General features: G+C 43.4%; 2 protein-coding genes across 5 annotated transcripts; one reads left to right on the forward strand and one right to left on the reverse strand.

The window, feature by feature from the left end:
* Positions 1-18,654: 18,654 nt before the first annotated feature.
* On the forward strand, positions 18,655-21,324 carry PPIA (peptidylprolyl isomerase A). Of its 2 annotated transcripts, XM_036910301.2 has the most exons (5): positions 18,655-18,795; positions 19,674-19,704; positions 19,792-19,880; positions 20,088-20,260; positions 20,678-21,324. In XM_036910301.2, the coding sequence occupies exons 1-5, from the start codon at positions 18,658-18,660 to the stop codon at positions 20,808-20,810; spliced, it is 564 nt and encodes a 187-aa protein (XP_036766196.1). In that variant the 5' UTR covers positions 18,655-18,657; the 3' UTR covers positions 20,811-21,324. The 2 variants fall into 2 exon arrangements, with proteins under 2 accessions (XP_036766196.1, XP_036766197.1); XM_036910302.2 differs by lacking the exon at positions 19,674-19,704 and having other exon boundaries at positions 18,688-18,795.
* A 23,925-nt stretch (positions 21,325-45,249) lies between these two features.
* On the reverse strand, positions 45,250-57,707 carry LOC118924967 (histone H2A.V). Of its 3 annotated transcripts, XM_036910303.2 has the most exons (5): positions 57,545-57,706; positions 54,681-54,758; positions 52,203-52,316; positions 50,082-50,211; positions 46,003-46,333 (listed from the first exon to the last, which is right to left on the reverse strand). In XM_036910303.2, the coding sequence occupies exons 1-5, from the start codon at positions 57,545-57,547 to the stop codon at positions 46,272-46,274; spliced, it is 387 nt and encodes a 128-aa protein (XP_036766198.1). In that variant the 5' UTR covers positions 57,548-57,706; the 3' UTR covers positions 46,003-46,271. The 3 variants fall into 3 exon arrangements, with proteins under 3 accessions (XP_036766200.1, XP_036766198.1, XP_036766199.1); XM_036910305.2 differs by lacking the exon at positions 50,082-50,211 and having other exon boundaries at positions 45,250-46,333; positions 57,545-57,707; XM_036910304.2 differs by lacking the exon at positions 54,681-54,758.
* Between the last annotated feature and the right edge of the window lie 14,382 nt (positions 57,708-72,089).

Raw genomic sequence — 72,089 nt, forward strand, 5'->3', positions numbered from 1 at the left:
AACTAGTCATGTAAGAACCAACAGAAATAGTGGAAAACAGAAATAGAATTCAAATATTGAAATTAACAGACAATTTCTTTTTTTTATAATTTTTTATTATTTTATTTTGGTATCGCTAATGTACAATTACTTGAACAACATTATGGTTCCTAGACTCCTCCTATTATCAACTACCCCCCACATACTCCATTCCAGTCACTGTCCATCAGCATAGTAAGATGCTATAGAATCATTACTTGTCTTCTCTGTATATATATGTATACTGCCTTTCCCATGTATCGCACCCCCCCCACTCCATTATGTGTGCCTGCTTTCCCCCCTTATCCCTCCCTTCCCACCCCTCCTCCCCAGTCCCTTTCCCTTTGGTAACTGTTAGTCCATTCTTGGGTTCTGTGATTCTGCTGCTAGTTTGTTCCCTAAGTTTTCTCTTTGTTCTTACACTCCACAGATGAGTGAAATCATTTGATACTTGTCTTTCTCTGCCTGGCTTATTTCACTCAGCTTAATACCCTCTAGCTCCATCCATGTTGTTGCAAATGGTAGGATTTGTTTTCTTCTTATGGCTGAATAATAATCCATTGTGTATATGTACCACATCTTCTTTATCCATTCATCTACTGATGGACACTTAGGGTGCTTCCATTTCTTGACTACTGTAAATAGTGCTGCGATAAACATAGGGGTGCATCTGTCTTTTTCAAACTGGGCCACTGTATTCCTAGGGCAAATTCCTAGAAGTGGAATTCCTGGGTCAAATGGCATTTATATTTCTAGTTTTTTGAGGAAACTCCATACTGCTTTCCACAGTGGTTGAATTAATTTACATTCCCACCAGCAGTGTAGGAGTGTTCCCCTTTCTCCACAACTGCGGGAGTCCAGCTCCAGCCTAGGGGTGGGATGCCCGAAGGTGCAGGACGAAGTCGGCCTATGGAGAAACAGGACACGGAGTCAGATGGAGGTGGTCTCTCGACAAACTGCCAATAACAGCTTTATTTATACCATTTTTCACAAGGATATGATTATTTTTTATTATTTTGATGATTAACTAGAATACACAGTTGGTTAATAAGTATAGGCAAGCTTCTTTCTTTCTTTTACTTTCTAATCTATTCATGGTTGGTCAAGCGTTAGACAGGTGATTGTTTTTCTGTTCTTTGACCAAAACTTTTCCCATTAACATGTACTCTATTGTGTTTTACGTTTCTATGCAACACAGTTTCTAAGAGTTGCATGTGACCATAGGAGCGTGCAGTATGTAGCAGGGACTATGGAGTCTATCAGCTCAGGGTGTAATACAGGTCACCTAGTGCCACAGTTAGCTAGGATTCTTTCCCACAAAAATATTCTTAAAAGCTTTAATAAATTTATAAGCAATCTAAAATCATAAACTCATATCCTCACCTTATACCCCTTTATAGGGCACAGTAGGCAGCAAACTAAATTTCTCCTTCTTATCTACATTTCTCTTTCTTCTGTGTAGATACCAAAATCTCCCTGACATATGCTACACAGGTCTCCATGACTCCACTACTGCAGGGACTAAACAAGTTCTTACATGGTGAACAATGCAAGGGCATTCATATCATAGAAACTGTTTCTGTTTTAACTACAAACCTTAAACTATAAACAATCACGTCAATTATAATGTATGATTATTCATTTGATTTTTATACTTTATATGTGAATCTAATAAAATGTTAATATAGTAGGTAAATGCAAGATATAGATAGAAAGCATGATTTAGAACTGTAAGAAGGCAGGTGTAGATGATCAGGTTTGTGCCTACAGACCAGGTCTTAATCCAAGCTGAACAAGGGCAACAAAACATCCACAGGTGTAGAAGATTTCTCTCAAAACTGGGGGGGTGAGGTTCTAAGCCTCACCTCTGTTGACCCCCAATTTCTCACCTGATGGCCCCCCTGTGACTGTGCCTGTCTTAGGTTGTTCCTCCCTTGGGGAATCTTACCCGTCTCTGGCTAACCAGCCATCTTACGGGGCCATACAGGGAGATGTAAAGCTGGTAAGTGAGAGAGAAGTAATATTCTTTGAAAAGGTTAGTTTTTCACTTCTTTGCAGATTTATGCTCCATGGCTTCTATGCCCAGCACTTGTTTTGAGGTATCTTTACTTCCTGGAATATGGTACTTGGAAATTTCACATATGAGGCACAAATTCTAGTAAAGCGCTGTGATTAGGAAAGAAGAAAAACAAACTATAGAAGTAGTAGAGGGAAGAAAACATGAGATGATAAATTAAGTATCAAAAGGGTTATTCTATTCAATATTTTCTCATGACTCTATTTCTATAAAACTTTCCATCACTAGTTTTACTTGCATTGTAAACAAGGGGGGCGTTCTCAGTGGAAATGGGGTGGTCAATGTTTGACTAACTAACAGCAGGTTTCGTACTTTATGCTAAGATTGCTATTTGGCCCCTGCGTGTTCTATTCTTCAGGAGCACTGTCCTGAAAAGCTTTTGGGAAGTTTATGTTCTCATCATTTCTGTGCTGCTTAGCAAAGGTTAGCTTAGTCTTTGGCAACAATGCAAGTAAAAACAAAGCCAATAGTATAATGGAATATAACAAAATCAAAGTGGGTAATAGAGGGAGCCACCTGCGAAGGCCTCTGCCTTATGGGGGTCTTCTTCTAGCTTGAGCTTTGCTACACAGCTTGAGTAGCATGGCTCCCGGCACACAACCTTGCCAGCATTTGTTGGTGTTTGTCTTTTGGATGTTGGCCATCCTAACTGGTGTGAGGTGATATCTCATTGTGGTTTTAATTTGCATTTCCCTGATAATTAGTGATGTGGAGCATCTTTTCATGTGCCTGTTGGCCTACTGAATTTCCTCTTTGGAGAAGTGTCTGTTTAGCTCCTCTGCCCATTTTTTAATTGAATTGTATGCTTTTTGTTTGTTGAGGTGTGTGAGCTCTTTACATGATTTGGATGTCAACCCCTTATCGGATATGTCATTTATGAATATATTCTCCCATACTGTAGGATATCTTTTTGTTCTACTGATGGTGTCCTTTTCTGTACAGAAGCTTTTTAGTTTGATATAGTCACACTTGTTCATTTTTGCTTTGTTTCCATTGCCTGGGGAGATATGCTCATAAAAAGGTTGCTCATGTTTATGTACAAGAGATTTTTGCTTATGTTTTATTCTAAGAGTTTTATGGTTTCATGACTTACATTCAGGTCTTTGATATATTTTGAATTTACTCTTGTGTATTGGGTTAGACAATGATCCAATTTCATTCACTTACATGTAGCTGTCCAGTTTTGCCAACACCAGCTGTTGAAGAGGCTGTCATTTCCCCATCATATATACATGGCTCCTTTATTGTTTATTAATTGATCATATATGCTTGAGTTTATATCTGGGCTCTCTAGTCTGTTTTATTGGTCTATGGGTCTGTTCTTGTGCCAGCACCAAATTGTCTTGATTACTGCAGCTTTGTAGTAGAGCTTGAAGTCAGGGAGCATAATTCCCCCTGCTTTATTCTTACTTCTCAGGATTGCTTTGGCTATTCACGGTCTTTTGTGGTTCCATATGAATTTTAGAACTAATTGCTCTAGTTCATTGAAGAATGCTGTTGGTATTTTGATAAGGATTGCATTGAATGTGTAGATTGTTTTAGGCAGGATGGCCATTTTGACAATATTAATTCTTCCTACCCAAGAGCATGGAATGAATTTCCATTTATTAGTGTCCTCTTCAATTTCTCTTAAGAGTGTCTTGTAGTTTTCAGGGTATAGGTCTTTCACTTCCTTGGTTAGGTTTATTCCTAGGTATTTTATTCTTTTTGATGTAATTGTGAATGGAATTGATTAACTGATTTCTCTTTCTGTTAGTTCATCATTAGTGTATAGGAAAGCAACAGATTTCTGTGTATTAATTTTGTACTCTGCAACTTTGCTGAATTCAGATACTAGTTCTAGGAGTTTTGGAGTGGATTCATTAGGGTTTTTCTGTTTGTTTTACTTTTTTTATTTTGTTATCATTAATCTACAATAACATGAAGAACATTATGTTTACTAGGCTCTCCCCTACCCCAAGTCCCCCCCCTACAAACCCCATTACAGTCACTGTCCATCAGCATAGTAAGATGTTGTAGAATCACTACTTATCTTCTCTGTGTTGCACAGCCCTCCCCTTTCCCCCAACCCCCACATTACAGATGCTAATCATAACACCCCCTTTCTTCTTCCCCACCCTTATCCCTCTCTAGCCTCCCATTCTCCCCAGTCTCTTTCCCTTTGGTAACTGTTAGTCCATTCTTGAGTTCTGTGATTCTACTGCTGTTTTGCTCATTCAGTTTTTCCTTTGTTCTTATACTCCACAGATGAGTGAAATCATTTGGTGTTTGTCTTTCTCCACTTGGCTTATTTCACTGAGCATAATACCCTCTAGTTCCATCCATGTTGTTGCAAATGGTAGGATTTGTTTTCTTCTTATGGCTGAATAATATTCCATTGTGTATATGTACCACATCTTCTTTATCCATTCATGTACTGATGGACACTTAGGTTGCTTCCATTTCTTGGCTATTGTAAATAGTGCTGCGATAAACATAGGAATGCATCTGTCTTTTTCAAACTGGGCTCCTGCATTCTTTTGTTTTGTTTTGTTTGAAATGGTTAGCTTTTTATTTCTTTGCATATTTATGCCCTGTAGCTTCTATGCCCAGCATTTGTCTTGAGGTATCTTTACCACTTGGAAGAATTATGATACTCGGTAAATTTGATATGAGGCACGAATTCTATTTAAGGGTTGTAATTAGGAAGGAAGAAAAAAAGCTATAGAAGTAGCAGGCGGAAGAAAACATGGGAAGATTGATGATTTCTTTGACATATCTTCTTGTAGAGTAACTTCAGCATGTATAGGTTTTAAGCTACTACTTAAATTGTGCACACACATTAACATAATAGGAGTACAGTTACATAACCAAAGCATATCTGTAATTACCAGCCATCTCCAGTGAAACCAAGAAAACCAGTTAGGCACCTAAGGCATTTGTGAAAACTTATCTATGATATGGTGGATATTGACCAACTGAACTTGAACAGTCTGAGAGAAATCAGACAAATTAAAACAACCCATTCCTGGGGAATGTTCACACCCCTTATGTTCTTTTAACAGTAAATAGTCTGTAGTTGTAAGATTTTGGAGCGCTACAATTTGCACTTCTCCTAATTCTTGGTTGAGTTCCAACAGTATAGATCCAGTCAAATTTGTTGTTTTACTGTATGCACAGGCCAGCTTAGATATCTCCTTCCTCATTCCCATGGCAAGTCCAGGAACTGGTGGGATGAGTGCATCTACAGCTGTAGCAGTGCGTGGATCTTTGTTGGGGTTTTTTGATGATCATCTTCTGGCATGAGTCTTCCAGAGAGTGCTGATGTTGGAAGTTCTCTTTCATGTTGTATCTTAGTTCATTTTTGGGGTAGCCCAATTAGGCTTTGATCCTCTGTATAAACACAAACAGACCCTTTGCCTACACTTTTATATGCCCTTTATACCCTTGTGTAGAACTCATTGGAGGTTACCACACAGGAACTGCCCTTTTTTTTTTTGGTATCACTAATCTACACTTACATGACGAATATTATGTTTACTAGGCTCTCCCCTATACCAGGTCCCCCCTATAAACCCCTTTACAGTCACTGTCCATCAGCATAGCAAAATGTTGTAGAATCCCTACTTGCCTTCTTTGTGTTGTACAGCCCTCCCTTTTCTCCTACCCCCCCATGCATGCTAATCTTAATACCCCCCTACTTATCCCCCCCCTTATCCCTCCCTACCCACCCATCCTCCCCAGTCCCTTTCCCTTTGGTACCTGTTAGTCCATTCTTGAGTTCTGTGATTCTGCTGCTGTTTTGTTCCTTCAGTTTTTCCTTTGTTCTTATATTCCACAGATAAGTGAAATCATTTGGTATTTCTCTTTCTCCGCTTGGCTTGTTTCACTGAGCATAATACCCTCCAGCTCCATCCATGTTGCTGCAAATGGTTGGATTTGCCCTTTTCTTATGGCTGAGTAGTATTCCATTGTGTATATGTACCACATCTTCTTTATCCATTCATCTATCGATGGACATTTAGGTTGCTTCCAATTCTTGGCTATTGTAAATAGTGCTGCGATAAACATAGAGGTACACTGATCTTTCTCATACTTGATTGCTGCATTCTTAGGGTAAATTCCTAGGAGTGCAATTCCTGGGTCAAATGGTATTTCTATTTTGAGCATTTTGAGGAACCTCCATACTGCTTTCCACAATGGTTGAACTAATATACATTCCCACCAGCAGTGTAGGAGGGTTCCCCTTTCTCCACAACTTCACCAACATTTGTTGTTGTTTGTCTTCTGAATGGTAGCCATCCTTACTGGTGTGGGGTGATACCTCATTGTGGTTTTAATTTGCATTTCTCAGATAACTAGTGATGTGGAGCATCTTTTCATGTGTCTGTTGGCCATCTGAATTTCTTCTTTGGAGAACTGTCTGTTCAGCTCCTCTGTCCACTTTTTAATTGGATTATTTGCTTTTTGTTCGTTGAGTTGCATGAGCTCTTTATATACTTTGGATGTCAACCTTTTATTGAATCTGTCATTTTCAAATATATCCTCCCATACTCTAGGGCACCTTTTTGTTCTATTGATGGTGTCCATTGCTGTACAGAAGCTTTTCAGCTTGATATAGTCCCACTTGTTCATTTTTGCTTTTGTTTTCCTTGCCCAGGGAGATATGTTCATGAAGAAGTCACTCATGTTTATGTCCAAGAGATTTTTGCCTATGTTTTTTTCTAAGAGTTTTATAGTTACATGACTGACATTCAGGTTTTTGGTCCATTTCTAATTTACTTTTGTGTATGGGGTAAGACAGTGATCCGGTTTCATTCTCTTACATGTAGCTGTCCAGTTTTGCCAGCACCATCTGTTGAAGAGACTGTCATTTCCCCATTGTATGTCCGTGGCTCCTTTATAGAATATTAATTGACCATATATGTTTGGGTTAATGTCTGGAGTCTCTAATCTGTTCCACTAGTCTGTGGCTCTATTCTTGTGCCAGTACCAAATTGTCTTTGTTACTATGGCTTTGCAGTAGAGCTTGAAGTTGGTGAGTGAGATCCCCCCCCCCCCACTTTATTCTTCTTTCTCAGGATTGCTTTGGCTATTCGGGGTCTTTGGTGTTTCCATATGAATTTTTGAACTGTTCATTCCAGTTCATTGAAGAATGTTGTTGGTAATTTGATAGGGATTGTATCAAACTGTATATTGCTTTGGGCAGGATGGCCATTTTGACAATATTAATTCTTCCTAGCCAAGAGCATGGGATGAGTTAGCATTTGTTAGTGTGCTCTTTAATTTCTCTTAAGAGTGTCTTATAGTTTTCAGGGTATAGGTCTTTCACTTTGGGTAAGTTAATTGCTAGGTATTTTATTCTTTTTGATGCAATTGAGAGTGGAGTTGCTTTCCTGATTTCTCTTTCTATTAGTTCATTGTTGGTGTATAGGAAAGCAACAGATTTCTGTGTGTTGATTTTGTATCCTGCAACTTTGCTGTATTCTGATATCAGTTCTAGTAGTTTTGGGGTGGAGTCTTTAGGATTTTTTATGTACAATATCATGTCATCTGCAAATAGTGGTAGTTTAACTTCTTCTTTACCAATCTGGATTCCTTGTATTTCTTTGTTTTGTCAAATTGCCATGGCTAGGACCTCCAGTACTATGTTGAATAACAGTGGGGAGAGTGGGCATCCCTGTCTTGTTCACGATCTCAGAGGAAGCTTTCAGCTTCTCGCTGTTCAGTATGATGTTGGCTGTGGGTTTGTCATATATGGCCTTTATTATGTTGAGGTACGTGCCCTCTATACCCATTTTGCTGAGAATTTTTATCATGAATGGATGTTGAATTGTGTCGAATGCTTTTTCAGCATCTATGGAGATGATCATGTGATTTTTGTCCTTTTTATTTATGTGGTGGATGATGTTGATGGATTTTCGAATGTTGTACCATCCTTGCATCCCTGGGATGAATCCCACTTGGTCGTGGTGTATGATCCCTTTGATATATTTTTGAATTCAGTTTGCTAATATTTTATTGAGTATTTTTGCATCTACATTCATCAGGGATATTGGTCTGTAATTTTTTTTTTTTTGGTGGGGTCTTTGCCTGGTTTTGGTATTAGGATGATGCTGGCTTCATAGAATGAGTTTGGGAGTATTCCCTCCTCTTCTATTTATTGGAAAACTTGAACAAGAACGGCTATTATATCTTCTCTGTATATCTGATAAAATTCCGAGGTAAATCCATGTGGCCCGGGGATTTTTTTTCCTTGGGTAGTTTTTTGATTACCACTTCAATTTCTTTGCTGGTAATTGGTTTGTTTAGATTTTGTGTTTCTTCCTTGATCAGTCTTGGAAGGTTGTATTTTTCTAGGAAGTTGTCCATTTCCCCTAGGTTTCCCAGCTTGTTAGCATATAGGTTTTCATAGTACTCTCTAATAATTCTTTGTATTTCTGTGGGGTACATCGTGATGTTTCCTTTCTCGTTTCTGATTCTGTTGATGTGTGTTGATTCTCTTTTTCTCTTAATAAGTCTGGCTAGAGGCTTATCTATTTTGTTTATTTTCTCAAAGAACCAGCTCTTGGTTTCATTGATTTTTTTCTATTGTTTTATTCTTCTCAATTTTGTTTATTTCTTCTCTGATCTTTATTATGTCCCTCCATCTGCTGACTTTAGATCTCATTTGTTTTTTTTTTCCAATTTTAATAATTGTGATGTTAGACTATTCATTTGGATTTTTTCTTCCTTCTTTAAATATGCATGGATTGCTATATACTTTCCTCTTAAGACTGCTTTCCCTGTGTCCCAGAGAAGTTGGGGCTTTGTGTTGTTGTTGTCATTTATTTCCATATATTGCTGTATCTCCATTTTAATTTGGTCATTGATCCATTGACTATTTAGAAGCGTGTTGTTAGGCCTCCATGTGTTTGTGAGCCTTTTTGCTTTCTTTGTAGAATTTATTTCTAGTTTTATTCCTTTGTGGTCTTAAAAGTTGGTTGGTAGAATTTCAATCTTTTTTAATTTACTGAGGCTCTTTTTGTGGTCTAGTATGTGGTCTATTCTGGAGAATGTTCCATGTGCACTTGAGAAGAATGTGTATCCTGTTGCTTTTGGGTGTAGAGTTCTATAGATGTCTGTTAGGTCCATCTGTTCTAGTGTGTTGTTCAGTGACTCTGTGTCCTTACTATTTTCTGTCTGGTTGATCTGTCCTTTGGAGTGAATGGTGTGTTGAAGTCTCCTAAAATGAATGCATTGCAGTCTATTTCCTCCTTTAGTTCTGTTAGTATTTGTTTCACATATGCTGGTGCTCCTGTGTTGGGTGCATATATATTTATAATGGTTATATCCTCTTGTTGGACTGACCCCTTTGCCATTGTGTAATGTCCTTGTTCATCTCTTGTTACTTTCTTTGTTTTGAAGTCTATTTTGTCTGATACTAGTACTGTAACACCTGCTTTTTTCTCCCTATTGTTTGCATGAAATATCTTTTTCCATCCCTTGACTTTTAATCTGTGCATATCTTTGCGTTTGAGGTGAGTCTCTTTTATTTATTTATTTATTTTTTACTTTTTATTTATTTATTTTTTATTTTGGTATCATTAATCTACAATTACATGAAGGACATTATGTTTACTAGGCTCCCCCCTTCACCAAGTCCCCCCCACATCCCCGTTCACAGTCATTGTCCATCAACATAGTAAGATGCTGTAAAATCACTACTTGTCTTCTCTGTGTTGCACAGCCCTCCCCGTGCTCCCTCCCACACTATTGAGGTGAGTCTCTTGTAAGCAGCATATATGTGGGTCTTGTTTTTTATCCATTCAGTGACTCTATGTCTTTTGATTGGTGCATTCAGTCCGTTTACATTTAGGGTGATTATTGATAGGTATGTACTTATTGCCATTTCAGGCTTTAGATTCGTGGTTACCAAAGGTTCCAGGTTACTTTCCTTACTATCTAAGAGTCTAAATTAAGTCACTTAACATGCTGTTACAATCACAATCTAAAGGTTCTTTTCTATTTCTCCTCCTTTTTCTTCCTCTTTCATTCTTTATATATTTGGTACCAAATTCTGTACTTTTTGTCTATCCCTTGATTGACTTTGGGGATAGTCTATTTAATTTTGCATTTGCCTCGCAATCAGCTGCTCCACCCTCCCCACCATGGTTTTTCTACCTCTGGTGACAGCTATCTAACCCTAGGAACACTTACATCTATAGCAGTCCCTCCAAATAGACTGCAGAGTTGGTTTGTGGGAGGTAAACTCTCTCAGCTTTTGCTTATCTGGAAATTGTTTAATCCCTCCTTCAAATTTAAATGATAATCATGCTGGATAAAGTAATCTTGGTTCCAGGCCCTTCTGCTTCATGGCATTAAATGCATCATGCCACTCCCTTCTGGCCTGTAAGGTTTCTGCTGAGAAGTCTGATGTTAGTCTGATGGGCTTTCCTTTGTATGTGATCTTATTTCTGCCTCTGGCTGTTTTTAACAGTCTGTCCTTATCCTTGATCTTTCCCATTTTAGTTACTATGTGTCTTGCTGTTGTCTTCCTTGGGTCCCTTGTGTTGGGAGATCTGTGGATCTCCATGGCCTGAGAAACTATGTCCTTCCACAGATTAGGGAAGTTTTCAGCAACTACCTCCTCAAAGACACTTTCTATCCCTTTCTCTCTCTCTTCTTCTTCTGGTATCCCTATAATGCAAATATTGTTCCGCTTTGATTGGTCACACAGTTCTCTCAATATTCTTTCATTTTTAGATATCCTTTTTTCTCTCTGTGCCTCAGCTTCTTTGTATTCCTCTTCTCTAGTTTCTATTTCATTTACTGTCTCCTCCACCGTTTCCAACCTGCTTTTAATACCCTCCATCATGCTCTTCAATGATTGGATCTCCGACCTGAATTCATTCCTGAGTTCTTGGATGTCTTTCCATACCTTCATTAGAATGTTGATGATTTTTATTTTGAACTCCCTTTCAGGAAGAGTCACGAGGTCCATATCATTTAAATCTTTCTTGGGAGTTGTATTAATAATTTTACTCTGGACATGGTTCCTTTGGCGTTTCATGTTTGTATATGGCGCCCTCTAGTGTCCAGAAGCTCTATTCTGGAGCTGCTCTCAGCCCCTGAAGCAATGTCAGGGGTCGCAGGGGAGCGGTACTGGTGCCTGGGGGGAGGAAAGAGCTGTTCCCTGCCTCCTGGCTCCTGTGCCTGTCTCCACTGCCTGAGCCAGTGGGCCGGTCACACAGGTATGTTTTTGTCCCAGAGCAGTCAGATATGGATCCCTGCTTTCCACAAGCAGCCAGAATCCCAGTCTCCCCAGGAACTCTGCCTGTATTCACTTTCCAACCCGATAGTCATGCCAGTCTCATGAAAGCACCATGAAATGTAGGTTTGTCCTCCCAGAGCAGATCTCCGGAGCTAGGTAATCAGCAGTCCCAAGCCTTCCACTCCCTCCCTGCTCCATTTCTCTTCCTCCTGCCGCTGCTCTGGGGTGGGGGAAGGGCTCGGGTCCCGCAGAGCCACAGCTCTGGTACATTACCCCATTCAGTGAGGTCTGCTCTTTTCTCCAGGTGTGTGCAGTCTGACGCCATCCTCTTTCCTTTTGCTCTCTCAGGATTAGTTGCACCAATTAAGTTTTCTAATTGTATCCAGTTTTAGGAGGAAGCCTCTGTCTCTTCTCTCATGCAGCCATCTTTAATCCAGCTTCTTTAGGGTTTTTATGTACAATATCATGTCATCTGCAAATAGTGACAGTTTGACTTCTTCTTTACCAATCTGTATTTTTTGTATTTCTTTGTTTTGTCTGATTGCCATGGCTAGGACCTCCAGTACTATGTTGAATAACAGTGGGGAGATTGGGCATCCCTGTCTTGTTCCCGATCTCAGAGGAAAAGCTTTCAGCTTCTCACTGTTAAGTATGATGTTGGCTGTGGGTTTGTCATATATGGCCTTTATTATGTTGAGGTACTTGTCCTTTATTCCCATTTTGTTCAGAGTTTTTATCATGAATGGATGTTGAATTTTGTAGATTGCTTTTTCAGCATATATGGAGATGATCATGTGGTTTTTGTCCTTCCTTTTGTTGATGTGGTGGATGATGTTGATGAATTTTCGAATGTGGTACCATCCTTGCATCCCTGGGATGAATCCCACCTGATTATGCTGGATGATCTTTTTGATGTATTTTTGAACTCAGTTTGCTAAAATTTTGTTGAGTATTTTTGCATCTATGTTCATCAGCTATATTGGTCTGTAACTTTCCTTTTTTGTGGTGTCTTTGCCTGGTTTTGGTAGTAGAGTGATATTGGCCTCATAGAATGAGTTTAGGAATATTGCCTCCTCTTCTACTTTTTGGAAAACTTTAAGGAGGATGACTTTTAGGTCTTCACTAAATGTTTGATAAACTTCAACAATGAAACTGTCTGGTCCAGGCATTTTGTTCTTAGGTAGTTTTTTCATTACCAATTCAATTTCCTTGCTGGTTTTCTGTTTCTTCCTGGGTCAGCCTTGGAAGGTTATATTTTTCTAGAGAGTTGTCCATTTCTTCTAGGTTATCCAGTTTGTTAGCATATAATTTTTCATAGTATTCTCTCATAATTCTTTGTATTTTTATGGTATCCATAGTGATTTTTCCTTTCTTATTTCTGATTCTGTTTATGTGTGTAGACTCTCCTTTTTTCTTGATAAGGCTGGCTAGGGGTTTATCTATTTTGTTTATTTTCTTGGAGAACCAGCTCCTACTTCCATTGATTCTTTCTATTGTTTTATTATTCTCGATTTTATTTATTTCTTCTTTAATCTTTATTATGTCCCTCTTTCTACTGACTTTGGGCCTCATTTGTTCTTCCTTTTCTAGTTTCATTAATTGTGAGTTTAGACTGTTCATTTGGGATTGTTCTTCTTTCCTGAGGTAGGCCTGTATTGCAATATACTTCCCTCTTAGCAAGGCCTTCGGTGTGTTCCACAGATTTTGTGCTGTTGAATTATTGTTGTCATTTGTCTCCATATATTGTTTGACCTCTCTTTTTATTTGGTCATTGATCCACTGATTATTTAGAAGCATGTTATTACGCCTCCATGTGTTTGTGGGCTTTTTCATTTTCTTTGTGTAAGTTATTTCTAGTTTCATACCTTTGTGTTCTGAGAAGCTGATTGGTACAATTTCCATCTTTTTTAATTTACTGAGGTTCTTTTTGTGGCCTAGTATATGATCCATTCTTGAAAATGTTCCGTGTGCACTTGAGAAGAATGTGTATCCTGTTGCTTTTAGATGGAGTGTTCTGTAGATGTCCATTAGGTCCATTTCTTCTAATATGTTGTTCAGTGCCTCTGTCTCTTTACTTATTTTCTGTCTGGTTGATCTGTCCTTTGGATTGAGTGGTGTGTTGAAGTCTCCTAAAATGAATGCATCACATTGTATTTCCCCCTTTAATTCTGTTAGTATTTGTTTCACACATGTTGGTGCTCCTGTGTTGGGTGCATAGATATTTATGATAGTTATATCCTCTTGTTGGGCTGACCCTTTTATCATTATGTAATGTCCTTCTTTATCTCTTGTGACTTTCTTTGTTTTGACGTCTATTTTGTCTGATACAAGAACTGCAAATCCTGCTTTTTTCTCTCTATTAGTTGCATGAAATATCTTTTTCCATCCCTTTACTTTAGTCAGTATATGTCTTTGGGTTTGAAGTGAGTCTGTTATAGGCAGCATATAGATGGGTCTTGTTTTTTATCCATTCAGTAACTCTACATCTTTTGATTGGTGCATTCAGTCCATTTACATTTAAGGTTATTATCAATAGGTATGTACTTATTGCCATTGCAGGCTTAGATTCGTGGTTACCAAAGGTTCAAGGGTAATTCCTTTACTATCTAACAGTCTAATTTAACTCACTTTTGTGTGCTACTACAAACACAACCTAAAGGTTCTTTTTTTACCCTCTTTTTTCTTCCTCCTCCATTCTTTGTATGTTGTGAATCATATTCTGTACTCTTTGCCTATCCTTTTGGTGACATCTATTTAGCATTAGGAATACTTCCATTATAGGAGTCCCTCCAAAATGCACTGCACAAGTGGTTAGTGGGAGGTAAAGTCTCTCAGCTTTTGCTCAGATGCCCTGTACCTCCCGCATCCGGTCCCCTCTGCGTGGGCAGGAGTTCTGAGCTCCTCCGCGCCCACATCGCGCAGGCCCCTCTTCCAGCCCTGAAAGGGGCAGCTATGGCGCTGCGGTTGTTCCCCACGGCCGCTCTGACTTCCCGCCTGGAGAGCAGCTCTGCGCTGCGCTCTGCCCGGTTCCCAGTGTGTGAACAGGCCCCCTTCTGAGCCACTGACGTGGGCTTCAGGGCCTGCTGCCCAGCGAACTTGGCCACCGGCGGGCTGCTGCAGCCCTGACCGAGAAGCGGCTTGGGTGGGGCCCTGGGCACAAAGCGGCCGAGGCAGCGGGGTTTGTAAAGCAGAGAGAGGTCCCTGGGTCTTCGCCGGAGCTGCGTGGCCCGGGGCGGTGGAGGTCTGACTGCTCTCCTGGAGGAGGGGCCCAGGGAGGCTCTCACTAGGCTAGTGAGCAGTGAAGGGTGGCAGCCCGTTGGGGCCTCGGGTCTGGTGGACGGGGAGGACGAGGCAGTCAAGGACAATAACATGGGGACAGGGCTCGCACAGCAGGAGACAGTGGCCAGGCAGGAAGTGAGGGTGCTGGCTGGAGCTACAGACCACCTGGGTGCTCTGTACAGGACGCTGTCAGGAGGCAGGGGTGCCTGCGATGCCTAGTGAGGCACAGCCACAGGTCTGGGCAGAGTGTGTGGGTTAACTGCCCTCCCAGGAGACACACTCCATGACCAGGTGTTTGTGGGCCCTTCCAACAGGCAGGCAGAGGGCTAGGAACCTCATCCATGCGTTCATTCAACATGCTTTCACTGAAATTTGATGCTGCAGGGTATCCTCGGGGATAAAACCCTGGGACAGCTAAGGAAAGCTTCCCAGGAACCACAGGGGTGAGTTTGTCTGGTGGATGGGGGCGTGGGGGGAGGGCAGGAGTGGGCACTGCACAGGCAAAAGATGAATTCTGGAGATGTAGGGCGAGGTGTGGCCAAGAGAAATTCAGTGTGGCAGGAGAAATGCCAGCCCACAGGGCTGGAAGGCAAACAAGGACCAGATAGTGAAGCACTGCTCGTTCTGCACCTGGGTGAACCAGGCCCCAGGAGGCAGTTTGGCATGGGGGTTACAACATGAGATGCCTTTGAGAATGACTGTTCTGGAAGCATCTCAGAGACACTGTGGTTTTGGGTCCAGATCACTACAATAAAGCTAATATCAAAATAAAGTCAAATGAAGTTTTTGGTTTTCCAGTGTGCATAGAAGTTATGTCTATACAACACTGCAGTCTCCTAGGTGTGCAATAGCATTGTGTCTAAAGAAAACAATATACATACCTTAATTTAAAAATATTTTATTGCTAAAAAATGTTCACCATCACTGAAGTTTCAGCGAGGTGAAAACTCTATGTGATCACAGACCACATAATAATTATAATAAAATATTCTGAAATATTGGGAGAATTACCAAAATGTGACACAGAAACAAAGTGAGCAAATACTGTTGGAAACATGGTGCTGATAAATGTGTTCAAAGCAGGGCTGCCACAGCCTTCAGTTTGTAAAAAACACCGTATCTGCAAAGAAGATGTGGTACAAATACACAATGGAATATTATTCAGCCATAAGAAGAAAACAAACCCTACCATTTGCAACAACATGGATGGAGCTAGAGGGTATTATGCTCAGTGAAATAAGCCAGGAGGAGAAAGACAAGTATCAAATGATTTCACTCATCTCTGGAGTATAAGAACAAAGAAAAAACTGAAGGAACAAAGCAGCAGCAGAATCACAGAACCCAAGAACGGACTAACAGTTACCAAAGGGAAAGGGACTGGGGAGGATGGGTGGGAAGGGAGGGATAAGGGGGAAAAGGGGGCATTATGATTAGCACACATAATGCAGGTGGGGAGGACACAGGGAAGGTAGTATAACACAGAGAAAGCAAGTAATGATTCTATAGCATCTTAGTACGCTGATGGACAGTGACTGCAATGGGGTATGTGGTGGGGATTTGATAGTAGGGGAGTCTAGTAACCATAATGTTGCTCATGTAATTGTACATTAATGATATCAAAAAAAAAAAAAGAGAGAATGTTGGGCACACAGGAGTTGCTTAACAAATAGTTGTTAAGTTAAAAAAAACAACACCATTTCTGGTAAGTGCATTAAAGTGAAGTTCAATAAAACAAGATATGCCTATACCTGGAAACAATGGGCTCATACCTGCTAGGAGGCAGCTGCAAAGGACCGAGGATGAGCTGTAGGTTGTGTAGAGGGAGGAGGTCTGGGAAGCAGAGGAGGCCAGGGAGGGAGGAACCCTGAGGAGGTGGAGGCCTGGGAGGGAGAGGCCTGGGATGGGAAATGGAAGGAGGTGGCAGAGCTCTCTGAGGGGTTCATCCTCCAGGACAGACCCCATAGGGAGGGAAGAGCCATGCTGGAGTGAGCTTGGGCTGGAGCTTGGTGTAGGAGTCACCTGAGAATCTGAGCCTCAGGAATAGATGTAGGTGACTCAACAGGTGTGTAAGGCACAGAACAAGGTCACACAGTAACTGTGACACAGGAAAAATCTGTGAAAGAGTCAAGGGGAAAGGTCAGAGTTGGAGAAAGGAAAGAGCAAAGCCAAGGCCATGAGGGAAGCTCTGGAAGCAGGAGGCAGTGGACGGCTGTGCCTGAAGTTGCGTCTTGGAGGGAGCCCTCATCTGTGGCTGGTGAAGCCAGGGCCAAGGTGGCACAGGTACTAAGAGAGGTCCTGGCAGGAGGCACAGCACGGCAAATTGTTCTCTTCCAAAGTAGTCTGTTTTTGTAATTTTGGATGACCTGACTTTTCTCCCCATTAGGTACTGTCTTGCTGAGAGACATTTCTGAGGTGAGCATTTGTCCATAGCACACTACAGGAACAAAGAGCTCTGTTGGCTGGTATGGAACACCTCCTGCTAGCTGAATCATGCACTGGAGTTCAGTTGATTTGCTTTTGGTCTGACATACAAATATGGCACATTCCTGAGGGTATGTGCCTGCCGTTTTACTGAGTTATGAAGTTCAGCTCAACAGATATGCTAGGAAAGGATCCTAGAACATTGGCTTCCCTCGGAACAAACAAAACACATGCACATTTTTTCTTAAATGTCCACACTTACGCATATGTGGATAAAGGCCTTGCTGTGACAATGGTGATAGTGATGAGAGGGCAGGACTTCAGTGTGTGAGGGAAGTCACAAAGGATGGCTTTATTCTTCATTCATTCACTCATCTGTTTCTCAGGAGGGGTTCTTAAGTGCTCCAAGGTTTAGAGAGGAGGAGTGAGAAGTGAGGTAGTTTATGCCTGAGAGCCCTTGTCAGTTTTTTCAGTCAGATGAGGACGCTTAGCTTCCTTAAGGTCACAGAGCACCAGGTGATGTGGAATGAGCAAAAGAGGCAGTGCCAGTCCTGGCTTTGCTGACACTAGTAAGCCAGGTGCCCTGACAAACTAGTGAACATCTGTAAATGAGAACTGGGAACTGTGAGAACCAACCAGGGTATGTAGGCTCATGATGCCATCACAAGTACCCCTGTCAGATGCCAGGCACTGAACTTTTCATTCGCTTCTCACAGCCCCATCCTGCTTTTGCAAATGAGGACATTTGAGTATGGAGATATATCTATCTCCAAACATATAACATTCTGAATATTGCAGTATAGTGGTCGATGAAAATATATAAATTTCCTTGTCCATGTTTTCTGAACAAGCTATACAAGTGCATTTTTAGCACTAGTGATGGAAGTATCAAATGCCTGAGGGTTTTCACTTTTACACTGCTGCTTTGTCGTTCACCCAGAAGTCAGAGGGCAGTACTGCCTCTGAGAGGGGCAGAGACAGTAAAAGATGGTAAAAGTACAAAAGCGAGCAAGGCTTTGCAGATAGAGGCTGCCCAGCCACTTCCTCAGCCTCCTGGAGAAATTCAAGCCGAGGCTGCAAGGTATTTTAGTAAAGTAGGGCATTTTGCAAGCATTTCATACGCTCCCGGACGGGGAGAGCGGCTCCTTCCCTGCAGGGTGAGAAAGCGGATACCCAGACCGGCGGGCCCCCAGGGCGCGGTCGGGCAACCTTGGGGGTCAGCGCGACCTTGAAGCCCGAGCTCGCCTCAGTTGCCCCCCTCTGCGCAATGGGGGCAGCGCCCTGGCGCTTGTCACGCGCCCCTCGGCCTCCCCTGCCCGCCCTGAGCCGCGGCCCTGTCGAGCCTTGTCCCGGCCCCGGTCCCAGCCCCTGTCCCCATAGTCGTCCCCTTTCCCGGCCCGGGAACCCCGCCCTGCCCGGCCTTGTCTGCAGCTCCACGCCGCTACGCCGCGACGGTGTCCGCGGGCGGGAACCCGCCTGCGCCACCAGTGCGCACGCGCGCACCGTCCGTCCCGTCCCGTGTCGTCCCCGACCATAGGCCAGCCGTACCGTCACTACCACCTGCTCACGGACACGATTGGCTAGAGTGAGGCGCGCGACAGGCCATGGGCGGCGCCAGACAGGCTATAAAATGGGAGGCGGCGGGGCTCGTGCCGCTTTGCAGACCCCGCCGCTCGGGAGCCGTCTGTGCTGCGCAGCCATGGTCAACCCCACCATCTTCTTCGACATCGCCGTCGACGGCGAGCCCCTGGGCCGTGTCTCCTTCGAGGTGGGCGGGCGGCGCCCTGCGGGGCTTGGGCGGCCGGGGCCGGGGACGCGGGCGCCTCGCCTAGGAGTGCGGGCGGTGCGGCGCCATTTTCTGCGCGGGGCCATTTTGGGAGACCGGGGGCGCGGACAAAGCGGTTGGCGGGGGAGGGGCGGCCGCGCCCTTCCGGCGCGCACGTGCTCGGCCGTTACCGGGCCGCTGGGGGCTCCAGGGCCGCGCGCCGGACAGGCAAGGGCATTCCTACCGCCTGGGAGCCGCGGAACGGGGTGTCGGCCCGGTCCCGGGAGAGCTGCTCTCGTGCGGGCTGGCATTCCTCCGTGCGGCGTGCTGCGTCCCAAACCGTCGGCTGGGGTTCGGGAGCGTCCATGCAAGGGTGGCGCAGTCCAGGCCTGCGGGCAGCCCTTGCGGAAGGGCTCGCGTGGACGCTGAAGCTCCTGTAGTCAGCGCTTCGCTGCGCGGGAAGGTGCGGAGGGAGCAGGGGTCCCGCGCGCCGAGGGCCGTGGCCTGTTCGTTCTCGGCGATTTGTCCTTGATCGGGCGGGGGCGGCCTGGTGGGCATTACTGAGCATTTCGTCCTTAGGCTGCAGCTAAGGTGGGGGAGGTGCTGCTTACTCAGAAGCCAGACACGTGCCAGTGGAGAGGCGATGTCTTCTCGTAGCCTCGCGCCAAGTCATGACTGGCTCTGTGTTTTTGACGTGTCTTTGGGGCTCGTGTTGCTAAACCCATCCCTACAGAGGCAGTTGTTATCTGGGATTCAGTGTAATTACAGAAGAAACAATCTTTTCTAGTGAGAAAATGAATAATTGCACCCCCTAAAAGAGGTGGCTTACTAGACAACAAAATATGTAAGCAGAGATTTATTAACTGTCATTTCTCTTACAGTTGTTTGCAGACAAAGTCCCAAAGACAGCAGGTTAGTCTTGCCCCTCATATGTTTAATTAAAGATACTACAGTTTTAACGGGCGTGTGTGTATGTACATATTTCTTTTTTCCCAACAGAAAACTTTCGTGCTCTGAGCACTGGGGAGAAAGGATTTGGTTATAAAGGCTCCTGCTTTCACAGAATTATTCCAGGATTTATGTGTCAGGTATGAAATTAGTTCTGATTTGGGTGGTACTGGTTGGGGTTGAGCCAATATTTTCAGGATTGCCTATGTGAGCTGTTAATTCCACCACTGTGGTTCCTCCTAACCGGTCTAGTCAGTTTAGATTTGAGCTTTAAAGTTTGAACCTTACAGGCTTGGCATATTTTCTGATTATGTTATCAGAAGTGACAGGTTCCTCTCGTTCCACAGGGTGGTGACTTTACGCGCCATAATGGCACTGGTGGCAAGTCCATTTATGGGGAGAAATTTGATGATGAGAATTTCATCCTGAAGCACACGGGTCCTGGCATCTTGTCCATGGCAAACGCGGGGCCTAACACAAACGGTTCCCAGTTCTTCATCTGCACTGCCAAGACTGAGTGGTAAGGCAGAGCTGCACAGCCAGGCGTTGTTTGCTTTCCTGCTGTCCCACCTGGGTACCCAGAAGGGCATGAATATGGAAAGCAAGATACTGAAAGGGGAGCAGGGCCCTTTTCTGGCTTGGCCAGTTAGGTGGACTGTCGGTCTGATTTGGATAGGGGTCCATTCTGAGCTTAAAATTCTTGACAGTTGGAGAATCTATGTCACCTTTGTGAGACTGTCATGGTAATTATGGTGTTGCCATGTCTTTACAATAGGGTAAAATAATGTTTCTGTTCTGTCAGCATCCACTACTGAAGGCTTGAGGAGCCTCCCTTCCGCGTTCTGCCGGGTGTGCTGTTTCGGCTTGTCACCCCAAACGTGTGCAGCACAGGCTGCTGATCTGCGTCTGGTCACTAGTGACTGTTCTCTGTTTCCAGGTTGGATGGCAAGCATGTGGTCTTTGGCAAGGTGAAAGAGGGCATGAATATTGTGGAAGCCATGGAACGCTTTGGGTCCAGGAATGGGAAGACTAGCAAGAAGATCACCATTGCTGACTGTGGACAGATCTAACACATCTGACTTGGGCTTTATCTTAACCACCAGACCATTCCTTCTGTAGCCAGGAGAGCACCCCCTCACCCTATCTGCTCGGAATATCCTGTATTTTTGCTCTCGCTACAGTCCTGGGTTCCATATTTTCCTTATCCCTTTCCAAGTCTAGCTGGAATGCAGAGTTAAGTTTATGATTGTGAAATAAAAACCAAACAGTTGTCCGTCTGGGTTAGGGTGTTGATGGAGGTTTCACTTTAAGCAGCAATAGGTGATTCTGAAGACAGCACTTACTATGTTTGCATAATTCAACAAAATACTTTTGCTTCCCTGACCCAGGAACTCTAAATATCACTGGTGTAGGAACCCCAGTGTAAGCTGAGTGGGGTACTAAAGAGGTGTAGAGGGCAAAACAAGCTGGAGCTTCAAGATTGGGACCAGTTGGGCTTGTGTTTCTGTAAGGGTGGCAGGGAATCCCACTTGGCACTTAAAGAGGTGTCTGTCAGAATTGCAATAAACTAAAAACCATGGTGTACTTCAATATCTGAGTGGCGCTGCTTGCCAGAATGTTGGGTCTTAACAGAGGTCTCTGAGCCATGTTTCTGGTTCTTATCAAGCTGTTTTGAAAATATGACAGTTAAAAGGTTTTATAATAAGGCTCAATTACATGAGATTCTTCACAAAGTTAAGTTGGGAGGGCAGCAGACAGGCTGTACTCTCTCCAAAAGGGCATCTAGCTTGGCTTTAGCCCAGATGAGTGACTGGGTGCCTCCTTGCAAGGGAGCTTTCCAAGGTCAATGTGAGGTCTTTCTGGCCTGGTCCAAAAGATGGGAGTTACACTGGAATCCTATGCAGTGAGGTGTGTGTTGTGGGTGACCTGTCAGGACAATGTAGAGAAGCAGCCAAGAACCATTCACTGCACACTTGTTTGTCTTCAACAACCACTTGTGTCCTTATGTAGTTGATGTATGACTGCCTGTCCTGTAGCACTTGACAGGCTACTGGCTCGTTTTGTACTCAGTGCTGGGCTTCCCTGGCTGTTTTAGTCTCCATGTCTTCATGTTCTCTTGAGTGACAGGGCAGGTGGTGTCCATGGAGGACAGTGCCCAGGCAGGGGTAGATGTCTTCTGCCAATGTATTTACTTGCTCCCACTGACCACACGCCCTGGATTGCTTTTATTTTCCGGACAAGTATCACCACTGCATTTTCCTGGATGTTAGGGAAGGATGGTTGTCAGGAGAGGTTGCTGCCCTGCAGGTTTTACGAGGGGAGGTGGGCCAGATGCCAAAAGCTGGGAACCTGCTAGATAATGGTGTTTGTGCAGTACGATGGCCTAACTGAAGAGTGACCCAGGTGAAGAGGTTCAGGGGAAGGGCTTGCCAATGCTTCACCTACCAGCTGCCACAGTGACGGGCTTTCCTCACCAACCTGGCAGCTGGATTCATGGCAGCATGTGTTACTCAAGGCAGAATCCAGCAAGACTGGAGTCAGTCTTAATCTAGGCATAGAAAAGATGTCCCTTTGCTTTGGCTCTGTAAGTCACCAGGTCCAGCCCATGCTCAAGGGGAGGGCACCAAGGCATGCATGCCACAAGCACCCAAGATTTGTCGTGTGGAACTGGGAGTAGAAGCACCACCACCCTCCTGTAAGTCTTCCACATTGCCTATGCTCTCAGGAGGTAACCATGACCAGCTGTGTTCATCAGTTTCTACCATGTATGTGTGTCTGAAAACATACTATGTTTAGTTTTGAGAAGGCAAGAAGCATGCCCAGACCTAGCTGCAGAGAGGGCAAATGGCTGCGGGATTACGAAGGCCCCTGGGAGAAGGCAAGATGGACAGTATAGCCAAGCATCCCTGAGGGCACAGGTCAGTGATGGGCCCCAGAAGGTTGGGTTCACCCAGTGCCTTAATGGCCTGGGAAGATGAGCAAATCCACAGACAGGGGCATCCGGTTCATACTGGGATTTCCCCACTGTCCTAGAGGAGGTTTTCAAAATCAGTTCTGTTAAGATACAGCTTATGTACAAGTAGAAAGCCCTTTATGATGCCCTCTACCCACTCCCACCTCTGAGATCTAACCTGGGTTCCCCTGCTGCATTTGGTTGGTAGGTGTCTTTAGGCCCTTTTAATCTAGAACAGTCTTTTCCACTTTTTTTAACCTACTGTAAGTTACCTTAAAAACTTCATTGAGATGGTATTTTATACACCATACAATTCACCCTTTGAGTACCATTATTCTTAGAGAAGAGCCACTCATGCTTCCATCCCCGGCAACTACAAGTCTGCCTTCTGTCTCTAGATTTCCCCTCGCTGGGCATTTCCTACAAGTTGAATTCTGTACTATGTGAGGTTTGGCTTTTTTTTAAATTTCATTGACTCTTGACTCTTAAAATAGTCTGGGGTTCTGGAGCTACCCAGTGTCTCCTCTTCAGGCCACATGCTGGTTTCTCAGGCTCTTGTGTTTATTTTGTGTAAACTTGAAATAAAGCTGAGAAGCTTGACTGGACTCAAGTTCACCATTTGTAACAAGACTGTAGGTGATGCTGTGTGCACTTAATCCTGCCTATCAGGTGGCAGGCTACTTCAGGCTTCACAGTGAGGTGGGGCTGCTTTCCCACTGCCCCCCTGGGGAGGCACTTTGTCCTCTTTTCTGGTGAGTAGGTAACCGTGGGGTGATACTTTGCTGTATGGGAAGAGCCTGTTCCTAGATCTTTTCTCTGATTGTTTTAGCATCAATTAATGATCTTTGCCTGAATCAGTTATTGTGTAGTTGCAAAAAGTAATCCTCCCTCCTTCCCTTGTCTGGTCACTGCACTCATGGACGTTTGTTGAGTGTGTTTCAAACAATTACACTCATGATATTTGATACTTAAGTCATCCCAAATCCGACTTGTACAGGCACCTTTATACTGACCTCTGTCTTTTTGACATGATTTTTCCTCTTCATTATTGCAGTTTTAACTGGGTTAAAACCTTATATAGATACTCATAATCTCTGAGTTTGTGTCCACTTTTCATAAGCTGTTCTGCTTGGTTCATGTGAAGTACAGGTACTTAAAAGAGACAGACCTACCTGGTTTTCCATTTCTGTGTCTTGTACCCAATTTCATTTACTCTATTCCCCCTCCCCAACCGGTCCCCTGTTCTCCAGCTGCACTGTTTTGTAGCAAATTTCAGACGTATCATATCCACAAATACTTATACATAGTTTGTCTCTAAAAGATATGAGCTCACACTTTTAATATGACCAAAATACTATTTGCATCTAAAGATGATTCCTTAACATAGCTATCCAGCCACTCAAATTTTGTGAACTGTCTCATGGTTCCCCCCCTCCACCCACAAGTTGTTTTATTTGAATTTGGATCCAAATAAGAGATATATACATACCTACAGGAACTCTGAGCAGAGTGCAGGAGGCACTGTGGGCTCGGAGCTGTGCCTCATCCCAGTGTGGGGTGGGGCTCAGCCCAGTGTCGATGGTCCAGGTGGTGGAAATGAAGTAGAACCTTTGCTTTAATGTCAGTATTACTTTTTAAATGCACAAAGAAATGAGACTGGTTATTTTTATGACATTGAACACTGCAGTATTACCTATTTCTAGCCCATGTTTAGGTTTTCCATGCCTTGTTTGAATCTGGCTCTGTATGAATGCGGTTGTAGGGAGTTAATGCAAATAAGCAGCATTTAAAAGCTGGACTCTGTAAATGGCCCTCACAGGGGACTAGTTAACCAAACTACAGTAACTTAGGTTACAGCTGGCCCTTCAGATCCAGTGCCCCCTCTACCAGCCTGAACTCATACCTGTAACTTTCTGATTACTTTCAAAAATCAGTAGTGTCCTAACTGAACAAAAAAAGAGAAAGGAAAGGAAATCACTGATAACGAAGTGATGCATTTCACTCTTAAGTGCTTGGGTCCAAAAGACCACTCATGAGGATCACAGTGAGGGGTTGGGGGCACCCTGTTAACCACACACGAGCTCAGAGGTGGACTCTGGCCATCTCCAGAATCGTGGGCAACATCATGATTTTCAGAAACGATGCATAACTCATGGCAAAGTCCATGCTTCCTGCCAATTATACGGCAGTTGCAGACGTGGAGAATGCAGGAAGTTGAATTCGTTAATGACCAAGCCCAAACTCTTTGTGAACTGGAGTTCTAGACAGATAACTGTACAGGAGCTTTTCATGCGCACGAGTGTTTGAGCAGACAATTGGAGTCCATGGTCAGTCTCGCATGGCAAGATGTCCAGCACTGCCCAGCTACTGTCAGGCTCACGGATTTCCAAAAGTGCTTCCTGCTGAAAGTCACTGACATAAGATAGGGGGTAGCTGTTAAAAGAACAAGCTGTTAAAAAGAACAAGGTACACATCTCTAAAATAGCCTCAGATAGTCTTTATACAGAAAAGAAAATTCAGAGCATACCACACACCACAGCTTTGTAGAAAGTGGAACTAACATGTTTTCATGCGTGTTTGTGCCTCAGCGTCGAGAAGAAAGGACCTGTTTCTATTGCATGACCCTTTACCTTTATGGCACATTAAAAATATCAAAAACGACCTAAAGTGAATCAGTATTTGGCTCACTTCAAATGCTTAATACAAAGGTGGTGCTTAAAGTTAGACTTTTGTGCTCCTTATTACTTTCACTCAAAATCAGGCAGTTTTCTGAAATGAGCTAGAAATTCTGATGATATCCTTAAAATGAGACATTTGTCATCCATTTAGCTTCTTGTTCGCGCTAGATAACCTTTCAATCAGACGCGATCTGTCTGTAGAGGGTGACAGTCAGGCAGCGCTCTCCTGACAGTTGGGCTCCCGTGGTGAATTGAAACAACTTCGATACATATATATCTTACTACTTTGAAGAGAGTCTCCGATTTGGCCGCTGAGTTCATGTGAGGCCACGTTTCCTTGTGTCCAGGGCGCCTTTCATAATGCAGAGCCCTGTGAGCTTCCAGTTCCTTCCTCCACCCACTTCTTTTACAGCTGCTTCTACAACACATTTCCTTAAAAAAGAACATGTGTCTACTCTTTTCTAACCTACTTTTCTTAGAAATGTGTTTTCCTGCATTTGCTTCTTAATAGATTTGCATAATTGTTAACTGGATTACATAAAGTAGTTATGACTCGCATAAGCAGACCTGGGAGGAAACGTGTTGATCCGTAGTAAACACATGAGGGAGCAGAATGGTGCTCATGAACTAGGTACAAGTTTAACTGACAGCCCTGGAAAGAAGCCTATTTTACACCTGTATGTACAACTGAAACCATGAAGCGACACACCAAACGCACTGCTCCGTGAGATTTTCTGTTCTGTGTCCTAAAGAACAACCCTGGTGGCAGCCCTATGGCCTGTAGCGAGGGACCCCTATCTGGCTCCGCGTCCTTTGGGCCATCAGCAGCTGTGTCACACGTAAATGGGAAGTGGCCACTGAGCTTTATCAATCTGCCTGAAATTTGCCATGAAAAACATAACTATTTCCTGAGCTTCAGTATGTCTCCGGAAATACTTTAGGGAAATGGTAACCGTTGTACATCCCAAAGTATAAACACTTGGGGTTTCCTGAAACATCTACAATGACAAAATTTACAGGTTGATCCCTCTCCCTGCTGTGCTGCCCCAGCCCAGCCCTGGCTCAGGGGCTCGGGCACAGCTTTGGGCCCACAGCAGGGCCCTGGGTGTTGCCTCGCCACCCGCATTCTGCAGACTGGATTTAGAGTCCTTGCTGCCGTTCCGCCGCGGGGACCTCGGGCGTGGTTACGTTCAGCCTGTTGCCTCATCTGAAGAAGGGCTGTAGTTACAGGGCCTCTTCCTTGGACACTGCCTGTTTTCAGTCATTGTTTCTGTGTTGAAAGCACACTTGATAGTGGTCGATTTTTTTCCCTTTCCATGTAGGATACATATTTTTCCCCCCCACCTAAATATTTTATCTGACCTACTAAGCAGTTTGACTCTCAGCAGAGATGTCTTCATGCACAGGTGATGCCGTTCTTGACTCTCTTGAGGGAGGCAAAATCAACCGCTCCCTCTGGTAACAGGCCTGGGTTACAAAGCAGTTAAAGCATCGACATGTGAGGCCTGGAATTGGGATTTGGCTTCCATGTTTTTATCTCAGCACCTCCCAGAGTGCCTGGCACATGGTGGACCTCAGTACTTTTTCCAGGGAGGGAAGAGGGGTGGGGAATGAGAGGAGGGGTAAAGGGGAAGGGAGGATGGATGAAGGGAGGAGGGGGAGGCGCTGGTGAGGAATCTGTGTTGGGGGGCCAGAGAAGAACAGAGCCACGGGAACAGCAGAGGGTGCAGTGGCTGGAGGGAGGAGATGAGGGCTCTGCCTTCATCCCCTGTGCTGCCCTGGCTCTGTCGACTCCTGCTTCCCACTGGAATGCACTGGGTGCCTGCTGCTATCTCCCATGAAGTATCTTAGGCTGCCTTTGGGTTGTGAGATTCTCCATCTTGGGTCCCCAAAGTCACATAGGAGCCAGCACACAGGGTGTTAGGAGGCCCCCTCAACCTCAGCCTACCTGCAGGTTCCCCACCTGTTGTGTGAGGGTAGGGAAATTGTGCCAGCACTGCAAACTATATAAAACAATGCATTTTGACCTCTGAGCAGCCATGTCCTCAGCCTAGTCTCGTCCTCCAGAGTGTCCTTGGGGTAGGGGCAGAACTCTTCAGAGCCCTGCCCCAGCCCCTGCCCCTGTTGACCCTGCAGTGGTCCCGCCTCTATTCACACCCTGATTTCACATGCACATCATGAAACAGATCAAGATGAAGAAGTGATGCACACTCATCAGTCACATGGCTAGCCAGGTTACATACCCAAATCCACTATTTTATGTTCAAGTTCAGAGCTTTGAAAGGAAGGACTACTGTTGCTGGCTGGAAGAGCCCCAGGTGGTGGAGGAAGCAAATGGCCCCAGAAGTGGCTCTCCTGCTCTCTGTCCAGGTGGGCCAGGAGGGTCCTGATAAACAGCTTCAAAGACTGGTACACAGGAGTCCATTTGATCTTTTCTTTCAAAACTTGCTCACCTGGAAGACTTTTTTTGGGGGGTGGGGGTGGGGATAAAAGGGTTTACACCCAGCTTTATTCTCATGGTGGCAAGCCGAGCTGTACAATCACATCCACATCTGGCAAGTCTGCAATCTGTCAGCTGGAAGACTTTTAGATATTGCAATAAAAAAAAGGAGTGAGAACATAGGCAAGCCTATTATCCGTAGTTTGCAACCATGGGATCACAAAATTAAGACTGCCATCCCTATTTTGTCAGCATATCTTTTTTTTTGTGCTGCATATGACTTCTATTAAGTACGAGTGTGTAGTGGCCTTAGCTGTTTACTTCTCTTGTTCTAAGAAAGTGTACTAAATAATTAAAACAATTCTAGATTTTAATTATCATAAAGTCACTTTTATGTGGAGATCCTTTCATACACAATGAAGGCTGAATTTGGTGATTTTGTTGTAAATTGAAGGGAAATTAACTTTCGTATAAAACCATTCTTTGTTCCAACTTCTGATTTCTAATTACATATATATGCAGTATTAGTTAAGCCACTGATTTAAAAATTCTTGACTTGGCCTTTCTTCTAGCTAAGCTCAAATCTCCATCACCTACGAGTATTTGAAATGGACATAGATGATGAATGGGGGCTCGACTAGTCTTCAGATGAAGAGGATGAGGCCAGTAATAAGCCTTGTTATTCTGAGATGTTCATAGCTGCAACATTTCTTTGTATGGCATGGTGCCTCTAGAAGGCTCTAACTCTCAAGTGAGCTTTTTTGTTGTTCAATATTATGCTTTGGAGATTTGCCCATGTTGATAACACAGAACTGTAAGAGGGAGGGGGTGAGGAGAGGGAGTGGGAGGGAGACCTTGCCAGCCTATTTTAATATTATGTGTCCTTATTTGTTAACAAGTATGTTCACAATATTGTTCACAAGTATCTCCCCTTGTAGATAGATAGAACATCTCACCCTGAGAGGGGTCACGGGGCCACTCCTCCAATAAGGGCACAAAGGCAGGAGCTGACCAGGAGGGGATGGGGCAAGAGGGTCAGGGCCTCTGTGAGGTCGTCAGGGGCCCCGTGCAAAGGTGGATAAACGTGAGAGCCCATCTTGGGCTGGGCTGGAGAATCGGGAAGTTTTATTTCCTTCTGCTCTGAAAGGTGTCAGAGTCCAGGAACTGATTGGGGTTTATCCCTGAGCAACTTGTGTGTTTGGAGCGACTGACTCGCCCTCTGGCACCACCATTTTCGGCAGCGCCCTGCCTCCACGGCCCTGATCCCTCGGGCGCAGCGCTCCCTGCTTCGGGACAGGCTTCCTCTGCTGTATCCTCCTCAAGGTCGTCCCCGGGCCTCCCCCGGCAGTGGGTCTCCCGCTGACCAGAACCCAGTCGTCTCTCCGACAACCTCCAGGAAAGGTCCAGTTGTCCAGGCGGCCACCAGGCTGTCTTGGCACCGGGGCCACGCCCTGCCCGCTGGGGGCAGAGGCTGAGGAGCGACCTGTGGGGTTCAGCCTCCAGCGTCTGGGGCTCCCGGGCCAGCTGCACGGCTCGTGTCCGTCTTCAGCCCGGGCGCCCCCACCTCCCGCCACGCATCGGAGCCCTCAGAACTCCGAGGGGTTTCTCTCTGAACCCTTGCGAAAACTTTAGCAGCTTGCTTGTCTTCTGAACACTTACACAAGCCGTAGTAGGTGTCGCCGGAGCGAAGCGTGTGCGGACAATGGGAAGGGCGGTCGCGCCCGGCTGGGGGAGGTCGGGCCCGTGCGGCCGGCCCCGCGAGCCCGCTGTGGGCGCCTCTCCGGGCCGGCAGGCCTAGGGGAGCCGGAAGGCCGCCGACCGCCCCGCCTCGCTCGGCAGCCACCGCTTCTGGCCCGCGGAGGCCGCGCGGCTTGGGCAACGCGGCGGCCGGCCAGGCCCAGCAGAACCGACGCTCTGGGGGCGCGCGGGCCTCAGAAGGACAGCGTGGTGGCCGCCGCCAGACCCGCGCCCGCCCGCAACCTGCGGCCGGCAAGGACTCTGGCACTCAGGCTGGCAGCGCCGCCAGCGGTCGGACATCTCTGGGTCTGAATTTGTCCTCCTGCAGCTTTATTTCCCAGAGTTATTCGGGGAATTGCATGAGATACATCCACTTAGAATTCAGGGAACAATTCTAAGACTTGGAGCTAAATTGATCGAATTCTCAGCTCTGCCCCATTTAGGACAAGTGCCCCTAGGACTGGAATGACCTCCCGTCCTTAGGGGGCTGCCTCCACGGGGAATGGAGAGCGGGTCGGGGTCAGCCCGGTGCCGCCACCCACTTCCTCACAGTTCCTAAGGCGGAAGCGGATCTTCCAGGGTGTGTGCCGCCCAGCTGGCCCCTGCGCAGTATGTATTTAATTCCATTATATAAGTGCAATAAAAGATCAAATCAAGGCCGCATATCCACGGAAATAATCATACCGACTAATGCTCAACCGCTCTGTTTTATTATTGTGCTAGTCTTTTATTTTCTGCGGATAAGCAATACAGTGAAAATTAAAGAAAAACTTAAAGCTGACAAGACAATCAACTGGCTTGCTTTTTGTGTTTGGGGAAAAGACAATTTTACTCAATTTCACTATGTAACCCACTCCTCCAGGTAATGAGTCATCATGAACAAATAGTTTGGGACCCACTGTGGTAGCCTACCGTGACCTTTTCTGTTTGTAAAGAATTATTTCTATTCCATTGGGATGCAGCCGCATGAAGTTGCAAAGGAATACAATTCAAGCAGCAAAATGTTTAACTATGGAAAGAGTTTGGAAAGAACTACAGCTTGTGTTTCTGCAAATGAGCCTGATGTCCTGTTGGCCTTAGCCGGTAACAGTGCTCCTAGCTCCCCAGTTGACCCCAATTTGCAGAGCCAGCTCCTGCAGGTGCTCTCTGGCAGGCGGAAGGGAAGGGAGGTCCTCTTGGTGAAGGAGGGCTGGGCAAGGAGTTCTGGTCAAACTGGACTTCCATGAAGTTTCTGGACTAGACTGGAGGAAACTAGCTCCAGTTCTGCACCCAGTTTCAATGTGTGGGAGTTCTGCCACCACCAAGCAAGTCTGACACTAGCCAGGTGTCTTACAGTTCCACTCTGTTGTGACACTTACCCACCCGGAGACAACGCAGACCCCATGGGTTAAGGGCTCAGGCCCACGAGGCCGTGCCCACTTCAGATGACAACCTCAAGTCCAGGTTGTCACCTGGGCTTCTGACTGATATGCATCAGTGGTTCCCACCATCCCTCCTTGGATTCAATTAATTTGCTAGACCAGCTCACAGAAGTCAGAAAACCACTTTACTCCCTAGATGATCCATTTATTACAAAGGATATGCGTCAAGCCACATGAAAGAGATACACAGGACAAGGTCCCCAACCGAGGAGCTTGGAGGTTTGGGCCCCACCCATGGATATGCCCTGGTATAACAGCCTGGAATCTCCCCAAACCCTGTCCTTTTGGGTTTTTATGGAGACTTCATTACATAGACATGACTGGTTGAATCATTGGCCACTGGTGATCAATTAGTCTCCAGATCCTCTGCCCTCCCTGAGGTCAGGGGTGGGACAGGACTGAGAAGTCCACCCCCATAATCATGGTGTGTTCCTCTGGCCACCAGCCCCATCCTGAGGGGCTTTCCAAAGGTTACCTCATTAACATAAGCCCAGGCCTGGTAGAGCGGGGGCTGGTTATGAATAACAAGGCACCCGTTTCACCTTTATGGCTCAGGAATATCTTCAGGAACTGAGGACAGGAGACCAAATATTTTAACAGAAGATCCTGCCATTGCTCTTATCACTCAGAAATCCCAAGGATTTGGGGAGCTGTGAGCCCGGAACCAGGTACAAAGACCAAAATATACATTTATTATAAATGAGATTTTAGCTGCACAAGTGGCTGTACAATTTCAGTTTACTTACAGACTTAGAATGTTTTTTTTTTTCTAATCTAGAAAAACTTTGGTGTAATTATTAACCAGAGATAATATTCACAGATTCTGATAAAAATTTGACTCCCCAACTAATGTGCCTGTGTCTGCAGGAAAACAGAGCTGTGCAGCTAGGGACTGCCAGTTCTGTGTAGTTGCAGCCATGGCAGTCCTGGGCCTGGTGTCACCTAAAAAGTACAGTAGATCTTTGGCATGCCAAGATTCCTTGGTCTTTGTTTCACTAATTTTCCTGCATCTATTCAAAGGTCCAGGACACACATAGTAATTTACAATTTTCAAGGGGCATCACTTGAATCTTGGATGCTTGCAGCATGAAGACAAGACCAAGTTGGGCCAACTGCAGGTCCCTCCTGTTTTGGAAAGAAAACAGAAAGCAACACAGCTGTTTTCTGGTAGCTGGAATACTTCTGGTTCTCAGCCAGTCTCATGATGCTCTGCACCACAATAGCCCTGCCAGTCTGGGGTAAACAGGCGTTGGGACATTCCTGCAGAGCCTCCTGGGCTCTGATCAATGTCCTGATGGATTCTCACATCACCATCAGGGCTGACTGCTGGCACGGCCCTCACACCATCATGTCCTCTAAGAGGCCAGTCTGGGACCATCTAATCTGCCCACATGAGCCTCCAGCGACAAGGCTCTGATTAAATACTAGGGGATGCAGTGCTTCGGGGCTCTGGGCTCTGCACCTGGGGAGAGCCCTCTCAAGCTGTGTGGGTAAGGAGGTGGTGGAGGCACGGTCACCTCCTCCAGGGGACAGGGGAGGCCATACACACAGGGGCCACCCAGCAAAGCATGCCTGCCTCCAGAGCTGGTAGGCCCAGCTCTCCTGGAGAATGGCAAGGCCCACCTCCTGCTCCCCACTGTGATAGATCACCACTCCCGACCTGTCAGGAGGCTTGAAGCCTGCCAGCCTTGTGTGTATTCCTGTTTGTTTTCATTTGCTGCTGTAGCAAATCACTGCAAACTCGGTGGCTTTAAACAACAGTTCATGTAGGCAGAAGTCTACCGAGGCACTGTGGACCTTAAGTTCAGGGTGTCTGTGGGTAAATCATGTGCCAGCCGGGCTGCAGTTCTCATTTGTGCCTCCAGGGTCCCTTCTAGGATCCCTGGCTGTTGACAGAATTTATCTCCTCACTGCTTCTGTTTTTAAGGGCCACATGACTACATGGGATGCACCAAGATAATATCCCTATTTTAGAAACCTGAGTTACACCTGTTAAGTCCCTTTTGCCATGCATTGTAACCTATTCTCAGGCAGACATCAGGGGATGGAAGGTCCAAAGGACATGGAGGCCAGAATTCTGCCTCTTAGGAGCTCGTGTATTTACAGACCACCAAGCAAAATGCCCCTCCCCTCAAACATGCTCTGCATACTCTGCTAGGCGTCCAACCTGTTACAGCACTTAGACCAGGTCACCCCAGCATGAATTAACTCTATGTTGTATATTATGAGGTTAGGTAACTGGTAGGTTGTGGGGTGTGGTGGTCTTCAGCTTTGACACGTTTCAGGTTTTCTCATTCACTTGGGTCTTCCTTTTAAGATAAAGACACAAGTGGGTTCTGAGTACCCCCTTCCACACCCATGTCCTCACCTGTTCCAGGGTCAGGACATCCCCTCAAAAGGCCACATGAACAGAACCTGTGTGGAAGGTGCTCTGAAATTACTTTTAATCAAAGGTCCGCCTAAGCAGATCAGGAATCTTACTTAAAATCCAGCCATGTATTGGGAAGTGAATGTCCTCATTCAGCATGTTCAGTCCTTGATTTGACTTAGCACATGTCCCAGGGGGTCTTGTTTCACTAGCTCATCGAAACCTCTCACTCATCTAATATGACATGAGCTGGGTTAAGGTCAGAGAATAAAAACAGCAGGCAAATACGGATCATCTCATAGATGAATAATTATGTGATAAATAGAGTAAAACATTAACTGCAGAATCTAGAAACATTAACTGGAGGTATAAGAATTAAAAAAATAATTATTAACTCTTCTTTATAAGCCATTTTCATAATAAAATGTCAAAAAAGAATGATTGTACTGATAGGGAAATATTTACAAGGACAGCAGTTTAGTCCAGGTGGCTCCCTTCTCTTCTCTAGTTAGCAAAGACAGCAGAAATTCCCATCTCCCCCCACCCGCCCCTTCACTCCTCTCTCTGACAGGCACTCACTCCCTAAACTCCCTCCCCCTTGCCTGCTCGCTCGCTGTGCACGTAGGAATGTTACAGATACAGAAGAAGAAAGATACACATTGCTTCTTTTGCCTTTGGGGCTCAGACCTTGGGAGATTAATCCCCTCTAAGCCCGCTTGTGTGAAATAAAGCCTCAACACTCCAAGACCTCCAAATGCCACTTGGTTCCTCCGTCAGTGACCCAGTCCAGGTTTTTCAGTATTTTCCATAACATTTGGTTCCCTGACTGGGAAACCCAACTGCGCTGGCCCTTTGTTGCCACTGGTTTGGGGCAAATGGTGGGACGGTGAAGGAACGGGAGATCGCAATGGAGAAGGCACGCCCTGCCTGATCCCTTGGCAGTCTCCCGCCCAGTCGACCTGGGCTGGCCCGTCTGGCGGACGCAAGGAGGCTTGGCAGGTGAGGACCTGGTTCTGACGTCGAATCCGGTAAGGTCCTGGGGCCCCTGACCCACCCAGTCCCACCCATTGGGGTGGAAGGGGAGCCTGATCACTTCCTGGAGTCTTCTTAGAAGTCTCACAGGAAGACATTCCCAGCGGGGCATGTTTAAACTCTGGTCTGAGTGTGTGAGTGAGTGTGTAGGGCGGCTGAAGCCATTCAGTCTGCACTGAATCTGTGATTCCACGGTCTGTGCTATGGAATTTGAGTGGGCCCTTTGCCGTATTCGTGGTCAGCTGCCATGACATAAGGTGACTCAGCTTCGGCTGACCGGGCCCAGGACTTAACAGGTGCACCATAGTCAAGGCTGACCAAAGTCACTGAGAGGAGTGTGAACGGACGGATATCTGACTGGTCTCCTCTCTAGTGGAGGCACCCCTCCCTTGTCTGTTGTCATGGCACTGTTACACGAACACATAGGGTCAGGGCATACATAGCAAACCCACAGTTCTTGATACTATGATCAAAAATTTCAGGAAGGGATTTTTCAGAAGACCACAGAGTAAAATTAACTCACAGCAGGTTGAAAACCCTGTGTGAATCTGAATGGCCCACCTTCAGTGTAGGGTGGCCTCCGGAAGGAACCCTAGATGTGTCCCAACAGTCTGCTGAGTCTGGTGGGTCATCACTGGAGATCCAGGTCATCCTGACCAGTTCCCATATATTGACACCTGCTTAGGAGTTGCCCAGACCCTTCCCCCTTGGGTGTGATTCACTTGCAACAGGCACAAGCAGGGTAGGGTCTTAGTCGCCTCAAAAAAGAAGCCTACAAAGAATCAGCAGAAGCCTCAGCCTCTGCAAATTCTTGCTGGTGACCCAGAAGAAGAGCTAATACTGCCCTCACCTTATGTGCCTCCAAGGCCGTCAGCACCCAGACCCCCAGTCCCGGACACCCCGTTGCCATCAGTCTCCCTGCCACCTCCAGAACCAGCAGACCCACTCTCCCCTGGACCAGCAGCCAGACTGCATCCTTGGCTGGGAGCAGGTGCCTTTCAGATGCTGGTGCGAGAGGCATGGGAGCCTGAGAGGCGTGATGAGGACAGGATCACCCAGCCAGGCCGGTCCATGCTTTACTACCAACCCTTCTCCACAACTGACCTCCTCAATTGGAAACACACCCCGTCATACTCAGAGAAGCCACAAACCTTGGTTGATCTAATGGAATCCCTCTTCCAAACTCATCAGCCGACTTGGGAAGACTGCTAACAGCTTCTTTGCATCCTGTTCAACACGGAGGAGAGGAGGTGGATTAAAAAAGGAGCCCGCCAATACCTGGAAGAGCACGCATCAGCCAGGGTCCTTGATTGAGGTACATGGGCTGAAATTGCTGTCCCTGAGGAGCACCCCAAGTGGGACTTCACCATCTCTGAGGGACAGCACCAGATCTGCTGATATCAAGATGCCCTCCTCCAGGGAATCAAAGCTGGGTCCAAAAGACCCATGAACATGACCAAAGTTTCTTCAGTCACTCAACCACCAGGAGAGTCTCCTGGGGACTATTATGAAAGACTGTGTGAAGCTTATTGCATATACACCCCTTTCGACCCTGAGTGACCAGGGAGCCAGCACATGGGAAACACCTAATTTGTAGCCCAAGCTGCTCCAGACATTAGACAAAAGCTCCAAAAACTCAAGGGCTTTGCTGGGATGAATATCACTCAGCTGATTGAAACTGCCAACAAAGCATACACGAACAGGGAAGTTCAAGCTGACAGGGAGGCTGAAAAAAGAATGAAGAGAAAGGCCAGCCTCCTGGCATCTGTCCTAAAAGAGAGATGACCAAAAGGCAGGGAAAAGCTGGCTGCCAAGATGGGGGAAGCCCAGGAACCCCCTAGCCAGGGACCAGGGTGCTTACTGTAGAGAGAAGGGGCATTGGGAGAACGAATGCCCCAACCGAGGCAAAGCCCCAAGGGCCAGTCACTGCAGGGAGGAGCCCATGGGGACAGGCTCCCTGGCCTGGCAGGAGCAGACTCGGCCTGACAAGGACGGGCTCTCTTGCTTGTGGCCCCCATGAGCCCATGGTCAGAATGAAAGTGGGGGGACAACACATGACTTTTATGGTTGACGCAGGGGCAGAACACTGTGGTCACCCTCCCTTAGCCCCTTTCAGTAAAGGACTGCAACTATCCTCGGAGCCACTGGGACAAAAGCAGTCCAGCAACACTTCTGCCAAGGCTGCCAATGTGAACTCGGAGGCTACAAGGCCCCACATGAGTTTCTCTGCCTGCCCAAGTGCCCCGTTCCCCTCCTCAGCTGAGACATATTCTCAAAGCTCGGAGCCCAAATAACTTTCAAACCAACTGGACACACCAGCCTCAAACTAAACCCAGGCCAAGAAGAGCCAGGGTCCCTCATACTGGCAATAACCACACCGAGGGAAGAGGAGTGGAGGCTATTCTGTGCCCAGGCTCCCTCAGGTAGCCCACCTGAATCCAGAGCTGCCTTCCCCTTAGTATGGGCTGAAGACAACCCACCTGGACTTGCTCATAACTGAGCCCCTGTCATTGTAGAATGCCAGAGACAGCGGCAGTACCCCCTCTCACCAGAGGTGAGAGCAGGCATCCAGGAGCACCTGATTAGACTCAGAGAGGCAGGCATTCTAACCGAGTGTCAGTTGCCCTGGAACACCCCACTTCTACTAGTCAAAAAGCCAGGAGGAGGGCATCAGCCTGTTCAAGACCTGCGAGTGACTGTCTCTTTACACTCTGTGGTCCCAAACCCATACACCCTCCTCAGCCAGATCCCGGGGTCTGCCAAATGGTTCACTTGCCTAAACTTAGAATATGCTTTTTTTTTTGCCTCCAGCTGGTCCCCCAGAACCAGCTCTTGTCTGTCTTTGAATGGACTGAACCAGATACAGAGTGGCAGATACAGTTAACATGGATGCAGCTTCCACAAGGGTTCAAGAACTCATCTACTCTCTTTGGAGAGGCATTGGCTGAAGACCTTGTCAGCTTTCGGAGGGAAGCCACATGCGGCACCCTCCTCCAGTACATAGATGACCTCCTCATGCCAGTGACACCCAGGAAATTTGTGTAAAAGGCACAAAGGCCCTCCTGCAACTCCTGTCAAACACACGATACCGAGCCTCATGGGAAAAGGCATAAATATGCCAGCAGCAAGTCTGGTACTTGGGCTTCCTCCTTACCCAGGAAAGAGGGCACTAGGGCCAGAGAGGAAAAGGTCATTATCTCCTTACCTCAGCCCCAGACAAAGAAGGGCATACAAGAATTCCCGGGGGCTGCCGGGATCTGCAGAATCTGGATTCCTGAATTCTTGGCAATGGCAAAACCCCTCTACAATCTCCTTGGGGGGGCCAGACTGAGAGACCCTGTCTGGACAGAAGAGACAAGAGCCACCTTCCTGAAAATAAAGGCTGCTTTAGGACAGACACCAGTCCTAGGCCTGCCAGATATAGAAAAGCCCTTCAACCTCTTTGTACATGAAAAGGAAAAAGATATATAGAGGGCCGGAGCCAAGATGGCGACATGAGTAGGGCAGTGGAAATCTCCTCCCCAAACCATATATATGTTGGAAAATACAACAAACACAACTATTCTTAAAAGACCAGAAGATTCAGGACAACAGCCAGGCTACATCTACATCTGCTAGAACCCAGCGCCTCAAGAAGGGGGTAAGATACAAGCTGCAGCCCAGTGGGACCCGAGCGCCCCTCACCCAGCTCCAGGCGGGAGGAGAGGAGCCAGAGCAGGGAGGGAGAGGGAGCCCACGACTGATGAACACCCAGCCCTAGCCGTCCGCACTGGAGTGCAGACACAGAGTGTGCGGTGTGCTGGATACTAGAGAAATGGAACAGTAAAACCTGCGAGCAGGTTCCCACAGATGGTGCCTCTGGGACAAAAGAAAAGCGAGTGCTTTTTGAAAGTCTTAAAGGGACAGGAGTCTCACAGCTGGATGGAAGCGTCCTGGCACACTCAGCACAGCAGCTGGAAATCCTGAGGAACTCCAGGCAACGTAACCCCCTAGGTGGCAGTGCAGCTCTGAGACCCCTCACGGTGATAAAGAGCCTCCCACCCGTTCCCCCTCCAGTGCAGCCCCGCCATAGTGGAGCAGCAGCCTGAGACTGGCCATGCTCACAACAGCCACAGAGCTTCCTCCAGAGCGGCACGGGCAAGAATCAGAGACCCTGACTGCATGCAGCTGCCCAGCACAAACCACTAGGGGTCACCGTTCTCCCAGGAGAGGAAGGCGAGGAGCAAGCAGGAAGGGACTTTGTACTCCCAGCTGACACATGTGCCAACTACCCAAGACTACCTCTATCGCCATGAAAAGGCAGAAGAATTTGATCCAGACCCGAATCACACAGACATCCTCCCTGAGAGGGAACCTGGGGAGATAGGCTTAACCAATCTTCTTGAAAAATAATTCAAAATAAAGGTTATAACCATGCTGATAGACTTGCAGAGAAATATGCAAGAGCTAAGGAGGGATAATACAGAAACAAAACAATCTCTGGAAGGTCATAAAGCAGAATGGATGAGGTGCAAGAGGCCATTAATGGAATAGAAATCAGAGAACAGGAACACAGAGAAGCTGACACAGAGAGAGATAAAAGGATCTCTAGGAATGAAAGAATATTAAGAAAACTGTGTGACTAATTGAAATGAAACAATAATTTGTATTATAGGGGTACCAGGGGAAGAAGAGAGAGAAAAAGGGATAGGAAGTGTATTTGAAGAAATAATTGCTGAAAACTTCCCCAAACAAGGGGAGGAAATAGTCGCTCAAATCACAGAAGAACACAGAACTCCCAACAGAAGGGACCCAAGGAGGACAACACCAAAACACATAATAATTAAAATGGCAAAGATCAAGGACAAGGACAGAGTATTAAAGGCAGCCAGAGACAGAAAAGGGTCACCTACAAAGGAAAACCCATCAGGCTATCATCAGACTTCTCAACAGAAACCCTACAGGCCAGAAGAGAATGGATATACTTAATGCAATGAAACAGAAGGGCCTTGAACCAAGAATACTGTATCCCGCACGATTATCATTTAAATATGGAGGGATTAAACAATTCCCAGACAAGCAAAAGTTGAGGGAATTTGCCTCCCACAAACCACCTGTACAGGGTATTTTAAAGGGACTGCTCTAGATGGGAGCACTCCTAAGGCCAAATAGATGTCACCAGAAAAAATAAAATCACAGCAAAGAAAGGAGAACAATCATATACTAACTAAAGGCAAAAAATAAAATCAACTACCCACAAAAGCAGTCAAAGGAAACACAAAAGAGCACAAAATAAAACACCTAATATATAAAGAATGGAGGAGGAGGAATAAGAAGGGAGAGAAATAATGAATCATCAGGCTGTGTTTATAATAGCTCAAGAAGTGAGTTAAGTTAGACAGTAAGATAATAAAGAATCTAACCTTGAACCTTTGGTAACCACAAACCTAAAGCCTCCAATGGCAATAAGTACATATCTTTCAATAATCACCCTAAATATAAATGGACTGAATACACCAATCAAAAGACACAGAGTAACAGAATGGATAAAAAAGCAAGACCCATCTATATGCTGCCTACGAGAGACTCACCACAAACCCAAAGACATGTACAGACTAAAAGTCAAGGGATGGAAAGAGATATTTCATGCAAACAGGGAGAAAAAAGCAGGTGTTGCAGTACTAGTATCAGACAAAATAGACTTCAAAACAAAGAAAGTAACTAGATAAAGGAGGACATTACATAATGATAAAGAGCTCAGTCCAACAAGAGGATATAACCATTATAAATATATATGCACCCAACACAGGAGCACCAACTTCTGTGAAACAAATACTAACAGAATTAAAAGAGGAAATAGAATGCAATGCATTCATTTTAGGAGACTTCAACACACCACTCACTCCAAAGGACAGATCCACCAGACAGAAAATAAGTAAGGACACAGAGGCACTGAACAACACACTAGAACAGATGGACCTAATAGACATGTATAGAACTCTACACCCAAAATCAACAGGATACACATTCTTCTCAAGTGCACATGGAACATTCTCCAGAATAGACCACATACTAGACCACAAAAAGAGCCTCAGTAAATTCAAAAACATTGAAATTCTACCAACTAACTTTTCGGGCCACAAAGATATAAAACTAGAAATAAATTGTACAAAGAAAGCAAAAAGACTCACAAACTTATGGAGGCTTAACAATATGTTCCTAAATAATCAGTGGATCAATGACCAAATTAAAATGGAGATGCAGCAATATATGGAAACAAATGACAACAACAACACAAAGCCCCAACTTCTGTGGGATGCAGTGAAAACAGTCTTAAGAGAAAAGTATATAGCAATTCAGGCATATTTATAGAAGGAAGAAGAATCCCAAATGAATAGTCTAATGTCACAGTTATTGAAATTGGAAAAAGAAGAACAAATGAGGCCTAACAGAAGGAGGGACATAATAAAGATCAGAGAAGAAATAAATAAAATTGAGAAGAATATAATAGAAAAAAATCAATGAAACCAAGAGCTGGTTCTTTGTGAAAATAAACAAAACAGATAAGCCTCTAGCCAGAGTTATTAAGAGAAAAAGAGAATCAACACACATCAACAGAATCAGAAACGAGAAAGAAAAAATCACGATGGACCCCATGGAAATACAAAGAATTATTAGAGAATACTATGAAAACCTATATGCTAACAAGCTGGAAAACCTAGAAGAAATGGACAACTTCTGAGAAAAATACAACCTTCCAAGTCTGACCAAGGAAGAAACACAAAATCTAAACAAACCAAATACCAACAAAGAAATTGAAGCGGTAATCAAAAAACTACCCAAGAACAAAACCCCAGGGCCAGATGGATTTACCTCAGAATTTTATCAGACATACAGAGAAGACATAATACCCATTCTCCTTAAAGTTTTCCAAAAAATAGAAGAGGAGGGAATACTCCCAAAATCGTTCTATGAAGCTGATATCACCCTAATACCAAAACCAAAGACCCCACCAATAAAGAAAATTACAGACCAATATACCTGATGAACGTAGATGCAAAAATACTCAACAAAATATTAGCAAACCGAATTCAAAAATACATCAAAAGGATCATACACCACAACCAAGTGGGATTCATCCCAGGGATGCAAGGATAGTACAACATTCGAAAATCCATCAACATCATCCACCACATAAATAAAAAGGACAAAAATCACATCATCATCTCCATAGACGCTGAAAAAGCATTCGACAAAATTCAACATCCATTCATGATAAAAACTCAACAAAATGAGTATAGAGGGCAAGTACCTCAACATAATAAAGGCCATATGTGATAAACCCACAGCTAACATCATACTGAACAGCGAGAAGCTGAAAGCTCTTCCTCTGAGATCGGTAACGAGACAGGGATGCCCACTCTCCCCACTGTTATTCAACATAGTACTGGAGGTCCTAGCCATGGCAATTAGACAAAACAAAGAAATACAAGGAATCCAGATTGGTAAAGAAGAAGTTAAACTGTCACTATTTGCAGATGACATGATATTGTACATAAAAAACCCTAAAGACTCCACTCCAAAACTACTAGAACTGATATCGGAATTCAGCAAAGTTGCAGGATACAAAATTAACACACAGAAATCTGTAGCTTTCCTATACACTAACAATGAAGTAGTAGAAAGAGAAATCAGGAAAACAATTCCATTCACAATTGCATCAAAAAGAATAAAATACCTAGGAATAAACCTAACCAAAGAAGTGAAAGACCTATACCCTGAGAACTATAAGACACTCTTAAGAGAAATTAACGAGGTCACTAACAAATGGAAACTCATCCCATGCCCTTTGGTAGGAAGAATTAATATAGTCAAAATGGCCATCCTGCCCACAGCAATATACAGATTTGATGCAATCCCTACCAAGTTACCAACAGCATTCTTCAACGAAATGGAATAGTTCAAAAATTCATAAGGAAACACCAAAGACCCCGAATAGCCAAAGCAATCCTGAGAAGAATAAAGTAGGGGGGATCTTGCTTCCCAACTTCAAGCTCTACTACAAAGCCACAGTAATCAAGACAATTTGGTACTGGCACAGGAACAGACCCACAGACCAGTGGAACAGAATAGACTCCAGACATTAACCCAAACATATATGTTCAATAATATATGATAAAGGAGCCATGGACATACAGTGGGGAAATGACAGTCTCTTCAACAGATGGTGCTGGCAAAACTGGACAGCTTCATGTAAGAGAATGAAACTGGATCACTGTCTAACCCCATACATAAAAGTAAATTCAAAATGGGTCAAAGACCTGAATGTAAGTCATGAAACCATAAAACTCTTAGAAAAAAACATAGGCAAAAATCTCTTGGACATAAACATTAGCGACTTCTTCATGAACATATCTCCCCAGGTAAGGAAAACAAAAGCAAAAATGAACAAGTGGGACTATATTAAGCTGAAAAGCTTCTGTATAGCAAAGGACACCATCAATAGAACAAAAAGGTACCCTACAGTATGGGAGAATATATTCATAAATGACAGATCCGATAAAGGGTTGACATCCAAAATATATAAAGAGCTCATGCACCTCAACAAACAAAAAGTGAATAATCCAATTAAGAAATGGGCAGAGGAGCTGAAAAGACAGTTCACCAAGGAAGAAATTCAGATAGCCAACAGACACATGAAAAGATGCTCCTCATCGCTTGTCATCAGAGAAATGCAAATTATAAACCACAGAGATATCACCTCACACCAGTAAGGATCCAAAAGACAAACAACAACAAATGTTGGCGAGGTTATGGAGAGAGGTGAACCCTCCTACACTGTTGGTGGGAATGTAAATTAGTTCAACCATTGTGGAGAGCAGTACGGACGTTCCTCAAAATGCTGAAAATAGAAATACCATTTGACCCAGGAATTCCACTTCTAGGAATTTACCCTAAGAATGCAGCAGGCATGTTTGAAAAAGACAGATGCACCCCTATGTTTATCGCAGCACTATTTACAACAGACAAGAAATGGAAGCAACCTAAGTGTCCAGCAGTAGATGAATGGATAAAGAAGATGTGGTACATATACTCAATGGAATTTTATTCAGCCATAAGAAGAAAACAAATCCTACCATTTACAACAACACGGATGGACCTAGAGGGTATTATGCTCAGTGAAATAAGCCAGGCGGAGAAAGACAAGTACAGAATGATTTCACTCATACCTGGACTATAAGAACAAAGAAAAACTGAAGGAATAAAACAGCAGAATCACAGAACCCAAGAATGGACTAACAGTTACCAAAGGGAAAGGAACTGGGGAGGATGGGTGGGAAGGGCAGGATAAGGGCAGGGAAAAAGAAAGGAGGCATTACAATTAGCATGTATAATGTGGGGGGGGGGCATGGGGAGGGCTGTGCAACACAGAGGAGAAAAGTCATGATTCTACAGCATCTTACTATGCTGATGGACAGTGAGTGTAATGGGGTTTGTGGGGGGGGACTTGGTGAAGGGGAGAGCCTAGTAAACACAGTGTTCTCCACGTTAATTGCAGATTAATGATAAAATAAAAACAAAACTGAAGGAACACAACAGGAGACTCCCAGAACCCAAGGATGGACTAGTGGTTACCAAAGGGGAAGGGGAAGGGGAGGGCAGGAGGGGAGGGACAGAGTAGGGGGCCAAGGGGAAGGCAGTACAGCACAGAGAAGACAAGTTGTGACTATAGCATTTTACTATAATGGACAGTGACTGTAATGGGGTATATGGTGGGGATTTGATAATAGGGGAGGATGTAGATGTAGTAACCACAGTTGCTCATGTGAAACCTTCCTAAGTTTGTGTATCAATACCTTAATTTAAAAAATGTAGGTGTTGGTTAGAGGATATATTTTTTAACATTTTTAGGTTATTTTTCTTTTTAAATAAAAGCTGCTTTTTGGAAATACCTACTAAGGTGTTGTGGATGAAATGATACGATGGCTGGGACACGTTTTAAAACAAGTCAGTGGGAGGAGGGGTGGTGCGCAGATGGAGCAAGACCCACCTTGGGGTGAGGCCGAGTGCTCGACTTTTCTTCTGTTAGCAAAGAAACAAAGACAGGTTCCTGGAGACACAATAGTCAAGAAGTGCCGCTGAAGGGAATAGGTATTTGATGCGTGTCTAGAAAATGCTAGTGAAATACACTATTTTATGTTATTTTGCCTTCTACTTTGGCTTCTGAAACGTGAAACTCCACACAGGGTTAACTGTGGGTCCTCTCAATACAGAAACTTCAAAACATGTGCCAAGATGATTCAATCAAAATTTGAAATTTTCTTTTCATCATGCTTTGTAAATCAAAGAGCAAAAATGAACAGGAAAACCATGCTAGACCTATCAGTTTATACAAAATACAGACAGAGAAAACTTTAAAGACCTCTAGAAGACATTCAGTAAAAGCCACTGAAATAACTGTTTCTTCAAAAATTAAAATACAAGAAAAACAAAAAAGAGGGAAGAGAAACCTATAGATTGAAAAAAAGGTATCAACAAAATAGAAGATATAGATCCTGATTTAAACAAACCAACTGTAAAACAACTGAGATAACAGGTGACCCGAATACTGGCTGGGTGTGTATTATAAAGTGTGGTGGTGATCTGCAGACAAGGGCTCTGGTCTCCAAAGTTCCCCATCTGTACAGACACCGTACGTGCACAGACATGAACGTATCTGTGCCTGAAACAGGATTCAAGCTGATCCACCAGGCTGAGGGCTCAGGTCACAGAACCAACCACAGTATAACCTGAAGTTGCAGGATGACTACATGGGGCTTCATCACACTATGCTCTTTATTATGTATTTTTGAAAATTTCCACAGTAAAATAAGTTTTAAAAAATGAATTATTATAAAACATTAAAAAAAATTTTCTTTTAATGAAGACTTTCAGGCAGAAAAATATAATTTTCTGATGGGCTGTGAACTGGTACATTAACTTAAATCTTACAATAGTTGCTTAGAAACTGACAAAGAAATATTTTTTTAAACACTGCACAAATTTCTGAATGTTCTGTACCAATAAAAAACCACCAGAAGCTGCAATTTAAAGCCAAAAGCAGAAATCTTTGATACAATTTAACTTCAATTCTAGGTAATTAACAGTGGAGCTCTGGAGTAAACCAAATCTAGGTTTGTATCCTAACTTTGCCATTTTTTACCTTCTAAGATAGAAACAAGGTGTTTTCTGGCAAAGCACTTATCTTCTGTGAGCTGTAGTTTCCACATTTTTAAGTAGGGGTAATAAAATTTCTTAATCAGCAAAACACTTAACATAGGGCCTGCCATTGTAGTAACCATACTATATTAGGTCATTAATTGTAAATGCACATTTTCATATTCTAACATCTCTGAAGTTGGGATGCACTGCACACATGGTAACAGGCAGAGTTTTTTCTTTCTTTTAGTGGTATGTAAAATAATGGTGTGTACCACAAATGGATAGCATTAAAGATTCAATATTACATGTTATCAATCAGGATAAAGCTATACTCCCATAATTTGCTTTAAGATTATTCTGAATATATATGATAAACAATTTGAAATTTAAAAAATGTCTAAGTATGAGCAAAAAATTTCCAACACATCATGAACAGACAGCTTTGAGACAAATTACTTTTGTAAAAAATGGTTTATCAATTCCGTTTTTGTATAAAACATATGGGACAAACCTAGTCAATCAACACAACTGTTCCACATGAAAAGGTACTTTTATCAAACTTTGAGTCTAAGAACGTACAAATGTTTCTTTTACTATGTCTACAGTAACTGTCTATGCTCTTCCATTTAACTGTCTTAAAAACTCCACATATCCCCATTGTTTCTTCTGTTCCAATTACAGTACAATGACGGGCAGGAAGAGGGTTGACTAAAACAATACTCTAAGCAGTTTTCTGCTGTCCCTTCTTTCCAATCAGAGACTTGTGGATGTGAGGGATCACACCTGGAATGAAATGAAAAGAAGCAGTGTCTTAAAAAATTGAGACTGTTGTATACCTTACCTCAACAAAAAGAGCAATTATATAAAGAATGAAATTTACACAAGTCCTCATTGACATTCTGATCTTGTTAAAGTATCTCTATAAGGCCTCCCATCACCTTCGAGGTCTGGAATTCCCAATGAACTTTATAATGTAAATTGTATTTTTTTTTTCTCAAGTGTACATAGAGTGTTCTCCAGAATAGATCACATACTAGGCCTCAAGAAGAGCCTCAATAAATTAAAAAAGATTGAAATTGTACCAAGCAGCTTCTCAGACCACAATGGTACAAACTAGAAATAAATTACACACACACAAAAAAAGACGCTAAACGACATGCTTCTAAATAACCAATGGATCGATGAACAAATTAAAAACAGAAATCAAGCAATACATGGAGACAAATAAAACAAAAACACAACAGCCCAAAATCTGAGGGACGTGGCAAAAGGAGTTCTAAGAGGAAAGTACATAGCAATATTGGCTCACCTCAAGAAATGAGAATAATCACAAATAAACAGTCTAAAATCACAAAGATACTAGAAAAAGAAAAACAAATTGAACACAAAGTAGGGACATAATAAAGATCAGAGCAGAAATAAAATAGAGAAGAATAAACAATAGGAAAAAAACGAAAACCAAAAGCTGTTTTGAGAAAGAGAAAAAATAACCCCCTAGCAAGACTTATCAAGGAAAAAAGTGTACACACATAAACAGAATCAGAAATGAGAAAGGAAAAATCACAATGGATACCACAGAAATACAAAGAATTATTAGAGAATAAAATGAAAAATTATATACCAATAAATTGGACAACTTAGAAGAAATGGATGACTTTCTAGAAAAATACAACCTTCCAAGACTGATCCAGGAAGAAACAGAAAATCTGAACAGACCCATTACCAGCAATGAAATAGAACTGGTAATCAAAAAACTCCCCAAAACAAAACTGCAGGTCCAGACAGCTTCATAGCTGAATTCTACAAAACATTTAAAGAAGAGCTAGTACCCATCCTGCTTAAAGTATTTCAAAAAGTAGACGAGGAGGGAATACTTCTAGATCCATTCTATGAGGCCAGCATCATTCTAATACCAAAACCAGACAGACACCACAAAAAGAAATTACAGCCCAATATCCCTGATGAACACAGACGTAAAAATCCTCAAAAAAATATTAGCAAACCGAATCCAAAAATACATATAAAAGATCACCCATCATGACCAAGTGGGATTTAATCCAGGGATGCAAGGATTGTATAATATTCACAAATCAATCAATATCATACACATCAACTGAAAGGATAAAAACCACATGATCATTTCAATAGATGCAAAAAAGCATTTGACAAAATCCAACATCCTTTCATAATAAAAACTCAACAAAATGGGTATAGAGGGCAAGTACCTCAACATAATAAAGGTCATATAGACAAACCCACAGCCAACATCATACTTCACAGCGAAAAGCTGAAAGCTTTTTCTTTAAGATCAGAAATAAGACAAGGATGCCCACTCTCCCCACTTTTATTCAACATAGTTCTGGAGGTCCTAGCCATGGCAATCAGACAACACAGAGATAAAAAGGCATCCAGATTGAGAAGGAAGAAGTTTAACTCTCACTGTTTGCAGATGACATGATATTGTACATATAAAACCCTAAAAACTCCACCAATAAACTACTCAAGTAACTGAATTCAGCAAAGTTGCAGGATACAAAACGAATACACAGAAATCTGTTGCATTCCTATATACTAAAAACAAACTAGCAGAAAGAGAAATCAGAAAAACAACTCCATTTACAATTGCATCAAAAAGAATAAAGTACCTAGGAATAAACCTAACCAAGGAGGTGAAAGACCTTTACTCTGAAAATTACAAAACATTCACGAGAGAAACTAAAGAAGAAACCAAAAAATGGAAATACATCCCGTGCCCATGGATAGGAAGAATTAATATTGTCTAAATGGCCATACTGCCCAAAGCAATTTACAGATTCAATGCAATCCTTATCAAAATACCAACAGCATTCTTCAATGAACTAGAAAAAATAACTCTAAAATTCATATGGAACCACAAAAGATCTTGAATAGCCAAAGCAATCCTGAGAAAGAACAAAGCTGGGAGGATTATGCTCTCTGACTTCAAGCTCTACTACAAAGCCACAGTAATCAAGATAATTTGGTACTGGCACAAGAACAAACCCATAGACCAATGGAACAGACTAGAGAGCCCAGATATTAACCCAAGTATATATGGTCAATTAATATATGATAGAGGAGCCATGGATATACAAAGGGGAAATGACAGCCTCTTCAACAACTGGTATTGGCAAAACTGGATAGCTACATGTAAGAGAATGAAACTGGATTACTGTCTAACCCCATACACAAAAGTAAACTCAAAATGTATCAAAGACCTGAATGTAAGTCATGAAACCATAAAACTCTTAGAAGAAAATATAGGCAAAAATTTCTTGAATATAAACATAAGCAACTTTTTCCTTAACAAATTACATGGGTAAAGGAAACAAAATTAAAAATGAACAAGTGGGGCTACATCAAACTAAAAAGCTTCTGTACAGCAAAGGACACCGTCAGTAGAACAAAAAGGCATCTTACAATATGAGAGAATATATTTATAAACAACTTATCCAATAAGGGGTTAACATCCCAAATATATAAAGAACCCATACACCTCAACACCCAAAAAACAAATAACCCGATCAAAAAATGGGCACAGGATCTAAACAGACATTTCTCCAAAAAAGAAATTAAGATGGCCAACAGGCATATGAAAAGATGCTCCACATAGCTAATCATCAGGGAAATGCAAATTAAAACCACAAGGAGATATCACCTCACACCAGTTAGGTGGCCAACATCTAAAAGACGAGAGATAACATGTATTGGCAAGGATGTGGAGAAATAGGACCCCTCCTACACTGCTGGTGGGAATGCAAGTTGGTGCAACCAGTGTGGAAAGCAGTATGGAGGTTCCTCAGAAAAATAAAAACAGAAATATCATTTGATCCACTAATCCCACTCCTAGGAATTTACCTGAAGAAAACAAATCTGATTCAAAAAGATGTGTACTGCTATGTTTATCACCACACAGTTTGCAATAGCCAAGATATGGAAGCAACCTAAGCGTCCATCAATAGATGAATGGATAAAGATGATGTGGTACATATACACAATGGAATATTATTCAGCCATAAAAAAGAAAGAAACCCTGCTATTTGGGACATGGATGGAGGTAGAGGGTATTATGCTCAGTGAAATAAGCCAGGTGGAGATAGACAAATACCATATGATTTCACTTACATGTGGAATATAAAAACAAAACAAAGCAGACAGAACAAAACAGCATTAGACTCACAGACACTGAGAAGTGATTAGTGGTCACCAAGGGGGAGAGGAGTGTGTGGGAGGGCAAGGTGAAGGGGACTGTTGAACCACTGTGATGTACATTTGATAATTTAACCCCCAAAAAAGTACTTTTTGGGAAAGAGTAATAACCAGAGCTTTCAAAGGTTCTACAAAGGTGATCCAAAAAGGGTTAAGAACAATTTACATCTCACCTTCATGATTCTGACTCATTTGTTATCTCATGTATTCTAGTTGGCTATGATTCAAATGCATTGTACTATCAGTTTGAATTCTCTGTTAGAAAGGCCAATAACAACCTAGGCTGAAGAGTATTAATACCTACCACCCCCAGCTATGGTAGCCTTGATAAGAGAATCCAATTCTTCATCTCCACGGATCGCAAGCTGCAAGTGACGTGGAGTGATCCGCTTCACTTTGAGATCCTTGGACGCATTACCTGCCAGCTCCAACACCTACAGCACATCCACGAGACAGCACATCAAAGGACAAAGCATTTCTAAGGAATCAGCATAGACTCACTATAGCTAAAAAGATCACTATAGCACCTCTCACAACTATAGCTAAAAAGATCACTATAGCACCTGTACACAAAACACACAAGATAGACAGAAACAAACAACACATTTTTCTTTTTTATATCTTTATACTGCTTTTATAGAACTCTCTTTACTTGACTGGCCCATTTATATTCATTCTTTGCAAAGGATCTAGAAACTACCTTCTACAGAAAAAAATAAGGACAAGGGTTAACACTATCCCTAAGCCATGATTCTGAATGTGTACATGTAGAAAAATATTTAAAATAAATATTAAAACATATTTTAATATATCCATGTAGTCTGTTTTTGCAAAGCCCTTAGTAGCTGGAATTTATTTCTTAGTACTTGTATAAGTTAAAAAATATAATTAAAAGAATTACTCATGAGTTTTTAACATCATTGGATCCTACAATCTCTAGGCAATAAGCTGGAAGCCCTTTACTCTATAATGAGAATTTTCAACTAGAGGAATTTTGAAGTCCTGGCTAACCATAAAATTGTGTTATTTTTTTGCTCCCTAGACTATATTACCATTATGAAACCTTTGATGGAAGTAGTACAAAAATAACGCAGTGCCTCTCACTTAGAGTGGTGGGAAACCTTGGTGTGCATCTGAAGCAACTGGCACACTTTGAAAACAACCAGGATCCTCTCACCCCAGGACTCTGGTCGGGGGTGATGCTTGGTTCCAATATTTTTCTGAAAGCACCCTAAGTGACCCCAGTGTGAAGCCAAGGTTGAAAAGGGGTAACCCCAACTTTAGATTTCAGTATTTTCTTTACCTCTACTAATGATTAAAACCCCAAACTTAAATAGGTAGAAAGTATGCTGACTTCTTATATGCATTTACTGTCTTACCTTAATCTAAAAAACTGTAATCAAAGTTCCCAAGAATTAAGAAAATGGGAGTTTAGATGGGATTTGAACACTCTGAGTTGGAACAAAATACATGCCTTTCCAAAAAGTTTAAGTAAAAACTGGTATAAGACTGAGTGGGAGAAAGGGGGAGAAGAGGCTCTCAACTACACACATGGCCAAAACCGAACCCCTGACTCTTGACATAATGAAGCTGAAGCTGTCCATCATTCAGTGTCAAGTCTCCAACTGGACATACATGACTTAATGAGGCTAAGGAAATGACAGCAACGATAATTCACACAGGTTAGACACAAATATCTTGGCCTAGCTCTCAACCACATCTTCCCTACTAAGAACCTCCCCTGTTTCTGCAAGGCTGGCTATCTCTGCCACTTGACTTGGTTACTCAAGTTACTTCCCTGGCTTGGAATGTAGCTGAAGGCGTCTCATGGCTTCCCATTTGCTGTCCTTAGGAGTGGCTGGGATGGAGGAAATGGTGGTCCATGACCCTTGAATTAACAACTCTTGCCCAATCAACTTGTCTTTCTGAAATGTCATTCTGAGCAAGATACAGCATTTTATGCATACAACCCCACACAGAATCAGACTGATCCATTAGGTCTTTTACCAAATTTATCATCATCATATACTTTAAATTTCTAAAATGTATCATCACATTAGCAAACCTGTTCCCTACCCCAAATCTTCGTTTACTAAGAGGCTGTGCTGGAGCTTCACAAATATCATGTATTACATATTAGATTAGATACATGCTTCAGAGCTCACCTAATTAGCAGTACAATATTTAAATGTTACTTAGAAATACAATTGTTGACCTTTGCTTAGCTTTAAAAACAGTACACCAAGGCTCCTTTTGACACTGGCACTGGGCAACAGGCTGTTAAGACACATTTTTAACTGCCATTAAAGAAACCAATGAGCAGATGAGTTTTTTTGTTTCCAACCCTCATCTCCCATGTCCCAGCCGGGTGCAGTCTAGGATATCTTCTGCATTCCCGTATGTGACAGACACTGTCCCCACACACCTCAGCAGTGAGGTACTCCAGAATGGCAGCACTGTACACTGCAGCTGTGGCACCGACCCTTCCATGGCTCGTGGTTCGAGTCTTCAAATGTCTGTGGATGCGGCCCACTGGAAACTAGAAGAGAGACCAACCGGATGGGCAGCACTGGAGCGCTGCCACAGCACTGCTGAGTGAACAGAGGCTGAGACTAGCGATTAAGTGTACGAAGTAAGCAGCCTGGTCATACACCTCGGCAAACAAAGCCACTGTGTGTTATGTTCTAGTAATCAGCCCAAAATCGTCACACTTGCCATTACCATCCTGAGGAAAGAATAAAAAGTTAAAAAACGCGAACCACAGGGCTCATGAATTAACTTGCAGAGTATATAGGATCATTGGAAAACGGAGGGAACCTGTCCTGCACAGTCATCAAGTGCGCATGCTGCACAGCAGTCACTCATCTGTATCCAGCTAACACTTTCATAGAGCAGCCTCACACAACTTTGAACCACCACCACTTCTCCTGGGCCCCAGCTCCATTCTTCTTTCCTCAGTTTCAAGATATGACCTGATAGCTAAGAAAAACTCCATTCTCTCATCATAACTCTTTCTACTTTCTGAGAATAGACACTTTCTTATTTCCAACTATCCCAATCCCACCTGTCTGTGCCCGTGGCTATTCAGGCCTTCCTGCCGTTACCATGTCATTACTGCATCAGTTCCAGGGGCCTCCTTCCTACTGGCTCCTCTCCTTCTGCACACTTCCCTTATTAGACCTCTTCAAATATATGGCAGCTGCTTCCACTCACAGGCAAAATTTAAAAGCAAACCCTGAAACCTTTACTTTCTTGTCACTAGCTTTCTCCCCATCTGAACTTGGCTTCTTTTAAACACCATTCTTGAAGGTCAGCAGTGACATTTTAATTATCAAATCTATTAGCCACTTCTAGATGGAATCCTTCAGGAGAAAGGCATGATTCTTGTTCGTTTACACTCCTTCCCTATGTAATTCTTAGCTCCCTAAAAGCAAGATCCATACCGTACTCTCCTCTGCAGCCTCAGTCACTGGCACGTCATCCAACACATGGGCCTCAACAACCAGTTCTCCTCAGGCTGCAGAGATTACACCGAGCTCCAGCAGTAACTCTGACCACTCAGTCTCAGTCTCTCCTTTCTCTGAACCAAATGCCACGTATTTCTGAGGGGTCCACCAATGTCCCTGTGTTCCTTTCTCCTGCTCTACTTAGGAAACTCAGTCACAACGTGAACTACTGATTTTACATTATGACCTTAAATCTGTAATTCTTTCAAATGCCTCTTAGAGAGCTGGACTCAAATCTACAACTTTAAGACATTTTCATGTGGGTGTTTTGGTGGAACTTCAAAATGAACTCCATTTTTATTTTGCTTCCTGAACTGTACTTTCATGTATTTTTACTGAAATAGTTGATATACAATATTATATTAGTTTCAGATGAACAACTTAGTGGGTCATCAGTTATATACATTACTAATTACAATACCATCTGATACCATATAAAGATATTATATTATAAGCTATATTCCCTATGCTGTACACTCAAATTTATTATCTCCTAACTTGATCCTATTACAAACTCCTCTGTCCTCTGGGGTCAAAACTTTGCAGACATCTTTCCTGGACTTTCCTCTCAACCCCATAGCTTTCTACCCCATTTTAGTTCCAGTATGTGTCACTCTGTTCCTCAGCCACTGCAGTCACCTCTGTCTGTCCTCCACCTTCCACTTCAAACTAAGGACACTTCAAATAAATTCTACCTGAGATTCACATGATGCTCTAAGATACAAAATGCACCCAGTAAGTCTAAGTTTCCAAACTGAAAGTCTCCCTTCGTTCAGTACCACCCGGATCACATCATCCTGCTAAAAAACTTTCAATGGCTCACCACTCCCAAGAGGATAAAAATCCACACCTCACAGTCTACACTTCAAATATTCCTGTTTAAAGTGTTTCTTACATGTAAGGAATGACTCTTACTCATCCAGAAAATTTTGAATTTGTGGATTAAAGTTACAACAATATGAAGTCTGAAAATATTTAGTGTTTCAACCATACCACTCAGTCTAAAACTGAAGCTATGGGGGAAATACTAAGGACTAATGGACAGTTCACTTTCTTACTCAAAATTCTATCTCATCCTAAAAGTCAGTGGACCACTACAAACACCTTCTTCAGAAGAAAAACCACAGCACATTCAACTCCATATGGTACAGTTTTTCAAAGAACCAGGAACATAGTTATAATCTAGAAACAACAGATTTAAGAGAGCAAAATCACCAAATTCACTTGAGATCTTTTTGTAACTTGTTCTCATTTGGAAGAAGAGAAAACAACAGTTGCTTTATCATTTAAACTTTGATAAGCTACTCTCTTACTAAGTCAGTAATACATTTTATAGTTAATGAAACATCTGAGTGTCTAAAATTTAATAATGAATTACCACAGCATGTATACATTACCTGTAGCCCAGCTCTCTGTGAGCGAGACACTGCTTTAGCTTTGGCCTTCCCACTGTCTTTTCCAGCTTTGCCTCCAGCCTAAGTGAAAAATACTCCAGATGAAGAGTTGAAAACACTATTTCAAAAATATTCAGGAAACAATTTCTTCTAGTTTTATTTTAGATAATTAAAAAAATCTAGGTGATCTACCTTAATTTTAAATACACATGTTCTATCACCATTTATTAATTTATGTAATATGAGGTCAAGCCTTAAATGCTTAAAGTGAGATTTCTAAAAATTTGAAAATATTTCTCAAATTTCATACTGAAAAATCGTCAAGTCAGTATAACTTTTATGCTGCAAATATATCATGATGAAATAATTTTTAAAAACATGAATAGATGTAATTTCCAGAAATATTCACAACTCTTTTGGGAGGGGAAAAAAGCATCTTAAAAAAAAAAAAGTAGAGAATTATCACATGACAGAGAAATTCCAGTTCTACGTATATCTAAAAAAAAGAAAGCAGGGCCTTGAACACATTATTTGTAAACCCGTGTGCAAAGCAGCATTATTCACAACAGAGCAAAGTAACAGTTCCAGTGTCAACTGATGCATGAAAGAATAAACAAAGTGTGGTTAACCTGAACAGTGGAAAAGTAGTCAACTGTAAAGGAAGGAAATTCTGATACCTGCCACAACTTGGATAAAACTTGAAGACATTATGCTAAATGAAATAAACAAGTTATAAAAGGGCAAATACTGTATGATTTCATTTATATGAGGTACCTAGTCAAAATCACATGTACAAAAAGTAGAATGGAGGCTGCCAGAAGCTGGGGAAAATGGTGGAAAGAAGAGTTACTATTTAATGGGTATAGAATTTCAGTTTGGGAAGACCAAACAATTCTGGAGGTGTCTAGCAGTGACGGCTGCAAGACAATGTTGATGTACTTAATGCCATTAATTGTACACTTAACAATGGCTAAAATGGTATATTTTTGTCATCAATATATTTTTGTTGTTGTTATCATTAATCTACAATTACATGAAGAACATTATGTTTACTAGGCTCCCCCCTTCACAAAGTGCCCCCCACAAACCCAATTAGTCACTGTCCATCAGCGTAGTAAGATGCTGTAGAATCACTACTTGTCTTCTCTGTGTTGTATGTCATCAATATTTTACAATAAGAAAACCTTCAAACTTAAACTAAGGCAGTTAAGCAATACTTTCAACACATACATACTTCTCAAATAATCTTTATGTTCACTAATATGACATGGCAGATAAATGCCATAAGATATTAGGCAGCCATTTAAATGAGGTAGATATGTACTGATAAGCCACAAAACATTTCTTCATGGAAAAGGCAAGGTATGGGAGTGGAGTGAGTTTTTATGTAAACATGGGGTATTACAGAGTGTGTACACATTTCTAAAAAGTAACAAAATAAAAGTTACTTGCCTCTAGAGAGGGAATACTAGGGGTCTGACTTGAAAGGGGAAACCAATATTCTTTTGGACTGTTTGATTTTACCATTTAAATCATTTTTTTCAGTTAAAAGAAAACTAGTCAAAAAAGAAATCATTGTATGAGATTGGCTACTATTTGAGGGTCTATATTTTTTAAATAGTTTAAAAAACTTTAAAGTTAAGTATCACCAGTATATATAGTCTCCATAATAGCACATCTTAGTCGATTTAATGTTTACCTCCCAAAAGGCACATGAAAAACACCATAAAGTCTTGGCAGGTATTAGAAGCAGGAAAAGGCTAAGAACCAATTTATAGCTCTTCCTTCCATTTACTAATTTAGCAACAGAGACTGCTTTAAGTTTAACAGAGAGAACCTAGAATCTTTAGATTTCTACCAGGATGCTTCTATTATTTTAATAAACTCTGGCCATACAAGAAGATACAGCAGACTTTGATTTCTGAGGTCAGCTCAAGTCGTAACATATTCTCACTTATTCCTCAAATAAAGAAATCTTTTAGCTCTATTTAAAAACCTGTAAGTGATGTATGAGTCTAAAATTACAATAATCGCCTATGATTTATTAAATAAAAACTGGTTGTCAATTAAAAGCCGCCAACAGCAAAACTCCCAGGCTTTCCAATTTACTCTTCTTAAGCAAGTTAGTCCTTACTGCTTCAAATCCACCGTACCGGTTTTATGTATTTGCTTTTTAAGGAAATCAGCTTGTAAAAACCCCAGTACATTAGTGACTATTTCCAAGGTGTGGAGACTGCAGACGCGGTTCCAAACTTAACCAGCGTCTCGGCTACATCTGCGGGAACCAAGTGCATGGCCACCCGGCAGCCTGTCAAACGGCGCGCGCCCCCGCCGCACGTCCACTTTGCAGTTTGCAACGCAGCCCAGGCCCTCGAACTTTTCTCACCCCCGCGCCGCGCTGGGACTCGGCGGCAACAGGCGTTTGCGTGGATGACACCTCGGAGGCCGGTGGTTGTCCACTCCGGAAATCCGACACCGGGACACGAGCCCTTCCTTGCACACTGGGGGAGCCGCCACCTGCTCGCTTCCCGCCAAGCCCAAGTCTTCCGGCCCCGAAGGCGGCTCCGCGCGCATCACCCGCTCCGGGCCGGCCGCAGCACCCCAGCGCGGCCCCGCTAAGACCGGGCCGGGCGCGAGCACGTCACGGTCGCACCGGCCCTGCTCTCAAAACTTCTAGCGCTTCGCCCTTTCGGAGCTGCTTTCCTACTCCGACCCGCGTCCCGGGCGGACCCACAGTCCGGCCTCGGTCCGCTCACCTCGCGGCGGCCGGCGCCACTAGGGCGAGCGCGGCCTGCGCAGCCCGGCCGCAGCCTCGCGCCACCGCAACGGGCAGCGCTGCCGCCCCCGCCCCGCCCCGCCGCCCTCACCATGGTCTCGGCCGCTCCCGCCCTCGCTCCCACCGAGCTGCCGCCGCCGCTGCACCGCAGCACCGACTGCCGCCGCCGCCGCCGCCGTCGCCGCTGCCGCCAGAGTCTGGACAATAACCGGGGCCTGCTTCACGCTGCCGCGGCCAATGCGCGCTATCCTTACTGGTTTGAACCCTGGTGTCCGCCCAATCACGCGCCTCCTTCTAGACAGACACCGCCCCCGGTCCCCTCCTCACTAACGGCGGTTTGTTTTTGCACACGGCACGCAGAGGCGGGGCCTCTTGCCCCAGCACTGGCGCGCCTGAGCGCGAGAGGGGGCGCGGCCACGCGCGGCTCTTTGCTTGTCTCCACGACCCGAGCCTGACTAACGAAGGAGCGGACCAATGAGGGCAGAAGGCTGGTGGAAATCAGCCATTGAGGACATCGCCCGCCTGCAAGGAAGGCGGGTCGCTGGGAACGACAGTGGGATTAGCCAATGAGTGGAGCGATTGGAGGCCACGGTGGCTTTCCCGCGAGTTCCCGGCGTAAGCTCTCAGTTCTGAGACTTGTTTGCGAAGGGGAGGGCGATGGGGCGTGGTCTCCTGACGGTCTGTTACAGCCCGGGGATTTCTTCGTGCAGGCCGTGCTCTTGTCCCTTCTGCGTGTTGGGTCCGCAGGAGGCAGCGCGGTCGTGCGAGGTCACAGCCGGCGGTCGTCGGGCCGAGGTCTGGGTTCGTACTCGCCCGCGCCGCGCGGAGCCCCCAGCTGTTCCCACGGTTCCGTGCCCACCGCCCAGGCAGCGGGAGCTGGTGCCGCCGAGACTTGTACAGTGGGTGCCCAGCTGGCGTTCAGAGTGTGCCGTGAGCGGACACGTCTGTCCCGACGTCAATTCTCTTTTCTCCGGCTCGGAGGGAGCCCCGTGGGGGCCCGAGCCCTTCGGGACAAGTAGCGAGTTTCGGGGATTGGAGGGAATGCGTTTCTGGCAAGATTGGAAGATGTGAGTGTGCGGAAGGGGTGCCGTGACACGGGAGGAACGGGAGCCCAAAGTCTGGGAGGAGATCAGGGTGAAGAGCGGGAGCCGAAGCTGCGGGGATCCCGCCCTGTGGGCTTTGCGGATGGGGACGTGCCGACTGGGCTGCGCCGCTGCGCTGACGCGCGAGGGAGGAGCCCGAGCCCCAAAGTGAGAAAGACTTGTCACTTAAAGGCGCGGGAAGAGGCAAGTGTGGCTGCTGTACTTCAACCACATCGCGCTTAGCACGTTCGCTTCCTGAGTATCAAGTCTGACTTGTTTTTTCTTTTTTTTCATTTTCCAAGTCCACTGCCACTACCTCAGTGTAGCCTTTGTCACCTCTCTCCTGGATCTCTGCAAATGCCTGTTAACTAGCGTCCTATCCTTTTCATCATTCACTCTTTCTAAAATACAAATCTTACAGGGTCTGACCTCATCGACTTTAGTACAAGGCTCAAATGCCTAGCATGGCCTAGAAGCCCTAGTTTGCTGGCCCTGCCTGTCTGATCTGTGCGCCCCCACCACACGCACCCCCGAACAACAACTCCTTTTCACATGCTTTTGCCTTTGCTGGAAACAATCCAACCTCTCAGCCTCTCTTGGCTAACTTTTCATCATCATTCAAGAGTCAACACATACATCATTTTCTTCAGAAAGTCTTCCCTTGATACCCCTAATTTTGATTTGTTAGTTTGAAAGCTGGCTCTTGTACACAGAGGGGAAGGAGAGACTGGAGAAAGAAGCAGACTACTGGAGATTTGTAGTTGGCAGTTTTAAGCAAAGCAATTGACTGGGCTCGTCTTGGGTGGCTACAGGACAACTAGATCTCTGCACCCACCCACCCAATCTTAAATAAATTTATATAGAGGCCCTAACTGGGTTTGTTACCAAGTCCAAACTTGTGCCACTCACAGTATGACAGTCCAGTAAGTGGAGAGATGAAGTGTTGGGGCAAGGAAAGCCACTTTATTTGGAAAGCCAGCAGATGGAGAAGATGGAGGTTAATGTCCTAATGCACCATCCTAAGGATTGATTGCAGGCTACTTCTGTTCTAGGGGAAGGAGGAGTAGGGTAGGGGGTGAAGGCTGCAGACATCTGGGCCAGCAAGGGTCTGAGGAGAGCTGAGAAACTCTGTGTCCTTAGTTGGCTCTTACTGAACTCAGTCTGGTCACTGTGTGTTCCTATAAATCTTTGACAAGGCAATCATTTTCATACTTACTTCCCTATTTCTAAGGGCAGGTAAGGGACAATGTGCAGAAATATCAAATTGTGAACAAAATCCATTTTGATCAACAAGCCTGTGTTGAAGGGCTTCTGCTCAGCTTTTTTTTTTTTTGGCCCAAAAGAGACAAATGAACATGGAGGCAGACATGCCCAGCCTTTTCTAATTGCAGAAGTTCAGCTGGGTTCCATGCAGACGGTCTTGACAGTACTGCCCTCTCTAGGCTGTGAGCCTTGGGACAGCTCCTACAGTGGGAATGGTTGGCAGAGCATACATGGCAAGAAAGAGGGCATGGGGTGGTGGTGAGAGTCTGAGTGCTGGGTCCAGCTTAAGGGTCAACCAAGTCGTCTTGTTTACCTCCTCCAGCAGAATTAAGTGCCCTGTGGCACCCAGTGTATTCTGCTGTCAGCCATCCTACTGAGTGGTATTGGTCTCCCTCGGTGTGCAGAACTTCCTCAGCTGGTCATTCCTGGCTTTATACAGCACCTGTTGCCCTGTAGATGTCACTTGGCAAATGAAAGGAAAGAAAGCTAACACATTTTTCAGCTGCTTGGATGGGCAGTGTGGTCTGTGAACAGAACTGAGTTTGAATCTAAACTCCACTTACTAGTTGTGTGATCTGAGCAAGGTCATACTAAGCCTGTTTTGTTATTTGTAAACCTGAAAATAGCAATACTATTTTACAGGTTTTGAGGGAGCACTGATTCAATAATGCACAAGGATATACTTCACACAGCAGCTAGCACATGATGAATGTCCAGTCAAACCCTCCAGGTATTCTGGAGTACACTAAAATCTGAGAGCCACTGGTGTACGATGAGCTGTGCGTAGTTCCAAAGCCCATCTCAACAGGCACTTACTACTTCAGCTTCTGAGAGTGTTGACTGATGATTGCTCAGTAGTCTCCCAGGGACTGTGCTCACCCTAAGGTCACACCCCTTTTCAGGGCTCAGCCTCCTGGTGGTGTGGAATAACAGTGCCAGCTCTTTTGCCTTAATTTGGGACAACTCTGAAGGGCCATTTCAGCTCATTTCCTGTGTGATTAACACTGATTTCCTTGAACTGTGCTGCAGTTCAGCATCTCCCTCTGCTGAATCCTGCCTCCTTGCTTTTTCTCAGTAATGTTACCAAGAGCATTCCACGGTAAACTTGAAGGCCAATCCCCATGTTAGAATCTGTTTCCTGGGACACGTGACCTAAGATAATGACAATGAAAAGACTCCTCATCTTTGCCCCAATCCATTTTACTTCCACATGGCACCCATTCTTGCCAGTATAGTGACAATGCTGTAGCCTTTAGAAAGGATGTGTGTTTTCTGAAACCTGAATATATATGTGTATGTATATTTATAATATATATGACTTTATTATAGAAAATTAAGCATATACAAAGGTAAAGAAAATAGCGCAATAGAACCTGATTTGACTCTCACAACAACAGTCATCATCCACTATGGCCACTTGGCTTTATTTTATATTCACACTTACATCTGCCTCACCCCTGACTGGATTATGTTAAGCAAACCTGAAGGAAAGGAAAGGAGCAACAAATATTTTTATAGGAAAATGGTTTCCTAATAAAAATGTTTGGTCTTGTATTTGTACAATGTGCATGCACTACTTAAACAATAAAATGAGCAAACTAAAAGAAGTAAGACAATAATAAAGATCAGCGATGAAATGCCTAGAGAATGAACAAATAAAATCAATGAAACCAAAAGTTGGTTCTTTGGAAAGATCAGCAAAACTGACAAATCTTGAGCAGGACTAACCAAGAAAAAAAGATTCAAATTATTAGAATCAGAAATGAAAGAGGGGAAGTCACTACTGACCTTACAGAAATAAAAAAGGACTTTCAGGGAATACTTCTGAACAAAAGTGTGTGAGCAAATTAAATTGATGAAATGGGCAAGTTGCTAGAAAGATATAACCATGGAAACTGACTCAAGAAAAAATCTAAGTAAACCCATGACAAGTAAAGGAATTGAACTGCAAATTAAAAATCTTCCTGCAAAGAAAAGTCCGCTCTTGAATAAGGATTCTCAAGATGGTGACATGAGTAGTGTGCTGGAAATCTCCTCCCAAAACCATATATATTTTGCAAATACAGCAAATAAACTATTCCTAAGAGTGACCAGAAGATACAGTACATGAGCCAAGCTACATCTGCGAGAACCCAACATCTCACAGAAAATGGTAAGATACAAAGCTGTGACCTGGTGGGACCTGAGCACTCCTCCCACCCCAGCTCACCAGTGGGAGGAAAAGAATCAGAGTGGGGAGGGAGTGGAAGCACAGAACTGCTAAATAACCAGCCCTAGTAATCTGCACTGGGAGCACAGACACACATTGCATGGTGCATTGGATATTAGAGGAGTGGAAAAGCAAAATCCAAGATTAAGACTTCTAACAGGTTCTCACAGCTGGCTGTCCTGGGACAAAAGAACAGGCACTTTAAAAGCCTGCTGGGCTGAGAACATTAAAGAACTTGAGGCACCATAACCCCCTGGGTGACAGCGCAGTGCCGAACCCCCTCACAGTGATAAGCAGCCTTCCCCCCAACCGGCACTGCAAGAAAACTGGCTGACCCGCCATTGTTGCAGAACAGATGGAGCAGCCCCGCCTACAGCAACCACACACCTTAACACAGAGGCTTCTCCCTGTGTGTGGCTAACTGGCCCAGACCCAGGGGCTGCTCCCTGTACACAGTTGACCAACATAGTGGAGATGGGCACAGAGTCCAGGAAGCATGAAGGGGCTTTGTTCTCATGTCAGGACACATGCCACTTGCCTGTGACCCCTGCCAGTGCTCTAGGCCATCCCAAAGGGTGTCCCGCCCACAGCAGCTCAGGGGATTAACCCAGAGGCTGCTCCCTGGGTGCAGTTAGCCAGCATAGACAGCAGAGACAGGCAAGGTGACCGGCAAGCAGGAAGGGACTTTGTTCTCCCAGCTGACACATGTGCCACTTGCCAGCAACCACTCCCATTGCCATGAAAAGGCAGAAGAACCTTCTTCAGTTCAAAATCCCTCAAACACCAGAGAGAGGGCTTGGTGAGACTGAAATCACCCATCTTTCTGAAAAAATTCAAAATAAAAGTCATAAGCATGCTGATGGAGCTACAGAAAGAGCTAAGGGATGAATTCAGGGAGGAGATAACAAATGAAACAATGAGGATTTAAGAGCAGACTGGATGAAGTGGAAGAGATTGTTAATGGAATAGAAATCAGAGAACAGGAATACAGAGAAGCTGAGGCAGAGAGAGATAAAAGATCTCTAGAAATGAAAGAATATTAACTGTGTGACCAATCCAAATGGAAAAATATTTGCATTATAGGGGTACCAGAAGAAGAAGAGAGAAAAAGGGATAGAAAGTATCTTTGAAGAAATAATTTCTGTAAACTTCCCCAATCTAGGGAAGGAGATAGTCTCTCAGACCATGGACCTCCACAGATCTTCCAACAAAACTGACCCAAGGAAGACAACACCAAGACATATAATAATTAAAATGGCCAAGATCAAAGACATGGACAGAGTATTAAAAGCAGCCAGAGAGAGAAAAAAGATCACCTACAAAGGAAAACCCATCAGGCTATTATCAGACTTCTCAGCAGAAACTTTACAGGCTAGAAGGGAATGGCATGATATATTCAGTGCAATGAAACAGAAGGGCCTTGAACCAAGAATACTATATCCAGCAAGATTATCATGTAAATTTGTAGAAGGGATTAAACAATTCCCAGATAAGCAAAAGTTGAGGGAATTTACCTCCTACAAACTGTCTATACAGTGTATTTTAAAGGGACTGCTCTAGATGGAAGTATGCCTAAAGCTAAGTAGCTGTTACCAGAGAAAATAAAACCACAGGAAGGAAAGTAGACCAACCAAATACAAATTAAATGCAAAATAAAATCAGCTATCCACAAAATCAGTCAAGGGAAACAAAGAGTACAGGATAAAACACTTAACATATAAAGAGTAGAGGAAGAAGAAAAAGAAGGGAGAGAAAGAATCATCAGACTGTGTTTTTAATAGGGTAATAAGTAAGTTAAGTTAGAAAGATAGTAAAGAAGCTGCCCTTGAGCCTTTGGTAACCATGAATTCAAAGCCTGCAGTGGCAATAAGTACATATCTATCAATAATCACCCCAAATGTAAATGAACTGAATGCACCAATCAAAGGACACAGAATAATAGAATGGGTAAAAAAGCAAGACCCATCTATATGCTGCCTACAAGAGACTCACTTCAAACCCAAAAACATACACAAACTAAAAGTGAAGGGATGGAAAAAGTTATTTCATGCAAACAATAGGGAGAAAAAAGCAGGTGTTGCAGTACTTGTATCAGACAAAACACTTCGAAAAGAAGAAAGTCACAAGAGACGAGGACATTACATAATGATAAAGGGGTAAGTCCAATAAGGCGATATCATCATTATAAATATCTATGCCCCCAACACAGGATCACCTACATATGTGAAACAAATACTAACATTTAAAGGAGGGAATAGAATGCAATGCATTCATTTTAGGAGACTTCAACACACCACTCACTAAGGACACAGAAGCACTGAACAAAGTAGAACAGGTGGACCTAATAGACATCTATGGAACACTACACCCAAAGCAACAGGATAAACATTCTCAAGTGCACATGGAACATTTTCAATAGTAGGCCACAAAAAGAGCCCCAGGAAATTCAAAAAGAATGACATTGTACCAACCAACTTTTCAGATCACAAAGGTATAAAACTAGAAATAAATTGTACAAAGAAAACAAAAACTCTCAGAAACACATGGAGGCTAAACAACATGCTCTTAAATAATCAATGTATGAATGACCAAATTAAAACAGATCAAGCAATATATGCAGACAAATGAAAACAATAGCACAACACCCCAACTTCTATAGCATGCAGCAAAGGCAGATCTAAAAGGAAAGTATATTGCAATCCAGGCCTATTTAAAGAAGGAAGAACAATCCCAAATGAATAGTCTAAATTATTGAAACTGAAAAAAAGAAAAACAAATGAGGCCAAAAGTCAGCAGATGGAGGGACATAATAAAGATCAGAAAATAAATAAAATTGAGAAGAATAAAACAATAGAAAAATTATTGAAATGAAGATCTGGTTCTTTGAGAAAAATGAACAAAAAAAAAAAACCCCTAGCCCGAATTAGTAAGAAAAAAAGGGAATCTACACACATTAACAGTCATAAATGAGAATGGAAAAATCATGATTGACACCACAGAGATACAAAGAATTATTAGAGAATACTGTGAAGATCTATATGCTAATGAACTGAATAACCTAGAAGAAATGGACAACTTTCTAGAAAAATACAACCTTCCAAGACTGATCCAGGAAGAAACAGAAAATCTAAACAGATCAATTACCAGCAATGAAATCGAATTGGTAATCAAAAAACTACCCAAGAAAAAAAACCCCAGGATTTTACCAAACATTTAGAGAAGACATAATACCCATTCTCCTTAAAGTTTTTCTCCTTAAAGTTTTCCAAAAAATAGAAGAGGAGGGAATACTTCCAAACTCATTCTATGAGGCCAGCCAGCATCACTTTAATACCAAAACCAGGCAAAGACACCACAGTAAAAGAAAACTACAGACCAATATCGCTGATGAACATAGATGTAAAAGTACTCAACAAAATATTAGCAAACCGATTTCAAAAATACATGAAGAGGATCATACAACATGACATCCCAGGGATGCAAGAATGGCACAACATTCAAAAATCCATCAACATCATCCATCACATAAAAAGGAGGGCAAATTGGCAAAACTGGACAGCTACATGTAGGAGAATGAAACTGGACCATCGTCTAACCCCATATACAAAAGTAAACTCAAAATGGATCAAAGACCTGAATGTAAGTCATGAAACCATTAAACTCTTGGAAGAAAACATAGGCACAAACCTCTTAGACATAAACATGAGTGACCTCTTCTTGAACATATCTCCCCGGGCAAGGAAAACAACAGCAAAAATGAACAAGTGGGACTATATTAAGCTGAAAAGCTTCTGTACAGCAAAAGACACCATCAATAGAACAAAAAGAAACCCTACAGTATGGGAGAATATCTTTGAAAATGACACATCCGATAAAGGCTTGACGTCCAGAATATATAAAGAGCTCACACGCCTCAACAAACAAAAAACAAATAACCCAATTAAAAAATGGGCAAAGGAACTGAACAGACGGTTCTCCAAAAAAGAAATACAGATGGCCAACAGACACATGAAAAGATGCTCCACATCGCTAATTATCAGAGAAATGCAAATTAAAACTACAATGAGGTATCACCTCACACCAGTAAGGATGGCTGCCATCCAAAAGACAAACAACAACAAATGTTGGCGAGGCTGTGGAGAAAGGGGAACCCTCCTACACTGCTGGTGGGAATGTAAACTTGTTCAACCATTGTGGAAAGCAGTATGGAGGTACATCAAAATGCTCAAAACAGACTTACCATTTGACCCAGGAATTGCACTCCTAGGAATTTACCCTAAGAATGCAGCAATCAAGTATGAGAAAGATCAGTGCACCCCTATGTTTATCGCAGCACTATTTACAATAGCCAAGAATTGGAAGCAACCTAAATGTCCATCGATAGATGAATGGATAAAGAAGATGTGGTACATATACACAATGGAATACTACTCAGCCATAAGAAAAGGGCAAATCCAACCATTTGCAGCAACATGGATGGAGCTGGAGGGTATTTTGCTCAGTGAAACAAGCCAAGCAGAGAAAGAGAAATACCAAATGATTTCACTCATCTGTGGAATATAAGAACAAAGGAAAAACTGAAGGAACAAAACAGCAGCAGAATCACAGAACTCAAGAATGGACTAACAGGTACCAAAGGGAAAGGGACTGGGGAGGATGGGTGGGTAGGGAGGGAAAAGGGGGGAAGAAGTAGGGGGGTATTAAGATTAGCATCCATAGCGGGGTGGGAGAAAGGGGAGGGCTGTACAACACAGAGAAGACAAGTAGTGATTCTACAACAGGTTGCTACGCTGATGGACAGTGACTGTAAAGGAGTATATAGGGGGGACCTGGTATAGGGGAGAGCCTAGTAAACAAAGTATTCGTCATGTAAGTGTAGATTAATGATTAAAAAAAAAATGCAGTTCCTATGTGGTGACCTCTAATGAGTTCTACACAATGATATAAAGGACATATAAAAGTGTAGGCAAAGGGTCTGTTTGTGTTTATACAGAGGATCAAAGCCTAATTTGGCTACCCCGAAAATGAACTAAGATACGATATGAAAGAGAACTTCCAACATCAGCACTCTCGGGAAGACTCATGCCAGAAGATGATCATCAAAAAACCCCAACAAAGATCCACGCACTGCTACAGCTGTAGATGCACTCATCCCACCAGCTCCTGGACTTGCCATGGGAATGAAGGAGATATCTAAGCTGGCCTGTGCATACAGTAAAACAACAAATTTGACTGGATCTATACTGTTGGAACTCAACCAAGAATTAGGAGAAGTGCAAATTGTAGCGCTCCAAAATCTTACAACTACAGACTATTTACTGTTAAAAGAACATATGGGATGTGAACAGTGCCCAGGAACGGGTTGTTTTAATTTGTCTGATTTTTCTCAAACTATCCAAATTCAGTTAGATAATAACCATCATATCATTGATAAGTTTTCACAAATGCCTAGGGTGCCTAACTGGTTTTCTTGGTTTCACTGGAGATGGCTGGTAATTACAGGTATGCTTTGGTTATGTAACTATACTCCTATTATGTTAATGTGTGTGCGCAATTTAAGTAGTAGCTTAAAACCTATACATGCTGAAGTTACTCTACAAGAAGATATGTCAAAGAATTAATCAATCTTCCCATGTTTTCTCCCGCCTGCTACTTCTATAGCTTTTCTTCTTCCTTCCTAATTACAACGAATTCTTAAATAGAATTCGTGCCTCATATCAAATTTACCGAGTATCATAACTCCTCCAAGTGGTAAAGATACCTCAAGACAAATGCTGGGCATAGAAGCCACAGGGCATAAATATGCAAAGAAATAAAAAGCTAACCTTTTCAAACAATAAGGCTTCTCTCTCACTTACCAACTTAACATTTCCCTGTATGGCCCCGGAAGATGACTGGTTAGCCAGAGACGGGTAAGATTCCTCAAGGGAGGAACAACCTAAGACAGGCACAGTCGCAGGGGGGTCATCAGGTGAGAAATTGGGGATCAACAGAGGTGAGGCTTAGAACCTCACCCCCCCTGTTCTGAGAGAAATCTTCTGCATATGTGGATGTTTTATTGCCCTTGTCTAGCTTGGATTAACACATAGTCTACAGGCACACACCTGATCATCTACATTTGCTCTCTTACAACACTAAACTATGTTTTCTACCTTTATGTTGTATCTACCTACCACTTCAGCATCTTATTAAAAATAATAAAGAGAGAAATGTGGTATCCACATATAAATCAAGTATAAAAATCAAATGTGTAGTCATATTTGAACTGACTGTTTATAGTTCATAATGCATGAGCAAAACCAAAAGTTTCTGTGATGACTGCCCTTGTACTATTCAGCATGTAACTTATTCACTATGTAAGAATTTGTTCTCCATGTAAGAACTTGTTCGTTATGCTTCAGAAGATTGGAGACTGACGAAAATTAGGCTTGGGGTGGATTAATGATTGTGCATTGAGCATTGACTCCCCTATACAGAATTTTATTGTTGTTAACAACCATTTGATCAATAAATATGAGAGATGCCCTAACAACAACAACCAAGAAAAAGTACACACTTCCAATTGTAAAATAAATAAGCAACCGGGATGTAATGTGTAGCATAAGGAATATAGTCAAAATATTGTAACAACTTGGTATGGTGATAGCTGGTGCTTAGAATTATCATGTATATAAATGTTGAATCACTGTGTTGTACACCTGAAACTGATGTAATGTAATACTGTGTGTCAACTACCCTTCAATAAAAAATAATTATCTAAAAAAAAATAAAAAAAAATAAAAAAAATAAAAAAAGGAGGGCAAAAACCACATGATCACCTCCATAGATGCTGAAAAAGCATTCAATAAAATTCAACATCCATTCATGATAAATATGCTCAACAAAATGGGTATAGAGGGCAAGTACCTCAACATAATAAAGGCCATATAAGACAAACCCACAGCCAACATTATACTTTAACAGCGAGAAGATGAAAGCTTTTCTCCTAACATCAGGAACAAGACAAGGATGCCCGCTCTCCCCACTTTTATTCAACATAGTTCTGGAGGTCCTATCCAGAGCAATCAGACAACACAAAGAAATAAAACACATCCAGATAGGTAAGGAATAAGTCAACCTGTCACAGTTTGCACATGACATGATATTGTACATAACAAACTCTAAAGAGTACACCCCAAAACGACTAGAACTAATATCTGAATTCAGCAAAGTTGTGGGATACAAAATTAATACACAGAAATCTGTTGTATTCCTATACACTAATGATGAACTAGCAGAAAGAGAACTCAGGAAAACAATTCCTTTCACAATTGCATCAAAAAGAATAAAATACCTAGGAATAAACCTAACCAAGGAAGTGAAAGACCTATACCCTGAAAACTACAAGACACTCTTAAGAGAAACTAAAAAGGACACTAATAAATGGAAATTCATCCCATGCTCTTGAGTAGGAAGAATTAATATTGTCAAAATGGCCATCTTGCCTAAGCAATCTACAGATTCAGTGCAATCCCTATCAAAATACCGACAGCATTCTTCAACAAACTGGGACAAATAGTTTTAAAATTTATTTGGAACCACAAAAGACCCCGAATAGCCAAAGCAATCCTGAGAAGGAAGAATAAAGCAGGGGGGATCTCACTTCCCAACTTCAAGCTCTACTACAAAGCCACAGAATCAAGACAATTTGGTACTGGCACAATAACAGATGCATAGACCACAGGAACAGAATAGAGAGTCCAGATATTAACCCATGCATATATGGTCAATCAATATACAATAAAGGAGCCATGGATATACAATGGGGAAATGACAGCCTCTTCAACAGCTGGTGTAGAAATGCCAATTAAAACCACAATGAGATATGACCTCACACCATTTAGGATGGCAAACATCCAGAAGACAGATAACAAGTGTTGGTGAGGATGTGGAGAAAGGGGAACCCTCCTGCACAGCTGGTGGGAATGTAAACTTGTTCAACCATTGTGGAAAGCGAGGCTCCTCAAAAAACCAGAAATAGAAATACCATTTGACCCAGGAATTCCACTTCTAGGAATTTACGCTAGGAATGTAGGATCCCAGTTTGAAAAAGACATATACACCCCTATGTTTATCGTAGCACTATTTACAGTAGCCTAGAAATGGGAGCAACCTAAGTGTCCATCAGTAGATGAATGGATAAAGATGTGGTACATATACACAATAGAATATTGTTCAGCCATAAGAAGAAAACAAATCCTACCATTTGCAACAACATGGATGGAGCTAGACGGTATTATGCTCAGTGAAATAAGCCAGGCAGAGAAAGACAAGTATCAAATGATTTCACTCATCTGTGGAGTATAAGAATAAAGGAAAAACTGAAGGAACAAAACAGCAGCAGACTCACAGAACCCAAGAATGGACTAACAGTTACCAAAGGGAAAGGGACTGGGGAGGATGCGTAGGAAGGGAGGGATAAGGGGGAAAAGGGGGCATTACGATTAGCACACATAAGGCAGAGGAGGCGGCATGGGGAAGGCTGTATAGCACAGAGAAGTAGTGATTCCATAGCATCTTACCGTGCTGATGGACAGTGACTGTAATAGGGTATGTGGTGGGGACTTGATAATGGTGGGAAAGTAGTAACCACAATGTTGTTTGTGTAATTGTATATTAAGGATACCAAAAAAAAGTCCACTCTTCACTTATATCAGATGTTTAAAAAATTAATATGAATAACAAACCTCAAAAAAATGGAAGAGGGGGTCATTTCCCAGTTTATTATATGATAACAGTATTACCCTAATACCAAAATCAGACTGACATTTCCAGAAGAAGAAAAAGCTCACAGACCAATACCCATTAATTATGTAGAAACAATAATCCCCAATAAAAGCTAATAAATACAAATTCAGCAACATACAGAAAGGATTGTACATCATAACCAAGTGGGAATTATACTGGGCATTTACACTTGTTTTAATATAGGAAAATCAAACTAATGTACCATATTAAGAGAATATAGGAGAAGAACCACACAATCCTCTCAATATCAGAAAAAGCTGTAACAATCTAACACCATTTCATCACAGAAACACTCAACAGCTAGGATTAGAAAGGACCTACCTGGTAAGGGATATGTATGAAAACCTGCACCAAGGTCACACTTAATGGTAAAAGACTGAATTCTCTCTTGCAAGGTCAGAGACAAGATGAGGATGTCTGTTGTTGCCAATTTTATTCATCATTGTACTGGAGCTTCTGGTAAGGGCAATTAGGCAACAAAAAGAATTAAAAGGTGAAGAGGGCAGCATGAGTAGGGAAGCAGAAATCTCCCCCCAAAACCACATGTATTTTTGAAAATACAACAAATACAACTGTTCCTAATAGAGAGACCAGAAGATACAGTGCAACAGCCAGGCTACATCTACATCTCTGAGAACTCAGTGCCTCACGAAGGAGGTAAGATACAAGCCATGGCCTGGTGGGACCCAACCGCTCCCCACACCCCAGCTCCCTGGAGGGAGGAAAGGAGTCAGAGCGGGGAGGGACACGGAATCCAGGACCGCTGAGTACCCAGCCCTAGTCATTTGCACCAGGAGCACAGACACATTGCAGGGTGTGCTGGATATTAGGGAAACAGAACAGTGAAATCTGCGAGCGGGTCTGCACAGCTGGGGCACCTGGGATAAAAGAAAAGCAAGTGCATTTTGAAAGTCTTAAAGGGACAGGGGCCTCACAGCTGGACGGAAGCATCCTGACACAGTCAGCTCAGCAGCTGGGAATCCTGGGGAACTCCAGGCGCCCTAACCGTCTGAGAGGCAGTGCAGCTCTGAGGCCCCTCATGGTGATAAACAGCCTCCCATCCATCCCCCTTCTGGCATGGCCCCACCATAGCAGGGAAGCAGAGTGAGAGTGGCCACACCCACAGAAACCACCCAGAGCCTCTGCAGATGCTCAGGCCAGACTCAGAGGCCCCGTTGGCGGGCAGCTACCCAACACAAGCTGCTAGGGGTCGCCGTTCTTGCAGGAGAGGAAGGTGACCCACAAAAAAGAAGGGAGTTTGTTCTCCCAGCTGATGCACACAACAACTGTCCACA

The sequence above is a fragment of the Manis pentadactyla genome, chromosome 7, assembly GCF_030020395.1.
Source record: "Manis pentadactyla isolate mManPen7 chromosome 7, mManPen7.hap1, whole genome shotgun sequence".
In the NCBI taxonomy this organism is placed as follows: domain Eukaryota; kingdom Metazoa; phylum Chordata; class Mammalia; order Pholidota; family Manidae; genus Manis; species Manis pentadactyla.

What these genes read in the sequence shown, in the direction of transcription:
- PPIA (XM_036910301.2), top strand. Translation starts at nt 18,658, where the DNA reads ATGGGAGGCGGCGGGGCTCGTGCCGCTTTGCAGACCCCGCCGCTCGGG. An exon ending in TGGGCCGTGTCTCCTTCGAG is followed by an intron (nt 18,796 to 19,673) that starts GTGGGCGGGCGG and finishes TTTCTCTTACAG; the next exon opens with TTGTTTGCAGACAAAGTCCC. An exon ending in TTCCAGGATTTATGTGTCAG is followed by an intron (nt 19,881 to 20,087) that starts GTATGAAATTAG and finishes CTCGTTCCACAG; the next exon opens with GGTGGTGACTTTACGCGCCA.
- LOC118924967 (XM_036910303.2), bottom strand. An exon ending in CACAGAGAGCTGGGCTACAG is followed by an intron (nt 52,317 to 54,680) that starts GTAATGTATACA and finishes TCTCTCTTCTAG; the next exon opens with TTTCCAGTGGGCCGCATCCA. An exon ending in TGGAGTACCTCACTGCTGAG is followed by an intron (nt 50,212 to 52,202) that starts GTGTGTGGGGAC and finishes GATGTGCTGTAG; the next exon opens with GTGTTGGAGCTGGCAGGTAA.